The sequence below is a fragment of the Mustela nivalis genome (assembly GCF_964662115.1).
Source record: "Mustela nivalis genome assembly, chromosome: 2".
NCBI lineage: Eukaryota > Metazoa > Chordata > Mammalia > Carnivora > Mustelidae > Mustela > Mustela nivalis.
In genome coordinates, this window is record NC_139021.1 from 136,181,402 (window position 1) to 136,252,046 (window position 70,645).

Consider the following 70,645-nt stretch of genomic DNA (forward strand, 5'->3'; position numbering starts at 1 on the left):
AAACACCACCAAGCAAATACATTACTCAATAAATGGTTTAATTAGTATTTCATTACTAGAAATTAATCTCAGTAACCAAATATTACTACAAATTACATGTAGGATGGACAACTTATTTTACTGCTATTAATGATTTCAATTACGAAGTTTGTGCTAGTCTAATTCCCCCCCTGCTTCTCCCACCCTCCTCCTGCACCCACCCAAGCGACTTCGCACTTCCCAGACACTGGGGCCTGGCATAAGATGTTAGGGGCTGGTCCCACAGCTTCCACCTTGTTGGGAATCCCCAGATTAACAATTTCCCTCCGTTTATTTCCCAGCTGTCTTGCTGAAATACTGGCCCTCATTACTTCTTAATCAGCTAGAATCAGACTCCAGGGGCTGGGGAGCTTCTTCCCATAGATATTCTAGAATCTTCTAAATCACTCAGCTGGGCTGCAAGGCCTGATTCTTCCCCGTGACCATGCCAAGGCCCCTCTGGCACTGGCTGTGTTTCTGGTTCAGTGCTCAGTCTTAGTGGGTGGGGATTGTGTCAGGCTACCGCTAACTCATAGAAGGGCAACTTCAAGCAGATTAAAAGGAGTCCTCTCTTCCAAACAGAAGCAGTCGCACCCTGGGGTGGGTTTCAGCCCCATGGGTTCCTTACTTAGGTTCCCAAGAAGCAGCTTGTTCCCCGTACAACCTATCTGGAGGCCCCTCTGGGAGTGAATGGCCTGAGGCCAGGAGTTGAACGGGCTAGAGTTGTCCCATTGTTCTCCTGGGGCTGAGAGGGATCTTACCTCTGGACTTCAGGTGGACCCCTGCTTAGCGACCAACTGATACTTATGCCTAGACTGTAAGCTTCATGAGGGCAGGTACCTGTCTCTAAATTTAAGTTTGTGGCTCAACTAATCTTTGCTGATTGAATCTATAGTAGTAAAGATAAAATGTCACTCAAATGCACTAATATAAACTGCGGTAAGCTTGATAGGATATACACTTGCAGGATAATACAGAGAATCTGAGCCAGGAGGCTTCCCCAAAGAAATGACCCTTGAGCTGAGACCCAAGGAATGGGTTAAGAGTGATCCAAAGAAAGTTGGGGGGGGGGGGCTGTTCCCAAGCGCACCGCCCCACCCCCGCCCTGACAGTCATTCACTTCTGCGGCTCCGAAGCAGGTCTCCCGGATGGAGACGGAGGACCTGCGAGGTCACACGCACTGAATCTCTGCTGTTATCTGTTGCGATAACGTATCCTTTGTCCTTATCACAGCCTTATCTCGTACAAGATTCTGGTGGCAGCTTTTTCACCAGACCCCGCTCAACCACAGCGGGATGCATCTGCCTGTACCTGGCAGGTGCTCCCTGGAGTGCGAGATCCAGGCGAGTAGTCACAGCTGGGGGCGGCGATCAGCCTGGGTTGCCCACAGGGCGTCATGCACACGGACGCCACGTGTTGCAGATGCCCTGGGAAGGGTAGCAACCGGGCAATACCACATCTACCCCCCCCCCCCCCCCCCCGTTTCCAGTTTGTCTTTTTCCCTCTCCTGGGGCCTTTGCGGCCGTCAGGGCCTAGCTCCAGATTCCTCCGTGCAGGAACATTCCTCACTGCGCAGGCCCGCGCTCTACTCCGGGCCCCTCCGTGCAGGCGCATGCCCGCTCCTTCCTCTGCCGGCCCACCACTCAAGAAGCCCACCGAGGCTCGTCCTCAGAGCTCTGCCTGGCCACTCCAGGTCATAGTGGGCTCACCCCAATGAACATTTCCACAGCTCTCAGCTTAGATTCTTCAGAATCTAAGCCCCGGACACGGTAGGATGCCTGCCTGCTAGAGAGCAAGGAGGTTGTGAAGAGGCTGAAAGAAGATCCAGTGTGCGCATTCCTGCCCTGATGCTCTGGTGAGTGGCCGACAGTGTCAGTGGTGGGCTGGATGACACCCAACGGTCTCCTGGGCAGGTACACTGGGAGGGGTGCCACAGGCCTGGCTGTCGCTGGTGGTGGCAGGACACGGAGGGAGGCGGGGAGGAAGATGGAAAGTTCATGTGCATCATGCCTGGAACTTTGCTTGCCTTGTCCTTAATCAGTGCACGGCTACTTAGCCTCCCCTCCCCCAGCCCCCACTTGGGCGGAGCGCCCTTAATCACCACAGGAGAATGCAGAGTCAGCAGGACCTTCTGCTGGTGCAGGGGATTGGGGGGAGAATCCCAGGTCCTGGGGTGGGCCCTTCTTGCCTGGGGCGCTGAGAGGGCCATAAGGATGCAGGGGCTCCTCTGGGAGGATACCTGTAGTGGGTATTGGGGCCCTGGGGCCCTGCGCCGCCTGGGAAGATTGCAAGAGGAAGAGTGTCCTATCTTACCCCTCCTCTGCACTTCTACATTCCAGTTTTGCTCGTGACAGTGTTTTAGCTCTAGACCAGAGGCTCACTTCCGCAGACTCACTTGCAGCGAGGGAAGCCATATGAGACCGTTCCGACCGACAGGGCATAAGCTGAAACCTGGGGCTCTAGGAAGGCTTTTGCTTTCCTGGTAAAAGCCATCGGGTACTGCTGGTGCTGCCCCTTGGTGCTCTTTCTCCTTTCCTGCCTTGAGTGTTGACTCTAAAGGCTGGAGCTGCAGCAGCCATCAGCCTCCATGAGGAAAAGACCAAGAGAACTGTCATGAGCTAGCAGACCAATGCCAGTAACCATCCGACCTCTAGACTTCTGGCAGGTGAAGATAGTAAGTCTCAATTTAGCCTGCTGTGGGTTGGCATGGTTACTTGAAGCTGAACACAATTCTAACTAGGGGAACTTAGATGGTACCAGCCTGATTGCAGAAATGCCTGTGGTACCCAGAATAATCAGACATTCCTGGGCTTCAGCAGCTGGTGGGCATGAGTGAGGTTATGGTACCCAATGCCACTAGCTAGCTCCGCCCCTCCTCCAGTCCTTCATCCTTGAAAGCTTCATTCTCTAACCCCTTTTAGCCACCTGTGTTATTAAGAAAGTATCTGGATGTGACATTGATGTATCAGTCATGTTAACTCTCTGTAATAGAGTTCCTAGTAAGGCAAAATTAGATTTTCTGGCAAATAAGTAATGCCTCTTTTCTTGGTTATGGGACTCTGAGGTACATAGGCAAACACATTGCTTTGGAGGCCTGAAGACCATGTGGCTCTTATTTTCAAGGTTGCGAGTTCGAGCCCATGTTGGGTATAGAGATTATTTAAATAAATAAATGATCTTTAACAAATTGCTCTAGAAAAAGGGTGCAACAAGGAATACTGTGATTCTAATAAGGGTTTGTGTGCATAGGTGGGGGTATTTTTAGGGCCAGGTAGCCTCCTAGGAGGACTGGGGTAAAGACTCTGCCTGACCCTTCAGCCTCTTTGGGGTTTTGGATTTTTAGATCAATTTCTGATGACCTGAAAAGATAGAAAGGATCCCAGAGGGGAAACTCACCATCAGGAAAATGGGTGTGTGAAGAGGTGAGCCAAGCTAATATCAGAAATGAGATATTTGTTGAGGAGTGGGGGCTAGTGTCCACCCAGTAGGTGACCTGCTGGGCAGAAACCTTTCTGACCCGGACACTCTGGCAGTGGTCATGCTGTGGGAACAGTGGTTGAACAGATTAGTGTGAATAAAAGAGTTACAGTCTGGGGCCCAGGTGTGCTGTGTGTGCCCAGGGACTGGGCAAGCAAAGGCGGCCCTGAACTGTGGACTTGGAGGTGTCAAACTGTACAGGACCTGTTTACAACAGTGACCCCTGGTGGCAGCCAACTGGTATGACTGCTTGTTTCTGTCTGTTCAGCTTTTAGAGACCGATGCTGATGTATCGAGTCAGTCTCTCCAGTTCTTGGACAGTTTGGAGAAGCTGAGAGAAGGAAGACCCCTGAGAGCTAGAGAGGTAGGATAGTACTGTAGTACAGTATCCTACAGAGGTAGGATAGTACTGTACAGTTAGGAAAGTGGACTCTGGTATCAGACTGCTGGGAGTCAAGTTTATGCTCTGCTTCTTGCTGGTTTCCCTTACGTGCAAGTGTGGCTTCAATTACTGCAGACCTGTGCAATCTCACAGGAACCTGCCTCAAACTAGCCCCACATGTGGCTTTATGCTTGGTACCCTGAAAGTCTTAATAATTTTGAATAAGCCTCTTCCTCCTCCCCCCCCCGCCACCCCATCTGTAAAATGGGTAAAAAACTATCTGCCTATGCTCCAGTTCCCCCATCTGTAAAATGGGTAAAAAACTATCTGCCTCAGTGAGCTGTTCTGAGCATTAAGTGAGTTTTTTTTTTTTTTAACCACACCACAATCAGGTACCACTTCACATCTTCTATTTGTTTTTGTTTTTTTTTTTTTTAAGATTTTATTTATTTGCCAGAGGACATAAGCAGTGGGGAGCAGCAGGCAGAGGGAGAAGCAGGCTCCCCACTGAGCAAGGAGCTCAATGCAGAGCTCCATCCCAGGACCCTGGGACCATGACCTGAGCTGAAGGCAAACGCTTAACCAACTGAGCCACCCAGGCCTCCCTTAAGTGAGTTATATATATAAAGTACTTAGCACCAAATCTGGCTTTGTAATAAGCTCTGTGTGTTAGCCATTGCTTTTATTCCTATTAATTTAGGCAGATGCAGACTCTAGCAATTAATCTGCAAAGTGCAGAGATGTGAGCACATTTGTATGTCCAGCTAGTGGAGCATATCAGATCAAGCACTTGGCGAAACAATGCAGGGAGAGGAAAATGTGACCCCTGGATTTACTTCTCACACAAGATGAGATGCCTCATCAAGCCCACATCCATCTGGATCCTCAGGGCTGACAGAAGAGGAAGACGCCAAGGTCTGAGAAGCATGGAGTCAAGGCCAACCTCTCACTGCAGCGGCTGGCAGCAGAGGTTGGGCACTGCTCGGAGAGGCAGGCTGGGGAAGCTTCTGGGAGGAGCCTGCCATCACCCCCCCCCACACACACACACACACACCCTGAGGAATCAGGCTGCAGGGCAGCCTGTCATAAACTGATGCCCCATTTCCCATCCTCTCAGATGTGACACACTGTCAGGGGAGGGTGGTCTGGCTCCAGCCTTCCCTCCAGCCTGGGATCCTTCCTGCATTTACAGCACCAGCTCAGAGAAAGGCCGGGGGGGAGTGCTTTATTAGGATGATTATTCTAAATACACTCATCCACAAAAAAAGGGATGCCCAGCTCAGTGGGCCCTCTTTGAAGTGAAGATACCCAGTTCAAGAAGCAGGACGTCCTTGGAAGTCCAGAAACCCCTTCCTAGTCACTCCTTACTTTCCTAGTCAATTAGGCAGCTACCCTGCATGGCGGTTTCTAAAACCATTATATTTCATATTTGGGATTTTTTTTATTTTGAGAAATTCCCAATCTACAAAATAAATTGGAAAAATAGAACAGGAACATGCATATACTTACCTAGATATACCAACTGTTAACATTTAGCCTCATCCGTCTTTCTGTCTCTCTCCTTTTCTGTCTTTTGTCCCCAAAGTCTACACATGCAATTTTTGGAAATATTTGAGAGTTATTTGCAGATATCTTGACACGTTATCCCTAAATATTTTAGCACATGTCTCCTAAGAACTAGGACATTCCTACGGTGTAATTCTTACACTGAAGAAATTTAAATTACTAAACGACTATTATAAAATACATAGTTGATGTCTATATCTCCCCAATTATGCCAAAAATGTTTTTTATAGGTATATATTTTCAAATCTATAATCTAAACCTGGAACGCATTTTGCTTTTAGCTGTATGTCTCTTTAGTTTTCTTTAATCCAGAGCAGTCCCTCCCTTCCTTATTTATTTATTTATTTATTTATCTTTTGGTCTTTTGTGACATTGACTTTTTTTTAAAAGAATTTATTTATTTATTTGACAGACAAAGATCACAAGCAGGCAGAGAGGAGGCAGAGAGAGAGGGGGAAGCAGGCTCCCTGCTGAGCAGAGAGCCCAATTCGGGGCTCGATCCCAGAGGCTGGAACCCCCTGAGCCACCCAGGTGCCCCCGTGACATAGACATTTTTAAAGAGTACAGACAAGTTTTCTAGAATGTCTCTGAATTTGGATTTGTCTAATTTTTTATTTTCTCATGACTGAATGTAATTTTGACATTCTTGGCCAGAAAGCTACATGAGTTTTCTTATTAATTTTGTATTTGTTTTGTATAATTTATCAGTAATCATGGCTGCAATTTATTGAGTGCCCAGCATGTGATGTGGTAATTACTGTGTCCATTTTACAGATCAGGTAACTGAGGCACAGAGTGACTAAGTACTTTTCTCAGGGTCACATAGAGCAGAAGTGTGGAGATTTGATCTCTTTCCAATGCCCGTGCTCAGAATCAGTTCCTTTTTTTTTTTTTCAACAGCTGATAATCAATTTATTAAAAAGGTTGATTCCAACATCGGCATTGGTGACTTCAGTCTCCTGACTTAACACTGCCGGAAGCAGTCTGCTTACCAATCTCAGAAGGGCTGTGTAAATCAATGAGTTGCTTGTGGATCCTTATCTGAAAATGATCCCAAGTCGCAAAGCCTTCACCATGAGGAGTTTTTCTTGTAGTGATCCTCAGAGTCTTGGTGGGTGTCAGAGCTGGTCCTTTCACCTTGAGATTCTTTTTCTTAGTGCCTCTGATCAAGTCAGCACATACCTTCTCCAGAGCTTTTATGTTGCGGCTGCTTAGAGTAATTCCAATTCGGTGAATTGCCACCCCTGGCTCCGTGGGTGTCTTCTGAGTGTCTTTAAAATCCATGGCTATGCATGGCTGCCTGACCAACTTGTTGCTCTGTGAGAGCAAACAGTGGACAGTCAGGAGCAGGAGCAGGTGCCCAGAGCTCTCCTGTCACTGCAACCACATCTCCCTCAAGAAAAATGCTCAGAATCAGTTCTACCCACTGTCGGTAATGACTTCCCCAACCAGGGAAGGTACAGGTGAGGTCCAGAACGGGGGCTCTCCACAGCTTCACCATCAGAAGACTCAGATGCCCTTGGAAGGAGACCTGAAGCTGTGTCCTGGAGGGCAGGGGCTGTGTTGTGTTCTTTGCTGAATTCCACGTGTAGACAGAGCCAAACCCAGGGCAAGAGTCCATAATTGTTTGTTGAATAAGTGAATAGGTAAATAAATGACATTTGTTCTACTGACAAAGGTTAGCGTGGAATCCATGGACCAGTGGCATCAGAATCACCCAGAAATATACATCTGTGTACCCCAGTGGCAACAGAAGCTACATCTCTTTTGGTGGGACTTGAGGATCTATTTGTTAGTTTTTCCTGATGATACTGCCATAGATAAAATTCAGTGAAAAAAGCAATTTTCAGAACAGTGTGTACTGAATAATTCCATATGTCTCTCCGTATGTTTCTCCATGTTTTGAGGTTATGTGTTCATACATGGATTTGCAGTCTCAGGGAGGATGCTGGAACTGTTAGCAATTGTTGCCCCTGAGGATTGGGGCTGGGGGCTTGGAGGAGGGGAGGAAGACTTTCCCTTAAAACGGATGCACTTTTAGAGATGAGATGACACAGATGATCAATTAATACATTCTGCAAAAAGTTAAATATTACAGATAAGTAGGGTAATTATATACTTTATCACCCAATTTGAACACTTTTGAGACTGAAAGTCCATGCTTTTATTAGTCACACTAGCAACAGAGAAAACAGGTAGTAACCCTGCCAAGGCCAGAGTCCCATTTGATCATCTCCCCTCCTGGATACGGCTGTCCCCAGTCGGTGGTATAACCACTGTTATGTTTGATGGGTGTTTTCGGATTCTACAAGGACAATATGAAGCTATTGAAAGCACTTTGTTTGGGAGCTTCTCTTTTTACATGAACGATATCACACTAAATGTAACAACATGCCAGCTGCTTTTCTTTCACTCAGCGTTGTCTTCGAGGCTTCACCATATCAAGCACACATGGGTCCCCTTTATTCCTTTTAACTGATGTAGAGCATTCCACATATGATCATATCTTATTTTTCCATTGTCTTGCGAATGGATATCCAGGTTGTTTCCGATTTGAAATTACTAACAGTCCTAATGACTGTGGTGATGGTGATAATGTCTCAATGGTGAAACAACCTAACATCCATCAGAGGTCAGTCTAAAGTTAAAATATTTTCAGGAGATAGCATTTTTGAGGAATAACTGAATTTATAAGCACAGTCCCTCTCCAGGCCTGAGGATTCCCCACTCTCCCCAGCCAGGGAAGTTACAGGTGAGGTCCAGAAGTGGGGCTCTCCCCACCTTCACCATCAGAAGACTCAGATGCCCTTGACCTCCCCAGATCTTTCCACCCTAGGATCCTCTCCCCGGGCAGGTCTGACTCCTCCAGCTTGCTGTTCTCTTCCTTCCACTGTTCATGAGGCTCTGTCGCTCAGCTTACGTAACAGCTGGGTGCCATGGAAAGAGCTTGTTCTCTATGGCTGGACAGACTGTGCTCTGTTCCCAGTTCCACCGCTGACTGTGATCTTGAGTGAACTGCTTTACTTTTTATTGGTAGAATGGGGAAAATATTATCTACTTCCTGGGATTGTGGGCTCTCATGGGGGAAAACAGAACAGGGAATAAGCATATCCTTTGTTGCCACCAAGTAGGTGCTCAGTAAGTATTCACTTCACACCCCTTTTCCTTGTCTCCTCATTGCTTGGCATGAATTAGTGTCACAGCAAAGTCAAAAAGCCTATGGGTGCTCCCGAGGACAGGGATTGTTGCCACCTCTTTTGGTACAATCCCTGCACCTCTCAGGTCCAGCACAGATTTGGGGCACAGATCTTGGAGTGTAAGGAGGCTGTCTTTGTCTAAGGTCCCAGGAGACTACCCAGAGAAAGACAGGGAGACAAGGCCCTACCCTAGGACAGATGCCTCACTCATGGGATTTTATTTTTTTTTAAAGATTTTATTTATTTACTTGGGAGAGATGCAGCCTGAGAGGGGAGAAGATCAGAGGGAGAAGCAGACTCCCCATGGAACTGGGAGCCCAATGCTGGGCTCGATCCCAGGACTCCAGGATCACGACCTGAGCCGAAGGCAGTGGCTTAACCCACTGAGCCACCCAGGCACCCCTCACTCATGGGATTTTTTTAATCTGATAAAAGCAATGGTTTCTAATTCCAGAGGTGTCTAGTCTGATCAACGAGACATGGTCTTTGTCTCCAAGGGATCTCCCAATCTGATGGGACGGACATGGTCAGTATACCCTGAAGTGCCTAGCCTAATGAGGGAGACATGATATCAATTCCCAGGGAATTTTCCAGACTGACGGAGGAGACATTCTCTCTGAATACCTTGCTAACTTTCATCAAAGACTTCCATTTTGCATGGACATCTTGTAGCTTCTCTTCCTTCCATATAGATGTATGCTGCTCTCACTACTGGACTGTGAGTTTCATGAGGGTGGAATTGATATTTCACCTTCGGGATCTCTAGGCTCAGCATTTCTCAGGAGGTTTGCAGACTGGCCATGTTTTCAGGGGCTCCCAATAGTCAGGCTCCTTAGGTCTCTCAAGGGCACAGGCAAAGCAATTTGGAGAATGGGAATGAGTTATCCAGGACAGCCAAGAGGAGGGGATGGTGAGAGGTGGCCTGGGGCCAGCACCCCCCGACCCGGGGTGCCTTTTAGAATCCACCACAGCCCTGTCTGTGTCATCTCAGAGGAGCGCACACATGGCTTCTCCCCCTCCATAGGAACGATTTGCTGAGGTGGGCATCTCTGTCTGTGCAGGAGAGGAGAAAACATGTCAGACCCAGAGCTGACGGGCAAGTCAAAACTGCTGGTTAAATGGCTTTAAAGTCGTGGCCATTTATAAGTTAATGAAAGAGAAAATAGGCACATTATACATACAGATTTGTCCTTAATGAGGGGAAGAGGCATTGTTTACTGATGTTCAGTTCTAATTATCCATGCACAAGGCTAGCTTTTTTCCAGCAGTGCAGCGTGCCTCCATTCTCCCATCTTCTACCATGTTCTTTTAACCCCTTCTGTGCCCAGCTGGGCACTGACTCATCGCTCAGAGCATCGGGCTCCAGTGCTGGCTGAGTAGCCAATTGCTGACGGAGTCTGCAGGGATCTTTGACCCTGAGACAGGCCTAGCAGCTGTTTGTGTCCTCTGCTCCCCTCAGTTGGGTGGCCAGATGCGAGACAGTGCTGCCGAGGACCCTCAGAACAGCCACCCTTGGAGGGAGGTAGAGCTCAGGGATGGCTACTTTTCTGGGGAGGAGGCTGCAGGGGAACAGGGAAGACCCAACTGAGGAGGCAGATGAAGGGTGGGAGCGGCAAGCCAGGGACTCCCCACAAGGCAAGGGCTTAGGAGCATTATCCCCCCAATACCATCCTTCACAGTTTCTCTGAAACTGTCAAGAAAGAAGAGGATCTCTTGGAAAAGGTGTACAGTGGAGTCCATCCCAGACACACACACCCCACTGAAGCCATTGCTGAGGTCACCTTTGACCCTTTTTCACTCAGCATAAGTACACCTGGATGAACAGATAACTCCTCCCCACCCCAAACACTTTTCCCTCATCTCCAGGTCCCAGCCTGCTAGCTGTTGCTTGTCCTCAGTGGGGAAATAAACTAGCAATAGGGATGAGAGCGGAACATGCCTGACTCTTGCCAACGTGAGGTCACAAAGCCTGCTCAGCTTGGGAAATCTGTGAGGACAGAAGGTGCAGGAGTTACACACTGTGGTGCGAGGGGGTCGTCAGGGGAGGGAGATGGCTCAGTCAGTCTCAACCACAGGCCTCCAGGTGCCCATCTGAGCTATCCTTATGGCCTAGGCTGGGAAGTGAGTGAGTTACTTTCTCTTGAGCTTTATGGGTGAGCCGCAGGCAGCAGTGGTAGCTTGCGAACTCAGAGGGCCTTCACCGCACTGCACTGGAAGGTCCAGGAGAATGTGCCTGGGGGCTACCTGCAGGTTGTCGCTTGGGCAGTGGCAAAAACGTTACCTCTGTGACTTCTAGACAAGTGTACGTGGAGTGACCCCATGGCACAATTTTGAGGGCTGATAATGATTCATTAAAAAGTCAGTTGAACAGATTTATACCAACAAATGTGAAAATTCAGGTAAAATGGACAATGTCCTGGGAAAAAACAAATGATCAAAACTGACAAAAGAATAGAAAGGCTAAGTAACCTTACAACTGTTAAAGAATCTGAAAGCTTAATTAAAGGTCTCCTCACAGAGAAAACTCCAGGCTTCAAACAGTTCTTCCTTTGCCTGTTTCTGGACATTTGCTGCTATTAAAGCCAAGAATTTGATCTATGTTTACCTTCTTATGCCCATGTCCGACACTCCTGTGGTTGAGGCCTGTGGTTGAGACTGACTGAGATCAGAGGAGTGATGTTTGAATCCTCTTTCTCCACCTTCAACCCAGAAGAGCGGTTATGTAGCATTGTTTTTGTAAATACCTCCTATTTCTTTGATGGTGTGAGTGGGTAACGAAAAGAAATTTTATAAGACTATTAAGGGTCTATGTGTTAAGCAAGCCAAGTGTATTGATCTTTTTTTTTTTTTTTTTTTTTTTTTTAAGATTTTATTTATTTATTTATTTGTCAGAGAGAGAGAGAGAGAAAACACAAGCAGGCAGGGTGGCAAGTAGAGCAGGCTCCCCGCTGAGCAAGGAGCCCGATGCAGGACTTGATCCCAGGACCCTGGGATCAGGACCTGAGCCAAAGGCAGCAACTTAACTAACTGAGCCACCCAGGTATCCCCAACCATATTGATATACACATGCATCATGCAAGAGAGACATTATTATCCCTGTCTGGGGTTCAGAGAGGTGGAATGACTTGTCCTGAGTCATGGAGTTGGTGAGAAGGGAGATAGGAAAGATGGAGCTCAGGGCCATCTGCCTCCAAAGCTTCTTCCTTTCTTACCGCCCTGCACTGCTGCCCAGAACAAGCCTGTTCTTTCCTTAAGGAAAAAAAGATCAGGACTGAATGCTCTCCTCACCTAGCCCCCATCTCCAGCTCAGAATTCCACATCCTTCGCATCCTGATTACAATGCTCAGGAATTTCTTCAGTGGGTCAATGACCCTCTTACATAGCAGCCCCCAGAACTGAAACTGGCATTGAAAGGCATGGTTGGCTGTTCTGTTTATCTTTTGCTAGGCTAAAAATGATCCCAAATGTAGTCGAGTAAAACATATATTATGCTTACAGACCCTGTGGGTCAGCAATTTGAATAGTGTACAATAGAGATGGCTTGTCGCTGCTCCATGATGTATGGTATCATCTGGAAGATCTGAATGCTGAAGGTGACTCAGTCACTGCGGTCTCCTTCACGCATATATCTGGTAGCCGGTGCTGGCTCTTGGCTGCAACTGCTGGCCAAAATATCTATCTGTCTGTGGCCTCTGTATGGCGTTGACTTCCTCACAATATTGCGACTAGGCTCCTGTGTGAGAGAGCCAAGTGGAAGCCATCTTGCCTCTTAGGACATAGTTTTGCTAGTTGTACAGTGTCACATTGGCAACATATCATTTGTTGAGATAGCCACAAAGTCCTACCTAAATTCAAAAAAGGAGACATAGTCTCAACTTTTTGATGATCAAGTCAAGGTTCTAGAAGAGCAAGTGGGACTGGAAATATTGCTGTGGCCATTTTCAGAAAATTTGGTGTGCCTCATGGGCCTAGCTTGGAGGAAGCTTTCCACACAAGGGGACTTGGGTGTCTCACAGTGTCACTCATTCAGCTGACACAAATTCAGTGATCAAAGTGTCTTCTATGTGCCAGGTCATCGGTGTCCTCCCCTTGAGGCCCTGAGAGATTTGATCAAGATGAGGGAACTTTGGACTTGATTCTCTCTAGCCTTCTGGGAGACATTGCTCTGGGTCATTGTGGCTACAGTTCAGATAATAATTTCTCTCTCTGGGGGCTGCTGTTAAATTGAAGTTTTATACTCCCATTCCTGAAAGAGCAGGTATATTGAACAATGGAACAGTTTCTGTTTCTTGAAGAAAAAAAAAATTTGTTTTTTACTTATATGAAGCTCTTATTTTTGTTGCCCCAGAAAAGAACTGGGTCCCTCAGTAGAGAAGAAGTTCCTGCCCTTTGACGAGACTCAAAAGCAGGGCAATCCATTTGTGAATTAGCTGTCTCTGGTATAGAGGAGGAAGCTGGGAGAGCTCCTCTACCCCTTTTCTTGAGCACACGAACATGGCTAGTAGAACTGGTTCACTTGCTGTCGTCCTGGAAAATGGGACTATCTGGTCATGACAAGCTGAGGTGTAGCAAGCATAACGATCACAGTACTAACACTATGGCTCACACTCCAGGCTCTGGGCTGAGCATTTTACACACTGTCCCATTCAGTCCTCTTCACAATGCTGTGAAGAAGGTACTAATCTTGTTTTCACAGAGGAGGAGACTACTTACGGAGGTTGAGAGAAATTAAATAATTTACCAAGGGGACACAGCTAGGAAGTGGTAGAACTGGGATTTGAATCTAGAGATTCAAATGGATCCCTAGACTCTTCTCTTAACATTGGACTCTGCTTTGCAGACACTGCAGACACTGGCCTGATAGCTCAAAGGGAGGGCTTTTGGTTGGGTGACAGAGGCTCATTCTGCTGCCTCAGTCTTCTCATCTGTAAATGGGGTTAATACCTACCTGAGCAAGTTATGTAAAGGCACCAGTTAAGTGGTGCTCGGTGTCTGGTTGGGGAGCCCCCTTCCCTTTCTCCTGCCTTCATAATTTGCCTTGACCTCCTCTTTCCCAGAAGTACGCAGACAGACAAGATTATTTTCTTACCCATAGCCATTCTCAAATCCCTGGCTCCCTAAGCTCTGGCTGGATTTCAGGATTCCAGTCCCTCTCCATCGTGCTTTTCATTGGGAGAACTTTAAATGATTTTATAAAAACTGCAAATGTACAAGGTAATTGAGTCTTCTGTTTTATTACCCTGAGCTGCCTGGACCTTGCCTGGCCTCCTCCTCACTCACCAAGCCGCCGGAATAAAGTTGGAAGTGTTTGTGCTGGTAATATATAGGACTTAATTAACCTGGCCTTTTATAGCATTTCCAATGGAGGGTTGGAACGAACTTCGAGGCAGCTTGAGAAAAGCGAAGGGGGGGGCCTGGGGTGGGAGTGTGTATATATGTACAACATTCGATGTTGGGTTTTTTTCCTCCTGTTCTTTTCTCTAGTACTTTAATCAGCATTTAATGACCTAGTCGAAAATCCATCATTCAGACCCAGGCACTAGTGGGAAGGGCTAGAAGGGAAGCCTGCCTTCTTTCATCGTCTACAGCAGGCCATGGAATGGCCAGTGAGTCCAGCTACACCAGCTTCATTCCAGAGGCTTGCAGCAGAGGTTATCCTGCTCATCTCAGGTGGGAGAAAGTGAGTGGACATGAATAAACAGACTCTCTGTGTTGGCTAATACCACTCCTCACTCAAATGCAAACAAACCTAAGAAGGCTCCGCTGGGGTCATGTCCTCATTCCTGGGAGCCAAGTTGAGTTCATCTCCTATTCTGTCCATCCCTCTCTCCCTCTACTCCTGAACATTCCTACTCCTTTCCCCCCTCCCAGCATGAAGCCATGCCTGAGCCAGATACCCTTCTAAACCAGCCCAGGAAAAAGTGACTCCACTCAGATCTACCTTGGCCACGGGGGAGGGGCTTATAACTGCCAAAGTACCTTCATGTCTTGCAACCATTATTTTAGGGAGACTTCCAAGTGAGGGCAGTCAGGGTAAATGCCTCTCACCAGCTGCCTGTTCAAACCATTGCCGCATATACCATGGCTCATAAATCCTACCCCAATCCTGCCGAGTGCTTACATCATCTCCAAATCTCATGCAACAATTCGATTTGGAAATAAAAAGGCAGGTGTTAATTGACTTACTCCCTCTGCCCCTTTGTGATGCCCCTGACCCTTGATAGCTTTTAACCTCACAGTTAATAAAGGTTTGGGGCCCGGTCCCAGAACAGTTCTTCATTCATTCTTCATAACGTCAGCAAATTCTTACTGAGGAACTATAATGTAAGTCATTGGCCAGTCCCTTGGGGGAGAGTGTTAGGTGGCCAAAGGTGAGCAAGACGCATTTCATGCCTGAGCAAAGCTTCCAGAGGGTGATCACAAATTATGCAGATTTGAGCAGCAGGTGCTATGTGTCCCTAGAGAAGACTTGGGTGCAGCCACAGTTTTAGAAGTCTCTAGCTCTCAGGTTGAGTGCTCTTGTGTCTGCCTGCCCAGGATCCATTCCTTCTCCTGGAGCATCTGGATTCCCCTTGGGGGAATTTATATCTCTTTCCCTAACTTGACATAGTTTCAAATAAGACTGAATGTCTGGGGTCTGTCCATGACCAGAACTAGCCTATCAGAGCAGGTCAGCCCCCTCCTCTGGTCCCAGTGATTAGTTCAGCGACGGGCATGAAACTGAAGCTGGGCTAATGAACTCTATAGCTTCAGCTACTGGCCAGGAGAAGTCATCGGTGTTGGCCAGAAGTAGGTCTGGGGCTGTCAGCAGCTCCCTTGCCCTCCCTCTGGAGATGCTTTCTGAGCCCTAGAGCGAAGCCATCACTTCAGTCCCTCCTTTGGCTTCAGGTTATGTGCCCGCCTGCACCACTATGAACAGCTCTTGCTTTTTATGGGTGTGTATTAACCCAGACCCAAGTGATCCTCTCTCAACCTTCAACTAGTCTGCGTCTCAGAATAATGCTGAGGAAAGCAGAGCTGAGAGATGGAGAGGAAAAGATCGTTGAGGATGTTGGGTAACAGGATCCAGCACTGCCTAAGTTCTGAGCCCCCGAATTTTCACTTAAGTGGGCTAATGACCTGCTTGAGTTTTCCCTCTGTTTACATTTGCAAGATCCATTTCCTTAGAATTTCTGTTGCTGATCCAGTCCCCAAGTCCCAAGCTTTCCAGGTACAGAGGCCAACTGGAAGTCACCTTTTCCCTCCCCAACTCAACAGTGAGCCCAAGGAGACATGGGCTCCTTCCCTCTTTCATTTATGATAGAGTCAGGGCAATTCAGGGTCCGGCTCTGGCAAGAGAGTGCCTAGAGAACATCATTTTGGGGTACTCGTTTTCAAGGTCTGCACTAGTGTGATTTTGAGAGTGAGTGCCTCCTTCAGTTGTACCTTAAGCTCCTTTTGTCTTACCCTAATCCTGCCCCTATTCAGGTTGCTGGACATCCATACCTATCTGTCTCCAGACCCAGTCTAAAGAATTCAGAATAGATTGCTACCATTCTTCCCCCCCCCCCCCAAGATGGGGTTGGCCCATTTTCTGGGCCTTGGAGGATAATAGTTTATAAAGGTCTGTTACGGGGCTTTAACAGGTCAAACTAGAGCAGAACCAAAGGCAGCTGTCCTTCTAATGTAGGTATCCTTCAAAAGGGCAACCAACCTGTAGCCTCCCTGTTTGGCCCAGATAAATCGATGGAGAATCTTCCAATTAGAGTGGGTCCAGAATTATTGGAGATGCCACATTGACTTTCATCTTTGTCTTCACTCATGATTGGACTTACCTTAGAATGAAACAATATTCTTTCTTAGCACAGAGTGGTTGAATGTTGACAGAGGGTCAGGCACTTGGCCTTGGGGATACAGAGATAAAACACACACATGAAGACCAAGAGCAGCTCACCGTGGTGCAGGAATAAGCATGGCCTGCAGCCAGAGGCCCTCCCTTGATCACAGCAGCTGGCTGTGTGTCCTTCAGCACAGCTCTTCATTCCTCCGACCTCTGCTACCTCCATTCGGAGGAGCAGACCATAGAGGATGAGTTCTGGAGGCAGAGAGATCCGCCCACAGTCCCAGCTCTCCCTCACTCGGGCGAGCCCCACTCTGGGACTCGTTATTATTCCTCAGTGGGCATCATAAAGGCACTTCCCTCTTAGGGTCGTTTTAAGATTCAATGAGATGATGAAGTACTTAGCACAGCGCCTGATATAATTTCTCGATTAATTGTTATTAGTGTTAATATTATTCTGTAAAACAAGAAGGCATTTTAGAAGATCAGAAGTACTGCCAAGCATTCAAGTGCTAATACCAGATCTCATTCCAGTCCTTGGAGAATCATTGTTTTCAGAGCATTCCAAAGCCAGTGTGAGCTGACTGTGTGTTCTCTGGGTAAAGAGCCAAGCCTTGCTGGTCTCATTTTAAGAGGTCTTCACCACCTCCACCCACAGCAACACCACATCAGGATTCCTCCAGGACAGAGGTGTTCACTCCCCTTCTCTTTTTCTCAATGGATGCCTTTTCTTTTTCTTAGAAATCTTGTAAGGAAACCTGGACTCCTCAGATCACTGAGATGACCCTTAAACCTTATACCCTCTGACTGGTGATTTCTTTTCAGATATGTGTCCTTTTCCCTTGTTAGGTCATCAGTGCCTTGAAGGCAGGGACAGGTCCTGAACTTCTTGGTGCCCTCATAAATCTAGGTACAGAGCAGGTCCTTAGACATCAGTATTGGGCTCATGAGGCCCTGGCCAGCTGGGTATTGTGTGTCTGGGACTGGGCTGGATGAGAGAGGATACTAAGGAAGTTCTTGGGAATGAAGAGTGCCTCTGACTGCAAAAGGCATCCCATACTCTTTGAGGGGATAACCAGAGTGTTCTTTCTGAAGCAGCAGCAGTCGGCAAGACCTGGGGGGTTCGGTTACCGGAAGCCCTTCCTAAGGCCGCAGCTATCCCGGGTAGCCTGCCTGGTTTCCCCACCAGCCCCAGGGCTGCAGCTGAACTGTGTTGGCCTCTTAATAAAAATAGCACCAATGCCAAGTCCTAACTCCACGGGAGAAATAGCCCTGTGCCCCTCGATCCCATTAACATTTCACACCTTAATGTGGCCATATTTTTGGAAAGCCAATATGAGCTGAATAGCTTATTGGTATGCAGCTCCAGGTGGGGGTGGGGGCTCCAGGGAAGGGGGGCACTCTGAAAAGGGGATGTAATTAAGCCTCAGAATGTTCGATATATGCCCCAAAAAGAGGGCTTTTGGGGGTATGAGAGCAAGAACGATGGTCTTGTCCCGGAGGTTCGTGTGCATGAAAGCTTGACCGTTGCTGGGAAGTCCCAGTGCATCTCCCACCCTTGCTCAGCCCAAGCCCCCACCCGAGCAGGGCCACCCACTCACCCTTTGGGTCCCGAACTTTGCATTTCCCAAGCAGACCCTATCGGCAGCTCTTCTCAGATAAAATACATCATCATTTGCTCCATTAGAAAATAAATGTATGGCTATATTATGGGATTTGCATTCCATTACCTTGGTTTGCATGCCATAAAACATTTATTACACCCTTGGGCTAAAGTCTTAATAATGACTGGGTGCGAGGCACTAATGTGGCGCTGGTCTTGCTCGGGAACCAGAGATTAATGCCTTTTGATGTCACCCAGCTAATAGTCGTGCTCACCAATTTGTCCCATCAGAAGACATTAGAGTCAGGCCCTGTGTGGGGGTGGGGACCACTGCTTAGCTTCAGCTGGGAGATGGGGCTCCCGCTCCCTGCCCCCTACCTGGTCTTGTTCAAAATGCCCGGGATGAAATCTCAAAGTCCTCCCTCTTCCATTCCCCATTCCACCACGACCCTCACCCCTACCCCACCCCCAGCCCTGGGCAAGTCCCCACCCCTGGGTGTGATGAAGCTGCGACAGCACAGGCGAGTAGCTGGCTGCTTTCTTCCCAGACGGCAGTGGCAATAAGAGTGCCACAGGAACACACACACACTCCTCTCTTCTCTGTCACAGAATTGCCAGGCCTGTCTCATTCAGTCTCTTGTGGTAGCCTGGCAGCCCTCATGAGGCCCAGGTCCACGTTCTGCCCACAGTGAGGCCCAATTGCAGCCCCTGGGAGGCAGACAGGCCCAGTGTGGGGGGTAAACATGCTCTGTGGGGATGGTACTGTGGGTCCTTTGTCTCCTGAGCTGGCTCAGTTGGAGCAGAGCGAGGGCCGGCCTTGGGTTATGTACTGGTTTGTGTGTTTTGTGATTCTCTGTGGGGCATGCCTTCATGCCTTGCTTTGGGGCACGCCGAGTGCTTTCTCTCTTGAAGAGACCAAGCCATGAGGCCAGAGATGCCCCTCTCCCCAGCTCTTTTGCTCAAGGCCTTGCCCAGGAGGTGACAGTCTTGCCTGCTCAGTAGCCAAGTCTTTCTCTTCATTCTGTGTAGTCACCTCACAGATTAAAAAGAAACAAACAAACAAAAGTCCAAGCTCCATCCATGTTTGCCAAATCAGATTATCCAGACAGGGGCCTGGGGACTGGGGTCTGATTTTAAAAATCTGACTCTTGGGTGTCGCTAAGACGTGTTGCTTGGACCTCGTGGGGGCACCAGAGAATGTGTACCTTGCGATCTGCTTCCTGGCAGCTTCTGCACCACAGGGAAGGCCGACAAAGGTCAAAGATCACTGGTTACAGAGCAGCCTCAGCTGTGAGGAAGCTGCAAGAAAGCCCAGGGTGTGATGACAGAATCCTCTGTCTTCCCTAGGCAGCCCTCTGCTCCCTGGCTCCCTCAGGGGTCCCAGACTCCGATATCCATCAGTGTGAACTCCACAGGGGAGCGCTGGGTCCCCTTTTAGGTCACCTGCTCATTCTTCTGTGGGTCGAGCTGTTCTGGAAGCAGTGTTGCTTGTGGCCACATCCTTGGCCTACCTGGAAACTCTGAAGTCATAGAAGAGGTGGGGGCCTCTAGAATGAATCAGGGCTTGAGGACCCAGTGCAAGGTCAGCAGGGGGCACCTTCTCTATCCTTTGACAACATACCTTACAAGTAACAAAATATAGGGTGAGCTGTATTGCTAAGCCTTATCTAGGTTAGGAGGGAGCACAGAAGATGTTTAATGAGGTTGGTGACTTAAAAATGAGGCCAAATAGTAATCATAGGGTTTTAATTTTTTAAAATTATATTAAATGTTTTATTTTACCTCCAGTATAGTTAACATACAGTGTTGTATTAGCTTCAGGTGTACAATACAGGGATTCAGCAATTCTGTGCATTACTCAGTGCTCACCAAGAAGTGTGCTCTTAATTCCCTTCACCTGTTTCATCTGCCCTCTCCCCCATCTCCCCTTAGGGAACCACCAATTGGTTTTTTGTAGTTAAGAGTCTGTTTTTTGGTTTGTCTCTCTTTTTTTCCCTTTGTCCATTTGTTTTGTTTCTTAAATTCCACATATGAGTGAAATCATATGGTATTTGCCTTTCTCTGACTGACTTATTTCACTTAGCATTAAACTTTCTAGCTCCATCCATGCTGTTACAGATGGCAAGACTCCTCCTTTTTTAGGCTGAATAATATTCCACCATATTTGTGTGTGTGTGTGTGTGTGTGTGTAAATATATATCACATGTTCTTTTTTTTTTTCTAAGATTTTACTTATTTATTTGACACAGAGAGAGATCACAAGTAGGCAGAGAGGCAGGCAGGGAGAGAGAGGGGGAAGCAGACTCCCTGCTGAGCAGAGAGCCCGATGTGGGGCCCAATCCCAGGACTCTGAGAGCATGGCCTGAGCAGGCAGAGGCTTTAACCCACTGAGCCACCCAGGTGCCCCATATATATCACATCCTCTTTATCCATTCATCTATCAGTGGATAGTTGGTCTGCTTCCCTAATTAGACTATTGTAAATAATGCTGCATTAAACATGTGGATTTAGTTTAAGCAAGGGCAAGTTAGGGAGTGTCCTTCTCTCTGGCACCTCCTTGCATGGTGGGCCGCCAGGCCGCCAGGCAGCATGTTACTCTAAGCATAGTAGCAAGGCTAGCTGACTCGAACCCAGGCCTTTAGACATCCAGGCCAGCGCTCTCTGCACAACTTGTGACCACTCTCCTCCCTTACCCTAGACAGAGTGGATTCAGGGCTTCTTCTGATTTCCTCTTCTACCTGAGAGACCCAAGTCATGATCCTTTCTTGCTGTAGGATGGCGGCAGTCTTCACTCTTTTGCCTCAGTACTCTGGACCCCACCTCACTAGAGCCATCCATGGAAGCTTCCACTTGAAGTCAGTTTCTACTCAGGAAGCCACATGGCTCCCAGCAGCCCAGTGATTAAATCCATGCCCCTCCTAATCTGGCCCTACTTTATACCCAATCTCAAGTGTTGGAGCCAAGGTTGGGGATCTCCAGTGCTGGGGCCCTGAGAGCCCTAAGTCCTGGTCCTTGGTCTGGATGAGATTCTAATTTAGATAGCCAGAAGAGCTCTCACAAAGATGTCATAGGTCTATAAGAAGTACAGACGAAACACCATGGGAACACATTGCTTCTGACTATGCACTTCCAGGAAGGCTGGTGAATGAGGGGGCACCTAAGGGTAGAGATGGGGGAGGGGTTGGGGTGGGAGTCAGGGTTGGCCAAGAAGGAGAGTGGTGGGAGCAAATGTATGGATGTGGGAATACTTTGAGAATGGGAGGGAGTGGGAGGAAAGATACTGTGAAAAGATAGCACTGTAGTGTTGGACTGAATTCTCAGTGCAGGGGAGAGAAGGGTCTTTGTACTCAGTGCTGGGCAGGTTCTCTGGCTGAATTGGAACAGCCGAGGCCAGAAGCAGGGAGCCCAGGTGGATGGCTCAGGGCTGGACTGGGGCAGGAGTGGGAAAGAAAAGTGGATGAAGGAAACAATAGAGATGAGTCAAGGAGAAGGTGAGGACTGCCTGCAGTGGGGGGCGGGGCTGGAGCCACACGTGGCTCTGAGAGAGTGGCTCTTCATGAAGACGTGCATGTGGACACTGACGGGGGTATTTTGTTGTGACAAGGCTGGCATTTAGTGTTTGTGTTCTGGGGGTGGGCAGTGGGGACTGGGAATGTTCTCTGTATACTGCAGTATGCAGAACAGTCTCATGCAATGGTGGGTTCTCCTGCATCCCATGCAACTTTTGAAACTTGCAAGCAAGTTGTTGTGTACCCTACAACCCAAGGGGGGCATCACTTTCTTATGTGATGATGTCAATGGCTGGGCAGTGCACATTCGGCGCAACCGTTAGGGAGGTCCTCGGCTTGTCTGTGATCCTGGTGGAAAAAAATCTGTTTGTGGTGACCCAAGTTGAAACCTAGGATATGTATAAGCACGGAGTACTTTTGCATGGTTTTAATGTTTACTGAATTTTCTAGGAATGCAGCTCCTGTGATGTGGAAGGAGTAGTGGTCCTCTCTGTTCTGTATGGAACTTCAGCAAGAGGGCCTCACTACTCCAGAAACCACAGTTCCTGTGGGCGCATCAGTCAGGGTCCTCAGTTACCAGCATCCCAGCAGCAGGAGGCACTGACAGCCCTCCCATCGTGTGGTTTTATGTTTTCGTGCCAGTATTTGACTTCTTCCTTGTTGCTGAACATTTACATATTGAAACCCATTATTTTATTATAACTTACTTTCCTTTGATTTCTCCATCATGTAACAGTTGGGTCAATATATTGATTCTTTTTGAAATTATGTGGATAGGTTGGTTATATTATTATCTTTGCTTTCCATCCTAGGATAGTAAATGGGGCATGACAAACCTCGTAATAAAAGGAGGCTCTGGGTCTGATGGGCCAAGAACTATGGTTTTGAAAATCCCAGCCTCAATTGCTTCTTCTGGAAGCCTCATCTGCCTGTGTTAACCCCAAGTCTCACCCGAAGTCTTCTTTTCTTCCTAAATGAAGCCCTTTGTTAGAGCTCTTTTACACTTTTTAAAAAAGATTTTATTTATTTATCTAAGAGAGAGTGCACGGGGGGGAAGGGACAGAGGGAGAGGGAGCCTGATGCAGGACTTAATCCCAGGACCCTGGGGTCATGACCTGAGCTGAAGGCAGATGCTTAACTGACTGAGCCAGCCAGGCATAGCTCCACTTGTTTTTTTTGTTTTTTGTTTCTTTTTTTTTTTATGATAAGCTCACAGACAACTTTTGCCAATTATGGCCCAATAAACACATAAATTCCCAAAAACAGCCTTGAAGTGATTGCCTTATATGGCCCTGAGCAGGCCCTGGAGAAAAGGGTACAATCTTGGCTCACTGACCTGAAATGCACAAGTCGGTGGGGTGGAGGCTTCTGTGGGTAAACGTGAGAGAAGGGCATCCACAGCAAAGTAACGCAGAATCCAGAAAATCTAATCCCTCAGCTTGACAGAGCTGGGGCAAAATGGAGAGACTGCAGACTCTAGAACCAAAATTTCACAATAAGTCTCCTCAAAGTAAAGACTGATTCAGAATTAAAAAAAAAAAAAAAAAAGTGGGATATCGCTGAAAAATCAAATCAGCCTCACAAATTCTGGGACCACTGCAAAACAATTTATTGGAAGTCCAAAGATAAGACATGTTGAGGAATGGGGCACTTGGGTGGCTTAGTGGGTTAAGTGTCTGCCTTTGGCTCAGGTCATGATCCCAGGCTCCTGGGATCGAGTGCTGCATTGGGCTCCCTGCTCAGCGGGGAGCCTGCTTCTCCCTCTGCCTCTCACCCTGCTTGTGCTCTCTCTCCCTTTCTCCAATCAATAAATAAAATCATATATATATATTAAAAGGACATGTTGAGGACTGGAGGGGAAAAAAATACCCTCCACTGGGAAGAGATGATGGTTTCAAAGTAACTTCTGTGGGCAGGGAGGCATCCTTTGTAAACGGGAAGCCTGGCTGAGCATAGAGAAGTTTAGAGAAGTTCATGGATGATAGTGCCGTAAAGGGTGATTTAGTGATTCAGGGGAGCTTGGCTTCTCCAATGCTAAGTGCCATACCAGGCATATCTGGAGGGAAACCATACATTCCCATTGCTGGTCCTTGTGTCCTTACCCAAGGCAGACAATGGGTTCAGGCCCTGGAAGGAAGGAGGCAATGCTGGGGTCTCTCTATTATTTCTAGAGACTCCCCACATGGATGCAATAATCTACTTTAAAAAATTTAAAAGAGAAGCGGTTAAGGGAGCATTTAGAAGGCTTTTTTCTTTTAGTATTGTATTTCAGTTCAGGGGAAGCAGGAAACAGAACTCAATGTCACAGGTAGGTGTGACATCATCAGTGGGATTTGAGTTCACATCCTAGCTCTGTCACTGGGTAGCTGGGTGACCTTGGGCAAGTTACTTAGCCTCTCTGTTCTTCAGTTTCTCCCCTCTAAAATGGACATATTGATAATGTAATCGTATAAATAGATAAAAGTAATGATATTACTTCACTAGATTGTGAAAACTAAAGGCATTAATATGGTATTGGAAGGTTTTTAGAACAGTGAAAGGCATATGTAGGTGTTCAATATATGTGTGTAAAGCTGTTGTTCTTACTCTTAAGAAAAGGCCAAGTTTTATTAGCTCCCATCCCCTCCCTATTGATGCACTAATGAAGGAAGGCTTTGGGAACATAAAGGAGGAACCAGAAGGGGTGTAGACATGCCCCCTCACCTTTCCAGAGAAGCCAAGGCATGGAGGTCAAGTGCCTTAGTCCTGGTTCTAAATCCACTGCTCAGGGTAATAAGTGCAGTAGAAGTGCAGAGTAACACCTTGGCCTCCAAGAGTCAGCTAAGTAGGGGACAAGGACTGACTATGTCACTATGAGATTGGTACCCCCCCCCAAAAAAAAACCCTTCTGATTGGAGAGCATGGTGGTCGGGAGGAGTACTTTCTCTAGTTTTAGGATGAACCATTGCTCAGTAGCAGCCCTACCAAGAAGGACTCTGATCCTGGAAATGGGGAGGAATGCCAAGATGGTGGCAGGAAATGAAACCCAGTGGTTCACAACAGCCTGGCCTAAGAGAGCTTGAGTTCCCCAGGAGCGTCACCCTGCTTACACTTTCTGCCTGTTTCTCACCATGTAAATGCCTTAGAGGGCTATCCAAGGGGGAATGGTTGGTGGGAGATTGTAGGACTTTAGAACTGCAAAGGATCCTAGAGGTTATGGCTGATGCTGTCAGTCTCCACCCTGTTCCCTTGCCCTTACCATATCTGTGCTCCAAGCCTGACTTCTGGCTGCTGGTATCTGCAGTGATACATCCGAGCGCTTTCTCCAGTCACTGCTGTGCCTTTCCATAGCAACTGGGAAGCAGTCCTCCACTAATGACCAACAGGATCACTGTGTAAATATCCTAGGTCCTTCTTCTGATGGATGGGATAGCTCTGAGACATATGTTCTAGGTTGTTTTCCAGGGTTCCCCAATGGGAGTGAGTTCCAGATACACAGAACTAACTTGCTTGATATTATCTGGGGAACCGCTTAGTGTTACCGAAGCAAGATAACTGTCGGAACACACTTGCCCATGTTTACAGGGTGTAATAAGTGCCCATCTCGTGGGGCCTTGCACACGCCCCAGAAGGAATCAGAACATGTGCATCATTAAGAAGAAGCTCCCTCCACCAGCTCAGGAAATGATCGTTGCTCCATCCCCATCCCAGGAATCTTGTTGGAAGTGAAAGCCCTGTGACGAGACCCCCCTCTGGCTTCTCTCTCACCCGCAGTCTGTTCCTAATAACCCCACCCACGCACCCGAGCCTCTCTGACTTGATATTGCAGGACGCTGTCACTTGAAATTAATTGCAACTAATTAAAAATGATCCGGTTAGGACAATCGCACAATGGCGCTCCGGAGACCGCTTCATTCCCAAAGGTTTGGTGCCGTTTGTGGCTGCTGCAGCCCCAGTCGGCTGGACGGGGCCATACATCATCATGTCATTTTACATTGTTATTTCTCTGAAAGCAGCAATTTAAAAGAGTCTCAGATGAACCTTGAGCAACTTTGCACTAAAAAGAAAAATGTTACTGTCCGAGATCTGTAAAATATAACATATTGGCTCAAAGAAGCCACTTGACATGAAAAGCGGCCTTAAGTTTGTGCTGCAATTTGCATATAATATATAATGTTGTAGGAGAAGGACCCACAAAGCAGGCAGTGGCTGTGGAGAATCGATCCTCAGCTTCTTTGTTCAAACTGGGTCACCTACGGTTGCTGGTTATTATTTTATCACAGCCATTCCTCATGTAAGGTGACAGGACCCCTGGGTTCTAGGGACGGCCACCCCCTTCTCCTTATTTAGTGGAAGACCTAGGGTCCTTCCCGACTCTGCCTCTGGTGGCATTGCCAATCCCAGGTTGGCCCTGCCAGTTTCTGGGTGCCTCCCAGGAGTGGCAGTCCTTCTAGGACAAGAGGCACTTTGCAGGCTTGTGCAAGGTCCGGACAACTGGCAGCTGAGGTCCCAAGCCCTGTGAAGCAGCCTAGCAGCCCTCATACCTCGTTTCAAGGGAACCCATGCAGCTGAATGAATTTTGGCCCTACATCCGTGACTACAAGTCTCTCTCATCAGGCCATGTGCTGCCCCAGCTCACTTCGGTGGTCTCCACATCACTTTCCAAAACTCTCCGCATCAACGGGGCAAGGAAGAAGCGGGCATTTGCACAGAAAAGCATTTTCCAAAATTATTGTTTCTAATGCTCTGTTTTTTTTCCTGCAAATAAAAGCAAGAGGCGACTTTAAAGGGCATCAACAAAAAAACAAGATACCTCGGCAAAACCAAAAATTGTAATTCAAAAATTAAAAATCAAAGTCTTTAAAGGTCCAGGAGAAATATAAAAGACTTCACAGAGAAGATGAATGGGGAAGAAACAGAACGCATGCAGGCATAAAAATTTTATGTGATTACTAAAATTTGGTTCTGGGCTTCCTGGAGTCCAAAGCAAGAAAAGGAAATAAGAAAAGTGATTAATTACAAATATCACATGGTCCTTGAAAAGCAGACCATTTCCTTAGAAGAAATAATGCTTTTTTTTTTTTTTTTTGTACATGGACCACATGTGGATCATGCAGTGGTCAACATCCACACAGCAGCCTCACTGTTAAGGCAGGGGTGAGGCTTGTGAAGGACCCTGCGTTGGAAACTGGGGTCTTGACCTGGTGAAGGCACCTCTCGGGGAGTTCCAGAAGGCAGGGATCAAATGTGCCATCCACAGATGACTGGCTGCATTCAGGAATGACACGTGGATACTGGAAGAATGCAGGGACCAAGTCCAGCGTCATCTCCGAATTATTCTCCACGCACCAGTTTCTTTCAGCACACAGCTTGAGGCTCTGGTTTCCAACAAAGACCTGGAATGCAGGTTTTGCATGTGCCTGAGAAGTAGATCTAGGTATATAAACCACAGCACATCTGTATAGTGGAACACTGTGTGACCATCAACGGGAACAAGGAGATGACACGTGCTACTGGGAAAAGTTGTGTAAGGGGCGTTATTAAGTGAAAAAAGTGGGTTGCACAGCAGGAGGTATTGTGGTACTGTGTGATTCTTCTTGCATTAATAATAAAAACATGGGCATAGGAAATTTCTGGAAGGATATATAAGAAATTGGTGACAGTATGTAACCTTAGGGGAGAGGGTATTTTATAGCTTAGCTACACCCTCCTTATGATAATTATGTATTACTTCTGGATTTAAAACATAATCTTCAAAAGGTGAATTTAAGGGTGTCTGGGTGGCTCAGTCCCTATTAAGCGTCTGCCTTTGGCTCAGGTCATGATCCCAGGGTTCTGGGATCGAGCACCATGTCAGGCTCCCTATGCACTGGGGAGTCTGCTTCTTTATCTTCCTCTGCTGCTCCTCCTGCTTCTGTGGTCTCTCTCCCTCTCTCAAATAAATAAATAAAAATCTTTTTAAAAAGTGAATCAAGAAAACAATGCTGTTAAGAGGAGTGAAGCAGATCAGTTTTACTGAAAAAGTAAGATGGGAAGGAATGGTCTGGGTAAATATAGATCAAATGTCTAACAGGGGCTGCCTCCAGGAGGTAAGATTATAGCAGACTTTCACTTTCAAGTTAATCATTTCTGCAACATTATTTTTTTCTACAACATTTTTGTAATAAGTAGGTATTTCTTTTATAATACTAATTTTTTTTTAGAAAAACAACATTTTATGTCAATCTAGGGGACTGTCAGGTTGACTGCGTTTTATGAAAATTAAAAAGCCCAATCAAGACTTACCCAAATGAATGGCCACCCTCCCTCTGTCGGGCAGTGGGCCAGAAAAGACTCTGTGAGCAAGACAAGCATTTTTCTTAAGGAGGTAGTTGGCTGTCTATTCTGGCACACAAATGAATGAATGATCTTGACATTAACATTCCGGCCTCACAGAGCACCGATGCTTGCATGGGAAGGTGCTTCTAGCACAATCCAGAGGCTGCTGTGCTTTTGGGTGGGGAAAAAAGGCGCATTTAGAAATCGCTGTTGTTTCACGGTAGGATAATATGTTTGAAGTATTAATTTCTCACAATTCTGGTTATTTCCTTCCCTTTGTCTCTTCCCAACTCCCTCACCCTCCCAGCTAGCCTCTTCTCTGTGGGTGACTCAGGGAGGAGATGGCACAGGGAAAGAAACAAAGCTTGATTTTGATTTTGAAAAGCTTAGGGGAAAGGACCCAGGGAGAGAAAAAAAAAATTAATGATCAGAGAGAATACCTTATGGCCGAGATTAGAAAATGGGCAAGTGGGAGGACTGGGCAGCCTTGGAGGAGCAGAGGCAGCATCCAGAGAACTCTGAACTTCCACCTGGTGAAGCTGAATCAGCAGCGCAGGTCCCCAGTATCCCTCTAAGGGCTGGGATGTGGATCAAGAAAGGCCTGGAGCTCTGGGGCTTCAGGAGGCGGCTACCTCCGTCTACTTTCTCTTTGCACCTGCCTTGGTCTTTTGTCTCATCATCACCAAGTATCTTTCCCAGCTCCTGGATGGATGGCTGAACACAATTAACTGTCCTTGGTTTGACACCCAGAGCCAGACGGACTTGTTTCTCAGGTCTCCACCCCTTGTTTCTCAGGCTGTCTATGATTGGCCCAGCTTGGATCACGTGCCACATTGGGCGAGGTCCCCGCATATCTGCCCCAATCAGCTGTTCTTGGAGGCTGAAGTCTCTTTGCAACCACCTTTGGAGCCAGCTTTCCCCTCTTCCCAGGCCCCTTTTCCCAGATTCCTACAGCTGTTTCTCCTGAGAGCACTCCCCAGTAAACCTTCTGCATGTAACTTTACGTCACTCACTGTCTCTTTCCAATCTGAAACCCTCACCTTGCAGACTCTGGGTACCTACAGGATATCTGGAGTCAGCACTAAGGGCTGTGGTCGCTCACCTGTCTGGAAAGTGAGGCCCTGGAGAGCATTGGAGCTCCAGACACCATTCCCAACACCAGACAATGTGAGGCTGAGGTTTTCCTGGAGAGAAACTCAGGAAGCCCTGGGGTCTGCCATTGGTGAGCCGAGTGTCTTGGCAAAAGCCTCTTAACTTGTCTGACGCACAGTGATCTCCAGTGCAGGTCAAGGAATCCCACCCCACAGGGTTTATTTAAAGTTCTCAGAAAGGATCTAAGTAAATGGTCTCAAACAGTGCTTGGCACAGAGTAGAAATAATATACATATGTAAAAGAGTTTGGTTTTCAGAGCTTCCTGTCCATGGGGTCATCTGTATCCCCACACCCTTTCATACCAGACTAGGTGAGGCCATGAGCAGAAGGGCCATGCGACCCCCAGCAGGAAACCAGCTTGGTGAGCTGGTAATTACCTTCTTAGACTCCACAGGGGTTTTGTAGGTGCTGAAATGTAAGTCACATTAAGTTCTATTAAAGATAAGTCATATTTTGTTTTCTGCTCAAAAGGTTGTGCATCCGACTCAGTGTCTGACACTATGGCCCCTATTATCTTTTCGGACCTTTTCTGCTGTGCATCCTCTCTCATTTTCTCCAGCCATGTTGGTCTCCTAGCTGTGTGTTAAACACACTAGGCATACTCTTACCCCAGGGCCTTTGCACTTGTTGCTCCCTCTTCCGAGACACTCTTCCACCTGACTCACTCTCTCACATCTTCAGGTTCTTACACAAAGGTCATTGAGACATCCCATTCCCATTTAAAATAGCAAAACTCCCTCAACACTGCCTATCCCCAGTCCACTTTAGCACTTGTTGCTGTCTGACATGTATTTCATTCATTCACTCCTCCTCTTACTCTGTTGAAGTTCAGACTCCATGAGGAAAGGGATTTTTGCCTGTTTTGTTCTAAACTACATCCCACAACAGCATCAAGCATGAAATATATGCTTGATATATTTTTGTTAAACGAATGAGTGTAAGTGTTTGTATGCTTTACAGGCAGGTGAGACTAAACAGAGAAAATCCACCAGGGAAACCAATGACAAATTGATGCCAGCCACAGAAAAGGAAGGACAAAAGGTCCTGAGCATGGCTAGAATCTCTGAAGTTCCCTGCCAGGCCAAATAAATGTCTGGGTCTCCCTGCCCCCTCTTCCCCCCACAGCCAGGCAGCTCCTTGAGGACAGGGGCTTTCTATTAGCTAAGTGTCCAGTTCAGTCCCTGGCATGTGGCAGGTACTCAGTTGATGTTTGCTGAATGTACTCATGCACCAAGGTCCTTGAGGGGAAGTGACCTGCACTTCCGAGTACCCTTGGAGAAAAGGGATCTTCAGATGCTGACATACTCATTTGCCTCTTACCTCAGCCCTTGGCATCAGCCAATGTTTCCCAAAGCGTGTTCTCTAGAACCTTGGTGCTAATAGGTATTCGAGATGCTAATAGGTGTTAGATGGAAGAAGGGTTCTGTTTTCAAATAAATTTGGGAAATCCTGGATTAAACAAAGGGGTTTCCTGTCTTCCTGAAGAACTTTTAGTAGGCAAATATAAATTATAAATCTAAGAGGGGGCTTATGATTTGAAAGCTTTTCCAAACTTACTTGGTCATGGAGCTCATTTTTCAAGGAGAACAAGGATTTGACAGACTGCTGTTGTCTGGCATCACCTCACACCTATCAGAAATGGAAAAGATGAGGCAGGAAATCTAGTGCAACATTTTCTCTTCACAGCAGAGCAAGAGAGGCGAAAAACAGAAAGGGAAAGGGGTCGACGGTGGGAAAAACAGTAGGTCATAGTTGGGGCTTGGCTATAATCCAGCCATCTCTGGCCTCTAGGACAATTGCTGCCTTCAGTTTTGACCTCTGTCATTCTGAACTCTGTCAGGCCTTCTTTGCTCACTTATATTCTCAGAGTCACAGAAACTTAGAACAGAAACCCCCCCCAGAGAAGTGAACGTTCCACTCCTAACCTCATCTCCTGTTTCTGGCCCCAGCTGTCTGCCATGACCCAGCTCTGGGTTTGCGCCTGGGAGCCTGATGCTCCCCATCTCCACCTTCACCCCTTCCCTAGACAGAGGGTTCCTGCCCCAAAGCCCTGGTTTTCAAAATGTGGTTCCAGGACCAGCAATGTCAGTATAGTCTGAGAAATGGCTAGAAATGTAAATTCTCTGGCTTCACCTGAGACCTGCTGAATAAGAAACTCTGGGTAGAGGGTGAGCAGCAATCTGTGTTTTATTTTTTTTAAGATTTTATTTATTTATCAGAGAGGGGGGGGAGAGAGCAAGCACAGGCAGACAGAATGGCAGGCAGAGGCAGAGGGAGAAGCAGGCTCCCCGCCGAGCAAGGAGCCGATGCGGGACTCGATCCCAGGACGCTGGGATCATGACCTGAGCCGAAGGCAGCTGCTTAACCAACTGAGCCACCCAGGTGTCCCATCAGCAATCTGTGTTTTAACAAGCCCCCAGGCGCTTCTGACTCAGGCTAAAGTTTATGAACCACTGCCCTAAACCATACCAACTCAGACCAAGCCCTGGTAGGGAAAGGCCTTTCCTTGGCTTCCCTGGTCCCCAGAGAGCAGAGCGTAACCTTCGAGGACTGAGGTAAGGATCCTGGAAAACTCCAGACACAAAATCTTCAGAGATCCTTGTAGCTCAGCAGGTTCCAGTTCCTTAAACTTGGTACCACCTGAACCCTGAAGTTAATTTACATTGTATCATTTCATTAGTCAGTCTAGTCGATAGATGATGCAATTTTATAAAACAGACCTGGGCTGGGCGGTTTTTCCAGTCTCCTGTTGTATCTATCAAATACCCCACCTCTGAAACAAATCCCAGCAGGAGGAGGTCTGTAGGAAGCCTGGGGGAGTCTGGAAATGTCTGAATCTTACCTCAGTCCACTTAGGTCGAGGTGGGGTCCTTTCAGCGCATCAAAAGACGTTCTTTAATTGAGTTTAATAAAGCTTGATTCCAGTATACGTTCTTCCAAAATCCATCTGTTTTTTGGATTTCTCATCCAGAGTGATGTGGGCATAACTCAGGGTCGACCTCAGAGTTGCTGCCCTGAATAATTCCCAGGAATGCCATTGAGCAGTGCAAGGTCTGCATGGCCCAAAGCGGTGGTCCTAGGAGGAGGAGGGTAACACCCTCTTTCCTGCCTGCCACCCCCCCGCTGAGCCTACAGGTGGACAGCAGCCCCTCAAAATGTGCCCCTTGGGAGGCTGGCTGAGAGAAGGCGGGTTGCTCTCTGCCTGCCACTGACCAGGGGAGTGCGGCAAGTCTCCGTGTTGCATCTCCTGTCATGGTCATGGCTCACACTGTGTCCATGGTCCTCAGTGAGGGTGGAGATAATTCGGGCACCCACTCGCTCCCTCACTCACCCGCTCAGCCCAGGCGGCCGTGTCAGCTGCTGTGGCAGCCCTCCATCCATCCTCGTCATTCAGGGGCCTCTGAAAGTATGCCTGTCAATATAATGCACGGCCTGTTGAGGGGAAGTGACATTTTGAATAGTGGACACTTTTCCAGGAGCATTCATCCTAGGTCAGCCTCATGATAAATAAATACATTTGGTGTCTGAAGTCAGCAGGCAGGATACAATGACTGAAGTGCAAGCACAGATGCACAGACCATAAGGCTGACTTGACAGGGTGGAGGTAGGAGGTGAGAGAAAGTGAGAGAGGGGAGGCTCTGCGAGCAAATTTGGGGGGGCATTTATTCCCCCTCTTCCTGGTACCCCAGGGAAAACAGGAAGCAAATGATGCTGCAATTTCCATTTGTCCCTGCACCACAAGAGGGTCCTTTCTGTCACCCCTTCTGCTCCTCACCTATCCCTCCTCCCCACAAAAAACCCCCAGTCCCCATCTTAATTACCCCTAACAGTGCCCTAAACAAAGTATTTATAAGGCTTACTGCGTTTGTCTTCCTGTTCCTATTAATAAAGTCTGGGAATGTAGGGAAGAAATATGGGTGGGTGACAGGGTTTTTAATGGTGCCTCACCTTAAATGCATTTTAAAATATGTAAATCAATAAAAAAATTATTTGTAATAGCAGCCTAAGAGTGCTGGTTAGCCTGGCACGGAGTGAAATGCACGCTACAAGCCCTATTACCATACATCCTGGGAGCTGTAGTTAGGATTAATCTGTCAAAGGGGATGGTTTAGTGTTGATGAATATGACATGTGACCATTAACGATGTTGATTTTATCTCCCGAGATTAGCATGATTTACTTCGGATGGATAATAATGTCATTTGCTTGATGCAGTAGATCTGTTTACGAGCTGATTAAATTGTAAGGCCTTGCCTCATTTCATGCTATTTGGTTTACAGCTTCATTACCACAATCACAAAAGCTGGGGAAATGTCCCACATTCCATGTCACAATAAATCACTGCTTCACGTTGCTGGGATGGATTTTAGCAGTCCTGCCCAGCAAGGACCGTTCTTGGCTCCCCACTAATCTGTGATCCAGAATACATTAGGGGGATCTTCAGGAACACCAGAATGAGGGGGGCCAGGAATCCTCTTGGATCTTTTAATTGAGATTAAGGAAGTCCTTGAGTAATTAGCTGTAACAAATTGCCTTATTATTTAGACAGTGAAGTCACTGTTTTTGTTGCAAGGATGATTACCATAAATATGCAGAAAAGTGACACTCAAGGAACCAGGAGGGAAGCTTGGAAGCCAATATCATTGTCACCCCGTTATCCTTTGCTCTGGGAGAGGGGCAGTTGGAATGCAAGGTGTATGGAGGACCTGTGTGGGAGGTCCTCAACCCTGCCTTGGTTTTTCAAGGGGAGTGGGAGAAGGTATGCCCCGACGCACTCACAACATCATGCTGGCCACCTCAGCACCTCTGGGTGGGATGTGGTTGAAGTGGAGGGGAGAGAAGAAACCTCCTGGCATCTGGGTCAGAGGAGAAGTGTGTAAACCACATTTCTACATTTTTAGTAACACCTAAGAGATTTTGAGTTCTTAACTCCTTCCAGATTGTGTTCTCACCCCTGATACAACCCTAGGAGACTGGCATTGTTACTCTCATCCGACGTTACAGATGACGAGGCCAAGGCTAGGGACAGGGATGTTTAGCAATGTGGCCAAGGTCACAGAACCAGGCAGTGATAGAGCTGGAATTTGAACCCAGACGATGGGGCCCAGAATTTGGCCCAGGACCTATATACCGAGCTTGCCATTTGGCTTGGGCTGAGGCCATTTCAGCAAAGAGGCAAGGAGGGAGAATCTTCAGGCCTTCGCCAATTCTTACTCCTAAATTGAAGCCTGCGACTGTGAATAGGTGCTTCCTGCAAAGAATTTAGGATGAACAGTAACCAGGAGCACTGAGGCCAGGTCTCAGATGGGAACTTCAGTAAGATTTTGTGATGAGTACAATCAGAGAAGATGTAAGACTCCATGTACTTCCTCAAGGCCAGGCCTCTGGAAAGAGCTATACTCTCAAAGGCAAAGGAAGCCTTTCCTTGCTCCTCAGCTCAGCATCTCCCTAGGACACCAAAGAATAAAGGGGAGAGATTGTTGCCTTCTAAAAGCTCTGTAGAAGAGGTAACTCCAGAATTCCCAGTTTCCATGCAGTTACCCTTCTAAACTGGAAATCAGGTCCTCCAGTATCTATATCCCTTCACCAGACTCATTATTATGTCCTTAGAGCAGAGATCCCTTGTGGTCCTCCAGTCTCCATTCCTCTGTTTTTCCTGTACTAGAACCCTGACTTGAACTGATTCTAATAAAATAAAGACCACATTTCCCAACAACGCTTGAGGCTAGGTGAGATATATGATGATATATATGACTAATATGGGAACCATTTATTGAGCAGCTACTCTGAGCCAGGCCCTGCACTAAGCATTGATTGGGGTGAAGATACATAAGATGCAAACAATGTCCTTAGCCAGCCAAGCTGCTGTTGTGTCCTTTAGTCACTGATCTGGCAATCTGTCAGGTGTGAATTGATTTATCAGTCAATCAGCATGCTGGCTATTTGACCAATAGCCAGACATGTGCGCTGTAGGCATTGGTCCTGTTACTTAACTCTCAGGGAGCATAGATGGGGGTAATTTGGCCACAGTCCAAGGCAGGTAGAATTTGATGCCAGGCATAGGGATAAACCCCTAAGAAATGTGCATGCTTTTACCTTACAGCATACATGAAAATTAACTAAAGATGTAAACATAAGGACTGACACCATAAAACTCCTAGGAGAAAACAGAAGGAAAAGTCTCCTTGACATTGGTATTGGCAATGATTTTGGTGGGGGGGAGGGATATAACACCAAAGGCAACAAAAGGGAAGAAATGCAAAAAATATGCAAGTGGGATCACATCAAATCCAAATAACCTACTTAAAAATGGGCAAAGGACCTGACTAGACATTTTCCCGAAGAAGACCTGAAAAGTGCTCAGCCTCACTAGTCATTGGGGAAATGCAAATCAAAACCACCACAATGAGATATCACCTCCCACCTGTTAGAATGGCTATCATCAAGAAGATGAGATTGTAAGTGTTGGCGAGGCTGTGGGGAAGGCAGAACCCTTGTGTACTCTAGCTTGGAATGTAAATTGGTACTGTCTTTAGGGAAAACAGTGTGGAGGCCCCTCAAAAAATTAAAAATGGAACCACCATATGATCAAGCAATCTAACTTCTGGGTTGAAGGGAATGTAATCAGCATCTCTAAAAAGTATCTCTACTCCCATGTTCATTGCAGTATTATTCGTAATAAGCAAGGTATGAAATCAGTCTACATGATCATGTGTCTATGGATGGAGCAAGGGATAAAGAAACACACACACACACACCACACAGAGGAATATCATTTAGCCGTGAGAAGGAAATCCTGCCATCCCACCATTTGCAACAATATGGATGAACCTGGAGGACATTATGCTAAGTGAAATAAATCAGACAGAAGAGCAAATACTATGTTATATGACGTATAGAATGAGTTTAAAGTAGTTAAACTCATAGAGGCAAAGAGTAGAATAGTGATTATGGTGGTTTCCTGGGGCTGGGGGAGTAGGGGAAATGGGAGATGTTGGTGACGAAGGGTATAAGGTTATAAGCACGTTCTGGGGTGCTAATGTACAGCATGATGATTATAGTTAATAATACTGTATTGTATACTCAAAATTTGCCAGAAGAATAGATCGTCCATGTTTTCACCAAACACACACACACACACACACACACTCTCAAGGTAACCAAAGGAGGTGAAGGATGCATTAATTAATGATTTTGAATATTTTGAATATTTGATTTTGAATAATGAATGAATATTTTGAATAATGATTTTGAATATTTCACACTGTATCCCAATAATGCTCTGGCTGTGGTGCCATGTCCACCCCCTACCAAAGACCATTCCCTGCTGCTTTTCTGGGGGCTCCTGGCACTGGAGCCATGCCCTCTCTGTGGTCTCTTGTGCACTCAAGATGTGGCACCTCTGACCACCTCTCCATCCTTGGTATCCTGTATGATTAGGGGGAAGTGAATATATAAAAGGGAACACAGACTTTCCTATCCCTTATATTTGGAGACTCTTTCTTCTCCTCAGCATCTCTGCCACCACACTGACCTCTTGGCCTTCTGGGTACTGAGACAGTGAAGATGTACAACCTGGAAATGTTCTTTGTGGGATGGACTTTGAGGCCAAGCCAAGGGCCCAGCTTGAGAGGATAAGAGAGGGGACAATCCTGGGGTGTCCAAAGCCTGGTCAAAGCTGTGAGCTAAAGGCTAGGAACACAGCTAAAGGGTCATGTTCTCGATCGTTTGGGGCATTCTTCTGGGAGGGTAAAAGGGATTCTGGACTGTATTTGTCACCTCGTATTATGGGGGGGGGAAGGTCTCTAAAATTTAGTGGCTTAAAACAATAATGACCTTCATCTTGTTTCTGTATCATCAGTGTGGGTGGGGCTTTGTGGAGAGAGCTCCTCTACTCATCGTCAGCTGGGGCAGCTCAAAGGCTGGAGGCTGGAATCTTCTGAGTCTTGTCACTCCATGCTGCAGTTGATGGCACAGTTCGCTGGGACTTCCACTGGGGCTGTCGCTGGAGCATCTGGGGTGTCCTGTCTGTGTGACCACTTGGCTTCCTCAGAGCATGGGGATTTAAGAGTGAGCATCCCTAGGGGAGGCAGTATTGCCCCTCTTGACAGTCTTAGAGGTCACATGGCATCACTTCTGCTCTGATCACAGCCCTGCCCAGATTCAAGGGGAGGGAATGTAGACCCCACCTGCTGAGGGACGAGTGCCAACTTCATAACATAAGAGGAGCATGTGGGATGGGCTTTATTGGTGCTGCCACCTTTGGAAAATGCTATAGGCAAAATGACTGTTCCTCAAAAGCCTTCCTCAAGAGTTTCAAGCTCCACCCTAATCCAGTTTTGTGCATTGGTTTTCTCTCTCTGGGTACATGTCCCTGACACCCTAAGTTTCGACTCTCTTTTCTCTGCTTACAACTCACAAATTTATGTCAATGCCCTAGAGGCATTGGAAGCTCAACCCATACAAAACCTACACTCTGTATTTCTCTGCCAAAGTCTGCTGTCCCTCAGAATTCCTTCCAGGTGCCCAGATGTGGCAGACTGCTGGTTAGCCTACCATTCCTAAATCTATACCCCCCTTCCTCCTTGCACGTGGCCGCTGGGGCAGAAACTACATGCCATAGCTGTGTGTGGCCAGGTGACGGTGAGTGACTTCTTCCTTGCTTGTTCAGAAGGACATCACTTGCCCTGGACTTTGTCCCTTTCCCCTGGGACTAGTGCCCATATTTGATCACACTGATGAGTACAATTACCTAGAGGATGAAGGAACACCAAAATGGAAGGAACTTGGAGCCCCACATGACATCACACAGCTGAGCAGCCTCACCAGCATTGACAACAGAGACCTGAGAGAAACTTATGTCTGATTTAAGTCACTGTGTTTGAGGGCTTCTTTGTTCCTGCAGTGTAGCTTATAACATAAGCTAAACGCCTCGAGATGATATTTGCCTTCTCTTCCCCCTTTCTAGTCCCTGCCTCTCACTGAATCCAGCCCATTACACCTTCTCACTGTCCCTTGGAACTGTCCTTGCTTTGCCTGTCTTGCAACCCCTCCTCTGCTTCCAGCTCTCCCCTTCTCTTGTCTAAACCATCTGACCTCTGAAAAGTCCCTTTCTCCAGTTGCTTGATATTCCATTCCATAATGGTATTCCTCTGCTCAAAGACCTTTGATGGCTTCCCACTGCTTATCAAAGAACAAGACACCATCTATTCCCACCATATTTTCATCCATTCCCTCTGCTACAGCCACAACCCCACCAAGCACCCTCATGGGCTGTCCCGATTCCATGCCTTTGATCCTGCTGATCCCTCCACCTCACTTCCCAAGTCCCCATTTTTTACCCACCAAATGCATATTTATCGCCAAGCCCAGATCAAGGGTTCCCTCCTCCTTAGTGATTTCTACATCCTTTTATGGGAATTAATCCTGTGCCCCCACTGTGATAGCTTTTATCACAACCCACCTTAAGGCAACACCTGTTTCCATGACCCACTAGACTGGACAGTAAGTGCCCTGAAGGCAGATGCCACTTCCTGGTCATCTTCCCACTGGCTTCATGCTGAAGAGAATGCTGTGTGTGCAGCAAAAGCTCATTCCATGCTTGCCAGTGAAAACACTCACTTTCCCTATCTGGAGGATCACAGCTCTGACTGGGCAGTGGTCTTGCCATAGGTGACAAAGGTTGTCTTTGTTCTTACCAGATGTACCGCCCTAGGGAACTCTAAGGGTGGCAAGAGGAGCTGCCCTTCTCACACTTCCTCAGGGACTGGGGAAGGAGCAACTCCGAGAGTAGTACCTGTGAACTGAAGTATGTAGGTTTTACAAGCATGGGCTCTGGAGTCAAACAGCTCTGGCCTTGAATTTCAGCCCACCACTTACTAGCTGTGTAACTTCAGGCATGATACTAACCTCTCTGAATCTCAGTTTTTCTTTTAGTTACATAAGATTAATACAGTCCTGGGGTGCCTGGGTGGCCCAGTGGGTTTAAGCCTCTGCCTTCGGCTGGGGTCATGATCCTGGGGTCCTGGGATCGAGCCCTGCATCAGGCTGTTTGCTCAGCGGGGAGCCTGCTTCCTCCTCTCTCTCTGCCTGCCTCTCTGCCTTACTTGTGATCTCTGTCAAATAAAATCTTTAAAAAAAAAGATTAATATAGTCCTTATCTCCTAGAGATCATATAGGGTTGAAGAACCATAATATAAAGAAATATAAAGCTCTTGACATAAGGAGAATGCTTACAAAATGAGAATCATCATCATCATCATTATCATCATCATCATCAATATCTGGTTTCTTTCCTATGGCTGAGACTCCACCTGGTGGGAGAGCCCCAGGGCAGCCTTCACTCTAGGTCTGGCCCACTGGAATGATTGCCATCAGATGGGGTTTTCCTATAGATGGAAGTTTGAGAATGTGCATTGTCATGACTGGTGTGGCCCCAGCCTGGCAGTTTGCTGGGGACTACTAGGAGGTAGTGCCAAGGTGGGCCTGGGGGGAGGGGCCAGCTGCCTGTGGCTAACTCCAAAGGGGCTGGGTTAAATGAGACTGGGCTGGATGGCATCAATAGCCAAAGATCCAAAGTCAGGACTATAGAACAGAGCAGGCTGCAGAAGCTGCTAGGTGGCCAAGGCTCCCCACATCAAGTGGACTGCTCTAATCACTCGGCTGGGCTGGATCTGCTTTGGTGTGGAGGATATCAATCTGCCCAGTAGAAGGGACCCAAGCCCCCACTTAACCAGGCTTTGGTTCTAGCAGATGGAAGGTACTGAGGGCAGTAGAAAGATGGCCTGCCTATAGTGGGGGCAGAGAGGGAGGTTCTCCTCTCCCTAAATACCCCATACACTAAGAATGGGGACAGCAGAGCTTATTACCCTCCTCCCTGGCACTGTCAGCGAGGAAGCTCCCTGCTTCTCATTGATTCAGGGCCTGAGCTGCTGTATCTGTGGGCTTCAGCCAGCTAGGTGGGGCGAGAATAGGTGGGTTAAATACTACTTAAATAGGTGGTATTTAACAAACGGCTCTCTGTGGAAGGAAGCCTTAATTTGTAGTGTTTGCCAATGATGTTTTTGTAAATACTCCCGCCATGGCTGATTTGAAGCTGTCAACATAAGGCCACAGAATGAGAAGCTGGGAAGAAGTGTGCCCAATTTTGTGAGCCAGTCTGAACTGATCCCAGCACACCCCTGGGGCGGGGGGGGGGTGATGGTGTCTGACACCTATGAGGGAAGATATCTATGTCTTCCATGTACAGAGAGGTAGAGATCATTATGCAGTGGTAAAAAGCACAAAAATAATGGCTCTGGAGTCTAATGAATTCCCAGCTCTGCCATTTGCTGGCTGCGTGATCTTGGGCAAGTCACTTTACCTCCCTGTGCCTTAGTTTCCTCATCTACAAAGTGGGGCTAATTATAGTGCCCACTTCATAGAGTTCTTCTGAAGGCTGCATACTGGCTTGTGGTAGATTGACATACATGTTATTTATTGCAGTTAATCACATAGAGACGTTGGAATGTTGCTTTGGTCAGAATAGTTTAGAACTGAAATCCAGAATCTTTCATGGCATTTCCCAAAGGCATGGTCTTGTTATATTTAATCTTGGATTTCCTTCAAGATTGAGGATTTTAAATCCACAGGTCCATGAACTACCTGAACTTATTTTCCGAATGTTGAGTATGTGTGCTTATTTCTACAAAGAGGGGCAGTAGCTTTTATCGGCTTCTCAAAAAAAAAAAAAAAAAAAAAAGGCTGTGGTTTCTGCATCCTTCCCTCAACCCACAAAAGGCTTAAGAACTAGTGATGTGGAGGGTGTAGAATTCCCACACCACAGGAACTGCCCCTGGAGGATGCGGGGGAGAGGAGTTGTTCGTAGAGTGTGTGGAAGGAAAATGGCAGAGTCACAGAGAGATCTGCAAAGAGGTTGGCAGGGATTCTTACATGCCTCTCCTTTGTTGAGACCTAAGGCTGAGTAAGCGTCTGACAACAGGGCAATGGAAATACTCACATTCACGCCTCCCCTCCTGATTTCTCCTTACCCCTCCAGTTCCGAGAGTGTCCTCCTCCCTTCTCCGGCTTCTCCCCTGGGACCCTTGGATCCCACAGAGGCAGGCTCTCAGGGCTCCTGCTTTGCCAGAGGCAGGATTCAAACCCCCTCAACGGTTGCTCTTATCCGCTGAGGCCACTTGTGTTCTTTCTGGTTGTTTTGTTTCTTTTAGGTTTCTGGAGTTACACTATAATTATTTAAGGTAAGGTTAGCACAGAGTTGTTTTCGCATGGGTCTGCCTCTGTTTTGAGTTGGAGGCTGCATTCGGTTTTTATTTATAACATGGAAGGGGTGGCGGGTAAGTTTACAATGCTTCTCCCTTTCCACCCACTTGTTTTTTGTTTTTGTTTTTGTGTTAAATTTAAAAGACCATCCCTTCCTCTTCCTGGCTTCTTGTTGTGCATGGAGTTCAGGGCCGAAGTAAAGAGTTTTTTATAGGGGGAAAAAAATTCCTCTTGACAGATTTCACCCTAAATCATTGCAGCATACAACTCCAGGGGCACCTAAAAGGAACAAAACCCACCAACCTTGAACTACAACTTCTGAGGGCTTCAGAAGTACCACCCCTGCCCATTCTATCAATACAAATCTGTGGTTTAGAGGTAGAAGTCACCATTCAGTGACCTCCTGAAAGGCCACCAGCAAAAGAACTCCCTTAGGAACCCCGTTCTGGTCGACCCCATCTGTGGACTGCAGGGGAGTCTACTAATGTTATGTCCCAGCTCCCACCTTTCCAACTCCCCTAAGTAACAGAACCCTGAATTTATTTGAGGCAGCAGTGTGCCCAGCCAGACATGATGGTTCCCAGTCTCCCTGCTGGCTAAGCATGTCATGTGACTAAGTTCTACCCAATAAAGTAGAAGCTGAAGAATTTTATGCGTGGATTCCAGAAAGACTCATGAAAATGGAGGGGACACTTTTAACTTCCTCGTTTCACTCCCTCTTCCTTGCTGCTCAGGGTGAGTTAATGGGAGCTGAGCTCAAGCAGCCATCTTTGGACTCAGAGATGCTGTGAGGATGAAAGCTTCCAGGTTGAGGTGGCACAGTCCAAGACAGAACCATCTGGGTCCCTGATGATGGAGGGCCATCCTCAGCCTGGACTGCCCACCGCCAGACGGAGAGAACATTTATCTTCTTCAAGCCACTATTTAAGGGTCTGATTCATAGACACTTACTCAGCCCCAAGTTTTGCACTGTGGACAAAGACAGTCCCAGTTCCTCTAAGGTCACTGTTAGTTTTCCTCCTACTCTTTGAAAGAATAGCCTCATCCAAGATGGCCCAATTCTTTTGCATCTTTCTCCCCTTCTATCTTTTCTTTTTTTGTTTTCCTCTGTCTTTCACTCTCTTCCTCCCACTCTTCTTTCCTTTCTTCTCTCTCCTCCCTCTCACATTTATTGAACATCTACTATGTTTTGGGTACCATGCTAGCTGCAAGAACTAGAAATAGATACAGAAGACAGACCCTCTTCCCCATTGCATGAGTCTGGGCAGTCAGGAAAATGTAAAGAGAAATGATGGCAGGATGGACAGGTGCTCCAGTAGCAAAGAGAAGGACAGTGATTCCGATGGGAAGGATCTTTGGGCTTCCAGGAGCAGGTGACACAGGCCTGAGATTTAAAGCAGGAGTTTTAAATTGCTAGTAATTAGGAAAAGAATACAGAGGACATAGATTCCAAGCATAGGGACTAGCACAGTAATTAAGGATTTGAGCTCTGGACCACAGAGTTACTTCTCTCTAGTCCTCAGCTCCCCTACTTGTAAAATGAGACTAGCAATGGTAATAGGACTAGATGAGTGACTGGAAAGTGTGCCATACATGCTCCTTATGAACATTATTATTGTTGGTAAATGTGCTGCTCACCCAAGGTATGCACAGCCTGATACCAGTTTTAAAGACAAGTGTCACAGAGGTTATAAGTGACTTGTTCATGGTCACACAACTATGAAGAGGCACCACTCAAATCCAAGTAGCCTCATCCCTAGTCCATTGGCCTTTATACTTCTACCTTCTGCCTTTTCAGTAAGTGTGGAGAGAATGCAACTTGAGGGAAAGATCATTGTGTGGTGGTGGTGGTGGGGAAACCTGGACGGCTTCCTGTAGAGATGAGGTGTTTTGTTTTGTTTTTGAAGAGATGGGTTTTGAGGGAAGGGGAGCTTGGAAGGCATTTCAGGGAAGGAGTGTATGATGAGCGTGACATACCAAGGTGTTGGGGACTAGCTGGCTGGCACAGGACTGTTGAGACACGAATTGGGACAGGCAAAGAGGGGCCAGATTAGACGATGAACCATGATGATGCACTCTGATGGATAGGTGATGGAGTGAGAATTTGAGTTTGGGCAGAGGAAGGCCCAGTTAGTACTTGAGCAAGAGGGTTGATCATAATAAAACAAAATTTTGGGAAGAAGGAAAGAAGTCTACCTTTACTAAGAGTCAGTATGGGCCAGAAAGTAGGTTAGGCATTTTCACATTATTTTATTTGATAAGATCAAAACTCATAACAACCCCATTGAGTTAGTATTAATGTTCCCATTTTACAGATGAGAAAACTGAGGCCCAGAGAAACCGAGTCACAGAGTTGAGCCAGTGATGGAGCTGAAAGTTCGATTTAGATCAGCCTGACCCCAAGTCTGTGCTCTTTTCCACAGCACCGTGTGGCTTTCAGTTGTTTTCACAGAAGGTCCCTTGTGCTGTGGGTTTCCCCATGAGACGTTGCTTCCGTGCAAGGGGTTGAAGAATCTTTTTTGCAGGCTAGACACCCCCAGGGCAAAAACTGGGGTCCCTCAGAGCAGAAAGGGCTCAGTGTTCCTGTGACTTTGGGGAATCCCCAGCACAGGGTAGGGTGAAGTACGTGGGCTCTGGGCTTCATGGAAATGGGTTTAGATCCTCGCTTTGCTTGAACTTGAGCAATGTCCTTAAGTCTCACTGAGCCTCAGCTGAGGCAAGGTAGCAGGATGAGCCCTGGATTAGGAGGCAGTCTTGGCATAGGTTCAAACCCCAGCTGGAAGTGACAAATGCCTAAAGAGGTGAAACGATAAGATATGTGTGTTCATTTCAGAATAAGGGGTGGGAGGTGAGTTGGAGGGGGCAAAAGGGAAACAAGATTGGTGGTAAGTTCCTAACAGAGGCTAGGTGATGGGTTTATGGGGTCTATTATACCATTCTTTCTACCTCTGTGTATGTATGCAAATCCATAATAAAAAGTAAAACAATAATAACAATAGCAACAACACTGAGAACTTAAAAAAAAAAAAAAATATGTCCAGCACACTGTCTCCCAGCTGAATCAGACTGTTTGGTTCCCGGCCATTCTTGTGCTTTGTAACATCCCAAGGGAGAAAAGGTCAGCCTGAGCTTTGTAGTCACTCTGAACATGCCCAGGCCTCTAGCCTTCGTGGGTGGCTGATCTCCCAGGGACAAGTCTCACCTTCTCTGTACCTTGTACAGGTTTTCTGAAGCACAAGGAGTTCATCAACTAGAGGGGCTTTTTTTCGTCTGCCTTTCTGTACTGCTTACAGACCACCTGGCACAAAGACGCCGGGATCACTGTCATCACCAGAGGTACAGATGGGGTCAGGAGCCGAATGGAGAGAGTCTTGCACTTTCTGTTGAGGTCTTGCCACTGACTTCCAGGACTTAGCCTCAGTTTCTCCATCTCTGTCAGGGCCGAGTAAAGAAATGGACAGCCTTTGACAAGGGGTAGGCCCTAGGGGACCACTTTAGAATGACAGACAAGGTGATGTGTCGGAGCGTTGGGGGTGGCGGTGGGAGCCTGTAGTGGGGGAGGAGCCCGTGACATCTGGGCCAACTCCTCTGGGACAGAGAAACAGAGCAAAAGGAACACAACAGCAGAAGCTAGAAGGTGGAGAGCCACAGAGGACATGGTTCACAGCAGGAGCGGAGCGAGGAAGTACACAGAGGGGACTCCCAGACACCGCTCCGCCGGCGATAGTGGAGGCTCTGGCTGGCTGGCGGGGTGACCACGCAGCCCGCGGCCGTCGCCGGGGCGTGGGTTCCTGTTCTCCTTCGCGCTCTGGTGGGCTCTGCAGCGCCGCCTGGCGGACACGCCGTTCTTTACTCCGGCGTCCGCGGCGGCGGTCCGGGTCTCTGGGATCCCGCTCAGATCCGGAGAAAACCGGAGAGAGCCGCGGAGCGCGCCGTAAGGGTAGGCGTTCGTGCAGCAAGGCAGACTCGCACCTGGGGCCTGGATGCGTAGCACAGGCTGGCATCCTGTCCTCCCTAACTCCGCGCCCGGCTGACTCAGTTCCATCCAACACGTCGGGGAACCCTTTCTCCCTCTAACCCCCACGTCCTCAGCTCCGGCATTTTGCCGCCTCGGAGCACCTTATCCGGGAAGGAGGTCTCATTAAAATTTCAAGGCGTTTGGTTTTGATTTTTGTTAATAAAATACCAAGAGTGGGCGTAAAGGCACGAACTTGTCCAATTTGTCTCCCTTCGGGTCTCAGACCTGAAATTCCAGGGCGGGGTATCTTCTAGGCCCTTCCCCACCCTAACGAGTCCTGGCGGGTGAGACGTGGTGGCGCAAGGACCCCGGTCCGAAGCCACGCGGCTAAGAGAAGCGTGTGGGTCGGAGTGGCCAGGGGCGTGTGGCTAGTGCTGGGGAGAGGGTGAGCGGGGCCTGCCTTGGCTGTCGCGTCCCAAGCCCTGGGCCCTGGAGCGGCGAGGACGCGAACCGCACCACCTCCTGGAACGTCCGCCCCTCCCGCTTGCGGGGGTGCCCTGTGGCCGGGGTCTGTCCCGGAGTCTGGGGATGACAAGCTCCCCATCGGCCGGGGTTCTCGAGGAGCCAGGCCCAGCCAGGCCCAACCCAGCTTCTCTTAGCCGCAGGAGAGGGGGAGCGGTGCTTGCGGCGTCCCAGGACACCGCCCGCTGGGGTCCTCCGGCCGCCGGCAACTCCCGTTCCCCGAGTCGGGGAGTGCGGTCCTGAGGGTCGAAGGCGACGGAGCCCGAGTCTCCACAAAGTTGTCTCCGGGTGGAGGCCCGAGAGCTCCCGTAGCGTCCCGTCCGTCGCCGGGGCTACTCTGCGTGCAACCCGGGAAACGCCGGCGCTGCTCTGCGTGCCACCCGTGAGGCTGACGCTGGGAGGAGAGTGGAAAGTCTCAAAGTCGCCAGGCCCTAAGCTAATGGCGGCGGGAACGGCGCGGTTGACCGACCGAGGCCCGAGGCTGAGGGCGGCCTCTGCGCGGCGGTGAGCCTCCCGAGGCAGCAGGGGGAGCTTGACGCCGAAGGAGGCCGGCCGTTGGGAGAACCCAGAACGGCCTGACCCCAGAGAGAGGGGAGTTCGGGGTGCGCGCACAGTGCCGCGGCTCCGTGGTCCCGGGAAAGTGGCGCACTGGGCCCAGAGCTCCCAGGCCCCTGGGACGGCGAGCGCCCAAAGAACCAGAAGACCAGAGCTCGCGCCCAGGGCTGGAGCATGAGTATCTGTGCGTTGGGGGTGGGGGGTGGACGAGTGGGCCTCGGCCCCCACCTATCCCCAAGGAAGGTTAGGGCTCTTCTCTGCGCAGTTCCATCGGAGCTTCCTGCGGCTCAGTCAGTCCCGCCGCTCAAGCTGGGGAGACGGGAGCCCTGCGCACCGCGGGGATGCGCGTCCGGACGGAGGGTCCCGCCGCGCCTTTTCCGATCCGAGCTTGCAGCCCAGCACAAGAGCTCAGCGCCCACCTGGTTGCCCCGGCGAGACCGAGAATGGGCTCCAGGACTCTCTTGGGGCCGAATCTGAAGGGGCGTGCGGGTCTCGTGCCCCGGCGCGCTCTCCGGCGGCGCAGACTGGGGTAGAGCTCGGGCTGCAAAGAAATCTGGACGCGGAAAAGCAGCGGCGGCGCGGACCGGCCGCGAGCCGGGACCCCGGAGAGAGGAAGGAGCCCGGGCATGGTGTGGTGAGGGGTGGGCCCCGGCAGCCAGAGGGAGAAAAGGAGAGCGAACTTACTTTTTCCTGAGGTGCAAGAAGGTTCCGGCGCACTCTGCCCGGGCCCGTAGCAGATTCCCAAGCACTCACCGTCCCTCAAATCTGTCCCGACTGCCCGCCCGGGACAGGGGATGCATGGAAAAGCAAAGACAGGCACAGCGGACAGTGGCACCTTTCCGGGGCTAAAGCCTCGGGAGAGTCTGGGACTTCGCCGCTCTCTATACAAAAGAAAAGCCAGATTCTCAAAAATCTCAAGAGAGAAATAATGATTTTTAAAAATCTTTTTTTTTCTTTCTTTCACTTTTAACAAACCGTGTGCCAGGAGAAAAAATAAAAACTAAATGAGCGATTGCTCAGGACACTGTCTACAAATTGTGAAATCCCCTGTTTAAAAATATTTTCCCCAAGGCCAACCCCACGACTGGTCAGCCCTCTGCTTCTTCCTGAAAAATCACAACAAAAACAATAGGAAATGCAGCCACGGTCCTGGGAAGTAGGAGTAGCCGTGAGGCCCAGGGAACCCACTGCGGCCGAAACTGCCATGCTCTTCCTTTCTCTTTAACCAAAAAATAAAAAAGATAATAAGAAGAAGTAAAACCTTTTAATACATCAAATATACGGAATTTTAATCTTTAAAGCGATACATTGTCTATTATTTTAGTACATGACGTAAACCTTACTTGTCCCCTTCTCAGCGGGTGGACTTAAAAATTAAAAATAGTTGTGTTCCTTTTAAAGAACAAAATAAGGCAAATGAGGTTTTGGAATAAAATTGTTTTTCCTTTTTTTTTTGTTTTCTTCCAGAATACATACAAAAAAATACCCATTCTCTTTCGATGGTATACACCTTAAAAATAATTGCAATTTGAAATCAGAGCTGACAAATTGTGACTTGTTTTGTTTTGTTTTTTCATTTTTTGTAACAAACATGCATGTAAATTTGTGTTTCAATCAGACATTAAATAAGAACGTACAATACAATAATAGCAATTTTAAAGTAACATTAAAGAGAAGACCTCTAGTTCTGTGGCGGTTTTGTATTTATTTATAATCTACAAGGGACGGGAGGGTTTGTTTTCCACATTTTTACCCTCAAGATTTAATTTTTTTTTTTTTTTTACCCCTCCTCCTTTTTACCTACGGAGCTCAAACTAAATAATGCACTTTTGAACCACGGGTCCGCTTGGAGCTAACATAAATAAATACCAGTGTCCACCGATGCAGTCCTCAGATGAACACTTTCTCAATTAATTTTTCCTTCTTTTTCTATAAAAAGTCAAATGATATTTTTTCAACTTTTATAAAGTTTGGGTGGGTGGGGAGGTGAGAGGTGGGGGAAAAGGGAGTTTCCCACCGGGTCTCGGTCGCTGTTTTGGGTAGATAGATATGGTATATATATTTTTCCTTTCCTGGCCCGGGTCATCCCCACGCGCGAGTGACAGTAGCCTCTGCCCTGTTTCCACCCCTCCCTCGGCTCCTCCCTCCCCTCTGCTCTTCTCTCTCCCTCGCTAGCCCTCCCCACCGCCTTCACTGATACCCCAGCGCCGAGGCCGTGGTCAGTCTCTGTCCGTAGAGGGCGTAGGGGGAGTAGTAGGGTCCGGTGGCGGCGGGCACAGGCACAGGAGCGCCGGGTGTGGGGAGCGGGCTCTTGGAGTAGGGGTGGTAGCGGCTGCTGAGTCCCAGCGCGTGGTGGGGGCTGCGCAGCGCCAGCGTCCCGGGACTGCCCGGAGCGCCCGACGTGGGGATGTGCATGTGGCAAGCCATGGCGGCCGCTGCGGCGCTGGCCAGGGACGATGAGCTGGGGTAGCCCGACAGCAGTTTGTCTGTCCCGGGGAAGGCCGTATGGGTCCGCAAGTGGCTCAGCAGCTCTTCGGAAGTGGCGAAGCGCTTGTCGCAGGGCCCGTTGGCCGACACCCAGTTGCAGATGTGGGGGAGCGGGTCGTTAGGGAGCATGAAGCCGTAGGGGTAGAGGGGGTGGCCGGCCAGGGAGGGCGGCGTGGCGCCGGCAGCGGCGGCAGCTGTTAGCGATGAGTGTACGCCGTGCAGCGGGTGCGTAGGGTACACCAGCGGGTATCCTGACTTGAGCGCCGCGGCCGCCGCGGCCGGATCGTGAGCGCACGAAGCGCTGGCTGCCGCCGCCCCTGCCAGGTGGCTGGCGCAATGGTAGCTGAGGCAGTACGGGTCCCGGCACAAGCTGGCTGTCATCACGGATGGCGGCGACGCCCCGGCCAAAGGGCTGGAGCCGGCCGGCTTACTGCAGCCCAGAGAGCCCGCCGCGGCCGCCGCCAGTTGTGCCCCCACCAGGCTGCCCGGCTTGGTAGGGTCAAGTGCCACGCCGTGTGGCAGGAACTGGGGCGGGTAGCCCGCGTAGGCCCCAGCCAGGCTGCCTGGGTAGGTCATGCCCGCCGGAGGCAGAGGGAACACTGTCTGGCCCGGCTTGTAGGGCGATACCGGGGCCACCAGCCCAGAGCCCAGTACCGAGGAGGAGGTGGGCGCGCTGGGGCCCGAACCGGAGCTGGAGCCGGATGAGCCGCCGCAGTCTGAGCCTAGAGTCTTGCCCCCGGGGCCCCCATCTGGGTGCTGGTTAACGTCCACATTAATCCCTCCGCCGCAGCTAATCCGGCCGTGCGCCAACCCCGTGGGTCCCCCTTCGGCCGAGGTGCCCCCGGAACCTTTGCTGCTGCCACCGCCGCCGCCCACGTCGGGATCCTTCTTGTCGTCCTTGCCCTCCGGGCCGCCCCCGGCCGAAGGCAGCATGCCTCCCGGCGAGCAGGCCGAGGCACTGGAACTTGGGCTGCCTGTCCTGGGCGTGAATGGCTGGCAGGTGGCGCTCGGTACCCGGAATCCGGACTTCTCTGCTGAAACCCCCCCGCCGCCGCCCCCGCCACCACCGCCTCCGCCGCCGCCGCCTCCCGGCTCCTTCTTATCCGAGCCGGGTTTGGAGTACGGCTTGAAACTCGACTTGTCCTCCACGCCGATGTCGCTCAGCTTGAGGGGGCCAGACTTTGCGTCCTTGTCGCCCCCGGTGCCGCTGCCGGCACCGCCCGCGCCGCCCCCATTGGAGGCGACAGAGGAGAGTTTGGAAGAGGGCGAGGGGTCGGGCTTCCCGATCTGTGAGCATGTTTGCGCCAACAGCGCCAGCGGGCTCTTCTTGGCATCAAGCTGCGGGGTCAGACGTGGGGTTGGGGGTGGCACAAAGAGAAAGAAGGGGAAACCCTTTAGAATCCTGGCTTCTAGGGATCAAACGCCCTTCCGCAATCGCCAGTGAAGACCCTCCCAGCTCTAGGGGCAATTCTAGACAGCACGACTTCACCTCCCCCAAGACGGACGAACAGACAGACACACAGACTCGCCCTTGAGAAAGGCCGCTGCCTCCCTCTTATCCCACCAAATCAACGTATTTCCTGACCTCTCTAAACGCTGTGTATTTAAAAATACTCACTAAATGCTTTTGTTTCTGACTCCTAGACCCCAAACTACACACACACACACACACACACACACACCACTTATTTATATCCCCAATTCTTCAGAGTAAGGGCTTGGGCAGTTGGCGCCTTAGAGGCTGTGTACAGATACCAGCTTCTGGGGAACCTTAAGACTGCGACTTTGGAACCGCATTTCGGACTTCCGCCCGTCTTCCAGGCCGAAAGTGAGGGGGCCTGGGTCGGGGTTGGGGCTTTAATACCAAAGAGAGAAATAAGTTTTGGTTGCTTTGTCCCTTAGCATTCACACCCCATTCTACCTCCTACCCCCTTTCCGCCCTAGTTTTTACGATTTGGGAGCACTATGCTCTCCCCCATCCCGGAGCTGAATCACTCTGACCACCCCCCACCCCCCCACCCCCGATCCCGAGAGAAAGAAATCCCGTGGAGCGGCAGCCAGGGTGGTGGTCCTAGCGCGATCCGGGGAGAGGGTCCTTACCTCGATGGGGCTAACGGGAGTAGAAGGCAGGGGCTGCAGGTACTCGGGGTGCAAAATGTGGCCAGTCCGTGCCGTCAGCATCTTCAGCACCTTGATGGGCAGGCGGTTAGCCTGGCGGAGAGGGTCAGAGGGGGGCACAGCGTGCACAAAAGGCTTGGTGCTGCCGGCCGGGGACGAGCCTTGGCCGGGGCTGGAGCTATTTCCAGAGAGCGCGCTGGTCCAGGCAGGGTCCGCACTGCTGCCGCCGCCGCCGCCTCCGCCGCCGCTGTGCTTACTGCTTCTTAGGGCAGAAAGCGAGGGCGCTGTGCTCATGACCCACCCGCACGCATGGGAGCAGCGGGGGGAGGGCTCCGTGAGGCGTGGGGCGGGCTCCGGGCTGCGCGCTCGCCGGGAAAGCAGAAGCAGTAGGAGGAGGAGGAGCTGGCGCGGCGGCCACGGGCACCCAGCGCGCCTTCTCGGCGCCTGGAGCTAGAAGCGAATAATCCTGGGTGGCCAGCAGCGGTGCCGTGGCCAAGCGGGAGGAGCCGGTCGGACTGTGGGAGTGCCGGGTGGCTCGCCGTGTCCGCCTCGGGCTGTGCCCTGCGCTGCGCACTCGCGACCCGGCGCTGGCGCTGCGCTTGGCGATGTGAGCCGCTGCCTGTCCAGCCGGGGCTCTGGCGAGGAAACTCACTTCAAAAGCAGCTGCACCGAGGGGGAGATTAAAGCCTTTGCCGCCTTCCAATCAAATGGGAGCCCGAGGTGATTGGAGGGTCAAGGGGATGTGACGCGTCCCGCGCCGCCGCCGCCGCCGCCGCCAGGACTCTCAGCGCTGGTTTTAATGGGCAGCTCCTTCTTCACCGCCTCCCTCCCGCGTGTCCCCTCCCTCGATTTCGCTCCGAGGACGAGCTGGACATTTATTCTGCGTTTGCTATGTGCCGCCTCCCTCTTTTTTCTTCCTCGTCGTCCTTCCTTTCCGTGGCTCGAAAATAAACTGAAATCTTTTTTTGCAGGAGGGTGCGTATGAGGATCAGATTGAAGGGATGACCAGAAGGAGCAATGGCGGGAGTCTGGACAACGGCCGGACTTTCACCTCCAGGGGCGCACAGGGGACCCACACACCAAATATTGTCTCGCTCAGTAATTGAAATCTCTCGCGGCGCGGCCGCCAGGGTAAGGAAAGGTGCGGAGAGGGTGACGGAGGAAGTGCGCCCGCCCGCTTTGATTCCCCGAGATTCGGCAGCGGAGAAACCAGAAGCTAGGTGGGCAGCGGAGGCGGCGGCGGCTGTTCTCCCGGCTGTGCGCGGGGCTCCCAGCCCTTCCCAGCCACGTGACTCCCGGGGACGCGCAGATTGGGGCTGGAGCGGGGGTCACATGTTTCCTCTGTTTCACACTCAGTCTTCTCCTCCACTCCCCGCCCCCCCATTCTTACTCTCCCCTGCTACCCTCTCTCCTCCTCTCCCCCTCTCTTCAGTTCTTTGGGCATCCCCACCCCTCCATCAATTGTCAATGTTCCTCGACCGCAATCAATCAGTTATTTGTCAGCTCTTGTCAATCCGCCAGTGATTTATGTCAGCTTTTGTTGCTGATTACAAGGCGGGTGCGACTTGAAGGAAAAAGAGTGAGGAAGAGAGAGATGGAGAGTAAGGAAGAGACCAAGGGGGACCCAGCGGAGGGGGAAAGAGGAGCAGCCTCCTGGGATGGGGTGGGGGGTGGCTCTAAGAAAAAGAATGAAAGAGAGGAGAAGAGGCTTTCGGTGTCAGGAAAATGAATAGTGAGAGTAAAGCGCGCAGGTGTGCCCAGGGCGCTGAGAGGGCTGCTCAGGCCTGAGGTGTGCGCCTCTCCCCTTACACCTTTCTACTTCTGGGACTTCGGTCCTTTGGGGCCGCGGTGGGAGGAGCTGCCCCGGGTACTTAAGACGGGCGGCGGAGACGTCTAAGATGGGAAATATTTTTGTCCCCAGGATAGTCCCTCGGGAGCATGAGGATGTCAGGCTGCCAGCCTGCCGCGGACCCAACCCTTCGTAGTGCCCAGACCCCAAACACAGAATTCATTCTGACAGGCACACCACAACGCAGTATTGAGTCCTGAAGGTCAATGGTGGGGTACCTCCTCCCCGACTTACGCCTTTGACCTCCCTTCGGATCGCGGCTAGGGCTGAGAGGCTGCGAAGAGGCCTGGCCATGGGTGTACGGTGGAGACATCTCCAGCTGAGTCAGATCCCCTCTCCAAACCTCTCCGACCCTGCTGTATCCCCGCAGGCTGGGTAGCCGGGGTTACTCTGGGCTGCTCACTCGAATTTATGGGAACGCCAAGCCGGGACTGACCTGCGTGGAGAAAGCAGAGGGAAGAAGAGAGAGCGGGAGGGGGCGGCTGCCTGTAGGAACTTGGGTCTTCCAGGGAAGCGGAGCGGGACTGCCGCGTTCCCCTCGATTTGCACCGTCACTCCGGCGGTTTGGAAGGAAGAGGGGAGGCGCTGTGCCTGCCTCTGTGTACCTGAAGCTGGGTGCACAAGTGTGTACGGACGTCTGCGCCGCTGTATGAGTTGTCAGGGCTTTGGCAGCGTCCGGAGCGAATTCGGAGGTCGCCTCCAGAAACTCGCAGAAAACGGGAAGGGGGCAAGAGGAGGACACAACCCCTTCCTCGGAAGGACTTGGACGACTTTGAATTTCCCCTCCCCCACTTTTCCGCCCCAGCTCTTCTTTTGTTGTCAAGTCCTTTGATAAATGGTAGGGTAGGGAGCGCGGGGAGCCAGGAGCCAGTCTGTACCCGCGCGGGGGGCAGGGCCGGGTCTGGCGACCCGGTTTCCTTCCGCGCTGAGCCCCGTACCGCGGGGGCCGAGTCTGGGACCTGCCCTCCGCAGGCTAGCCCTCTCCTCTCTCACCACCCCGTGCCCTCCCCCCGCCTTTTTTGTCTCTCTTCCACTCCACACAGGTACCGAGAACTTTCTGGGGTGAGTTTTAGAATTTTCTCATAGGCATTCTTTTCCTGTGTTTTAATCTTATCCCTTGATTCTTTAGGTTGGTAAACTTGATGAGATTGTAACTTGACTAAAAATAATTTGGAGAAGAGGGAAGTGTGTATTTTGGGCTGCTCTTCGTCGGTGTGCGTGCCTGCGTGTGTATAGGTGTTAAGAACACACCTGCGGTCAAGGGGATTTGGTATCTGCCTGTGCGGAGGTGAGGAAGGTGAGTCCGTGAGACGGTGGTGAGGCCACACCCGAAGTTGTGAAGGTTGTCCGAATAATCTTTGGGGAGCGAGTCTCAGATGCCCGTTTCTGAGGGCAGGACAGTCCTAAGCTGTCTCTGCAGGGCAGCGTGTGGGGGAGGCCGCCTGTATCCTGCGGGTATGTTAGTGTCTGTGTCATTGAGCGCGCCGCTGTCGAGGTGCCGGCCGGGATCAACTGTGGAGCTCCCAGCTCCGCGAGCACAGCCGTGGGTCGCGCGTCGCCGCAGACTCCACGCGAGGCCTGGACACTGAATGCTGGGAGCGGCGGCCAGAAGTGGAGGTGATAGCGGGCGTCTTCTTTTGCAGCCCCCCTCCCCGCCCCGGCCCCGACAGAGCCCAGTCTCCAGGCTCAGTTCTTTCCCTCTCCCGGAATTCCAGCAGCTTTCTCTTCACATCGGGCGGTTCAGGGGTGGCAACCCCCGCACCTAAATCCTGGGGGAACCAGAGAGTGGGCCCCGCGTGCCCCAGAATGGGCGTGCCTCGGTGTGGCTGCACAAGCTCGCAGGCCTGCGCGGTGCGGCGCGCGCGAGCGGGTCGTGGTCCGCATGCGTTCGCTCTTTGCAAACCCCAACTCGGAAGGTCCGAGCGCATGGGGGCGCCTGGGGGCCTGCACGTCCCCGGCTTTCGGGAGGCGCCAGCTTGCGAGCCTGCGCACCTCGCCCGGGAGGCCAAATCCCTGAAGGCTTTGCAGGCCTTGCGGGTGGGGGAGTTATTAATTACTCCGCACTAGGCCTAAAGCCTCCAACCCCAGCGGCGGTTGGCGTGGATGTCCTGCGGATTTTATTTGCACACAGTGTAAATGATTTGTTTTCTCTAAAAAAGGAGTGGGCATGGCAGATATTTGAGGAGGGGGTGGGAGGAGAAGGAAGGCGAGAGAGCTGAGGGAAAAAGTTTGAAAATGCCTTGAACTATTCACTGTCGAGATGGCTAATCAGTATTGAGGCCGGAGGGCAGGCGGGCCGCCTTTCACCGCCGCTTCCCTTTCATCTCGGGCTCGGCGGAGGCGCTCAATTAAAAGCCTATCAGTTTGTAAGTAAATCAACGCCTATCAGAGTTGTCACATCAAACAAAACGATTATTATTGCAGCCCGCCTCCCCTATTAATCTCCCTCGAAGATAATCCGCCTGACAGGTCAGGCCTGGCGAGCTGGAAAGCCTGGCCCAGAGCGCCCAAACAGTCCGGGACTGGCGCGCGCCCCTGGGGGCCTCCCCACCGCGGTCCCGCCCCGCCTTGTAGTCCCCCGGGAGGGGGGAGAGTAGGAGCTGGCGGAGGCCGCTGGTCCCAGGCCCGCCCCTCCGGACTGGGAGCCGGGCCCAGATTCGCAGGGCTGGTGAGGGACGGTCTCGGGCGGCCCTCACCTCTTCTCCGGTGGCACCGGGCCTGCCGGAGCCACGGTCCGGCCTGGTCCCAGCGCCTCGCCACGGCCTGTACTCTTTTTGGCTCGCCTGTCCTGACTTTCCAACCCCCAACCCCTTCTCTTTTTTGTTTTCTCACCCGCTTCTTTCTAGACTATTTATTTATTTATTTATTTATTTATTTTCCTCCTCTTCCTTTCCCCCTTTTCCTGTTTGATGGGGAAGACGGGGAATATTTCCTATTCTCTCTCCCTCTTCTCGGTATACCGTATATACCACTTCGGCGCAATCACACTTTCTGAAGCAGGGCATTCTCAGGGCCCGGGTTATTTCTCTGCGTCAAGGCTGCCTCAGGAGTGTGTGCAATTCCCAGGAACTCCTGACAAAGTCCTGTCTGATTTCTACCCAGGCAGAGGCCCTCAGAAGCTCTGCGACTGTTTTAAGGGTTGGGGGCGTTTGGAGGGGTGAGAAGAAAGGACCACAGCAATGTGATGCTTGGACGGTTGCAAGCGCCCTATTCTGGAATAAGTATTTGGCCTTGGAGTTTCACAGCTGCAACGGCGCCGATCTTGCTCTTGTTGCTGCCTGAGCTTTGCAAATATGTGGAGGAGACCCTCGAGGCATCTGGGCTTCAACTTTGAGGATGTGAGGGGGTGCCTAACACCTAATAAGTAAATGTAGTCAGATAATCACTTCTATGCCTTCAAACGGGTGCTCCCCGGGCCGGGTGGGGCCCAGATTCGACACGGAGGAGAAATCATGGCCTTCTCCGGTGTCCTCCAGCTTTGCGCTTGGAGACACCTCGGAGCCAAGCGCAACCTGTCCTTTTCCGCGCTATTGCTCCGGATTGATAGGCCCAAATGGCCACTACCTGAACCCGGTGGAGCTGGGATTGTGGGGTCGTTGAAGTAGCTAAGGGGGAAAAGTCTGCGGGCATGACCTTAGGTCCTGTTACCCTAAATGGCACTTTCAGCACCTGGTTAAGTCGCCCTCTCCGGGCTTGTATCCGGGAGAACCTCAGGGAAGACAGTGTTGGGCATCTGGGCCGAGCCTCTTCCAGTTGTCACAGCGTGGTCTGAGGTTGAGGTTATCGAATACAGCCTATCTCAGCATGCTCCGTGTCCAGAGCTGCAGGACCCGTGGCTCCCACCCCGGGTTCTCGAAAGCCCCCCTAATTGTGCACACCTTACACAGCTGACCTGGTAGTAATATTTATTTCCATACCCGGAAATATTGTAGCGATGCAGTTCAATTATCTGTGTGACTGCTCTTCTTAAATGTATTTATTTCGCCTCTCCCACGCCGCAGATTATTTAAAGAGGTACACATAGTGCACCCTTCAACCTAGCAAAACTCACTCTGGTTATAGGAAATATTCGCTGTGTGGTTATTTGGACACAAGGCTATCTCAAGTCCGAATTGCACTCAAGCAGGAGCTGTTTAAAAAAAAGAAAAAAGAACTTGTTCTAGAATTTTTCCAACTTAACTGTATGAGCACACACCAAGAATTTAATAATATTTTATATCCCTCTATAGATCTAAATATTCAAATATTATATTACATCTCCCTGAAACAGGAAGCGATCTTCCGTTCACACTGGACGTGGAGCTGTTTGTATAATGTTCATCTCCCTGCACTTACACATGAATCTTGATCTAATAAATTCAACCTTGTCATTTTTAGAATCGACGGGATTTCTCTGCGGTTTGCGCTGCCTGTATCCGAATAAATTGAGCTTGCAGGCATCCGGCAGGAAACGGCTCCCGGTTGGAGAGTACGCCGACGCATCGGCCCAGCACGGGACGCGAGGTGGCTCCTGGTGATTGTGTGGCTGTAGGTCCGGCCTCCGAAGGAGGCTGGACTATCAGCGCACTCAGGCCGGGAGCGGCCCCTGGCTGCCCGGCAGTGCCCGGCAGCCCCCACTTCTGGTGGTTCTTCGGGAACCTGCCCGGCCGAGTCCGCCCGCGGCGAAAACTGAAAGCAAATTCCGCGGCAAATGAAGCCCAAACTTTCTTCGACGCAACTTTGCCACAGGGATTCGGTGGCGACTTAGGACGGCGCGCTGGTCTGTGCGCGTGCAAGGTGGGGGTGGTGGGCGAAGAAAGCTTGGGGCGGCCGAGCCTGGCCCTAGACGAAACACTAGGGAAGGCACCTCCCCTTCCTTATTTCTCGCCAACTCCTCGGCCCCAGTCCGTAAAAATAGTTTCCAATGTGTGGCGGACGCCCAGGATGTGTTTGTGGGGATCGCACCAGAGAGAAGGAAGCTTTGTTAAAGTTGCAGAAAGAGCTTTGCCCAGAAGCGTCCGCCCTGCAGGGCTCAAGAAAGCTGAGGACCAGCTCGCCTCCCCGGGGGTGGAATGCCTAGAAATCGGCTTGGGGAGACCCCAGCCCAGTCCTCTCCCCTCACCTCGAACTCGCGCATAAATAACCTTCCGCAGTCTGCGCTGGAAACTCACAAGCGCGGCGCCGCGGTTGGCTGGCGAGGCTGGGACGCTGAGCCGGCCCGCAAGGCCGCTTCTAGGCGCGCTCAGTTCCCGCCCCTAAGAGAAGCTTGCACCGAGGTGAGAGAACGAGTGTGCTTTCAGCTCCTGCTCGGCTGTGTAGACCATCACCGCCGAACTCCCAACTCCCTGGAGCTGGCGCTTCCCCCCTGGGAGCGGCAGACTTGGGCGGCTGGCTAGGGCGCAAAGTGCGCGCGCGGGCCGGCGCGGGGATGGGGGGCGGCTGCCGGTCTCTCCGCGGGGCCTGTCGCCGGGCCGGCCGCGGCGGGTGAGTGATGAGGGCAGAGAAGGGCGCCCATAAATCGCGGGTGTCAGGGCGAAAAACTCTCTTTATTGTCTGCGTGATGGATGGGCCCGGGGACGAGACACCAAATACTTCGTATCGCCTTTAAATGGGAACACATTTTCCGCGGCCATAATTCATGTTTTTTAAATAGAAAGTTTGAAATGTTGCCTATATTTCACCGGCCCTGACATATTTATGAATCGCTCCCTGCATGCAAATATCATTATTTAAAGCGCCGGGGAGAGCTCGGGGGGAAGGGAGGAGGCATGGCCCCCGTGGCGTGGGGGTGGTGAACGGGGGAAATGCGGATGGAGGGGGGTGCATCTCCCTAAAGTGCGGACAATGAGGCGCGGGGGAAATCCTTATACGGAAGCCGAGCGCACTGGGGGATCCACTCCCGTCGCTGGACCGAGCACTGCCGCTTCGGGAAGTTTGAGCCGCTTGGGTCCGTGGACAGGCCCCCGGCCCCTGCGGGAAGACCCGGGGGTCCTTTTACGTCCCTCTCCGAGGCCCTGATCCGAGTCAAAGACACCTTTCCCAAGGAAAAAAAAAATGTGTTTTTTTTTTAAATAAAATAATTTAACAAACGCAAATAATAGCAGCAATCCAACACGTTTCGTGTTCTTTGCATTTGCATTGATTTTATTGATTTTCATTCTGCCAACCTCAGACTGTGCGCGTCCGGGAGGAGCACTGTCAGACCCCAGTCACTGCAGAGAGTGGGTGGGGGATAACCCTCCGGAGCGGCATCCCAGACTCCACCAACTCACCACCTCCCAGGCACAACAGAGCCTGCGCAAGACGCGGGGACACAAATGATCCGGCTCCCAAGCTCTGGGGGCTTCAGTCCCGCCCCCTCTGCTTCCCCAGTGCAATGCAGTGCTCCTAGGGTCCACGTCCATCCACCCCGAGCCCCACTGTGAATACAATCGCTTTGGAAAAAAGCTGGGCACGTGCCGTCAGCCTCTCCCTTGCCCGTCCAGCCAGGGAGGCACCTACACCTTCGTCCTCAGTAGCCGATTCTTTACCTGTGCGGTTCCCTGCGGCGCCTGCGGCCGCGCTGGTAACAGAGGAATGAAAAGGAGGACGGGGGAGTGAGAGGGACAGAGCACAGCCCGAGACAGCCAGGTACGCAGACCCGGGTCCTCCTCTTCCGACCAAGCGTTGGGGGCCCTAACCGAACTCCCTCTAGGAGCCGAATTGCGCTGGGGAGAACCGGCCGGGGGACCCGCCCGGAGAACCAGCTTGGAGAGGGAGGAGCGGGCCCCGAGGCACTTCCGCTGGGGGCGGGGCCGCGGCCCCGGCTGCGGCGCCGGCCCCGCCCCTCCGCTGCTCCGGCCCGCCCCCAGCTCGTAAGGCTCCTCCCCCGCTGGCCCGGCAGCTGGATCTCAGGCCCGCGCCCTCGCTGCAGGACGGTGGGGGCTCCTCTTCCCTCCTTGGCGTTTTGCCTTACGGCTTTTAAATCACAGAAACACAAGCACGTGCGCACTAACAACCTCGGCCCAAACTCGCACGTTAAGACTTCATCAAACGTTGATTTCCTGGTAGTCCCGAGACCTGCCTGGCCCAGGAGATCTTAGATGTTTTCTGGAATATGATCTGTCGTCCCCTTCAGACAGTAGGGAATGCATATTCGTGATCATGGGGTCCCACCTCTTTCAGGAAGAACAAGAACAGAAGTTAGCACTTTTTGAGTGTTGCTTTATGCCAGATAGTACCTAAGAACTGTGTATGAATTAGGTCCTCACAGCAAGTCTCTGAAGTAAGTACCACGAATATCCTGTTTTATAAAGAGACTGAGGTACGTAGAGAAAAGAGATCGGTCTTGTCTCACTCCCATTTCACCCATATCCTTATCCCTTCTTTTCTTTAGATCCTCAGCATCTCCAGTCCATCAGTCTCGGGGAATCTTGCTGGGCTTTTACTAACCTATGGGGGGAGTTTCCATGGGGGGAAATCCCAGTTAGATTTTAAGATCCTTGCTCCCTTCCGTATCTTTCCTTACCCTGGCGGCTGCAGGGGGAGATTTCAATTACTGAACAGTTGAGGCCTTGCTGAACTGAACACAGGGGGCAAAAAGTATAAATATGATGAGTTCTACTCAGCACCGCCCCCCCCCCCCCCCACCGCAGCTCCCAGCCTGATGGGGAAACCCTACCAGTGAGCATCCAACGCTCCCCACCCCCACCGTTTCCCGTAGTCCCTGCCAAAACCAGATCTTAAAACAACAACACTCCATGTTTCTCTTCTGCTCAAAAGCCTGGGTTCTCCTTGTTCTTAGGATCAAGTTGAGCCTGTGGCTGGTAGGTCTCTGAGGTTTGATTTGCCTTTCTTGTCCTTTCTGCCTTTGTGTGTGTCCTACTTTCCTTCAACCTGAGCTCCTAGAATCAGTGGCTACTTTCTGGTCACTCAAATGAACCCTATTACACCCTCCTGCAAAACTTTGTTAATGCCTTTCCCTCTATCTGGAATGGCCTCTGTTCTCTTCATCTGGCTTACTGCCTTTTTTTTTTTTTTTTTTTTTTTTTTTAAATATCTCAGTTTACACACCACTTCCCTGCACCCTCCCACCTGGTACTGAGTTAGGGCTCCTGTAACCCTCTCTCAGAACACTTACCACACTAAGGATTTCCTGTTGAGAGGCTGTCTCCTTCACTGGATGGTAACTCCAAGGGGGCACAGATGGGCTATTTCTTCAAGGAACAAATGAAGAAAAGAACATTTGTACATAACATTAAGTATGTAACGTAAGTATTCTCTATGGTCTCATATCCTAAGATGTTTTCAATTTAATAAGGGGGATACAAAAAAATCTCATGAAAATATTATTTTGAACCCATATTCTGTAAATACCAAATAAGTGAAAGTTCAAGGAGGTTGGAGAAGAGAAATATCTATAGTTTTCTAGCCATTTATTCAGATTTTCAAAGTGCAAGATGTGTTAGTTGACACAGGTGAATGGAAAACACTGCCCTGCCCCCGCCCCACCCCACCCCGTGACGGCCTCTCCTACTATTCAGGCATGTATGTCTCAAGGCAGAAGCTAGGGCTCCCTTTTTTTAAATCTTTCTCACTTCACATATTATAGCTATCATAGTTCAGTACCTTATTAGCTCTTGACTGAGCTGCTGCTATAAGAACCTTCTAATTGTTCTTTCTCAGCCTCTCTTGCCTCTAATACATTATACATACACTTGCTAGGTTAATTTTCTTGATCACATCATTCCCTTGCCTCCATCTTCATGAAATCTTCAGAGGCTCTGCATTGTCCACATGAAACACTTGGCTCTTCATAATCTGGTTCTCAACTCCTTCTAAAAAATTTTAAGATGCATTACAAAATTATGAAAGAAACACGTTCCCTTCAACCAGCAAAGCACTCAAAGATATATAAAGAGAAACTTTATGATCTCACCCATCTCCTCCCTATTTCCCACCTAGGTTCCTGAGATTTCCAGGATATACAGCCGGGATATAACTTCTATCCCTTTCTCCACACTCAGCATGCTCATATGTGCTCACATATATGGGACTATTATGTTTTTGCTTGTTTATACAAACAGTGAATATAATAGAGCTGCCTGTTCCTCAATCTTTTTTTTTTTTAAGATTTTCTTTATTTATTTGACAGAGTGAGAGAAAGTACAAGTAGAGAGGGAGAAGCAGACTCCCCACTGAGCCTGAAGCCCAAAGTGGGACTTAATCCCAGGACCCTGGGATCATAACCAGAGCCTGAGGCAGTTGCTTAACCAACTGAGCCACCCAGGTGCCCCTCATTCTTTCTTGATAATAAATGGGTCTATAGATATAGAGGTAACTTAATTATTTTTAGCTGCATAGTATTCCTTAGAATGAAGATACCCACGTATTCAACCATTCTTCTGTTGGTGGTCATAAAGGTAGTTATCAGGGTGGTTTTTTTTTTTTCTTTAACTAACAATTTCGTGAGTCTATATCCTTGTGGTCAGTGATTTTGTTTCTGTAGAATAGATTACAGAAGTGCAGCTGGCTATACCCCAGCCAAATCTAATTTCTTTGTTCTTACCACATGCCTTGTTTTGTCCCATTTCTTGTGTCACCTCTCCCTGGAAGTCCCTTGTCTCCCATGCTTGTGTATCCAACTTCCAGCCAATACTGCAATGCCCAAGTCTGATACCAGAATTTAGATATCTACCTTCCTCCTTTCTCATAATCTTATCATTGTGGCAATGTGCCGGGCCCAGTGTCTACTCCAGTCGTTACGATCCTATTTTCATTTTTCCTAATCCTTGTAGCTAGGGAGAATCAAGTGACCCAGTTTTGCAAATGAGACACAAGTAGAAGTATGGAGGTGGCAAAGCTGATCTCCTCATCAAAGGAGATGATGCAGATGTTTTGACACTTCCCCTTCTCCTCTTTCTCTTTTATTCCTTCTATGAACTTGGATATGATATCTACAGCTGTAGCAGCCACTTGTGATCATGAGGAAAGGCCCAGGAGAACAGCAGAGAGACACTTAATCATGACATCGTTGGGACACTGGGCCATCTCCAGTAATCACCCGCCTCCAAAATTTTTGTTATAGTAGAAAAATTAAATCCCTACTTGTACAAGTCATTGACATTAGGGATTTTTATATTTGTAATCAAACATATCTTTTACCTGTCCCCTTTGGCAAATCTTATTTCCATTGGTGTTAAAATTTGGGGGATACTACCACAGGGGCCCAGAAAAGTTAGAGAAGCTATTAGAGACTCACCTTCAAACATTTTTCAAAGATAGTATTTTAGAATAGCCAAGTAGCCAAGAGTCTCTTGGAGTTAGGTCTGGCCATATCTTTAACCCTCAGTATCACTGTAAACTATTGTATAGTGGGCAAGTAGTGCTTTTTGTTTGTTTGGTTTGTTTTGTCTTTACCTTCTTTGCCTGCCTATCATCTGAATCTCCTTCCTGTTTCTTGGAAGCAGAGCCTGCTTCCAACCACGAAAGCTGAAGGGGCCATATCCTCCCTCTTCTCCCATCAGCTTCCCCTCCCTTATCTTCATCTGAGTAGATCATAGTGCTACTGGCACATGGTGGGCTCTGGGGTCCAAATGCTTGGTTCCGAAGAGCAGTACTGCCACATTTCCTAGATGTGTGACTTGGGGCAAGGTTCTTAACCCCTCTGAAGTCTTGGTTTCCTCCTGGGCAACATGGATGTAATAACGGTACTTATCTTTCAGGTTGATGGGTAAATTAAATGAGACAATGCATATATCTGGCACAGAGAAAGTTCTCAAAGTGATGACAATGATGATCTCTCTGTGTTCTTTCTTACCTCTGAACCACTGGGGTGTTGTCGATGCCATACATCTGACACTTAATTATTAACTAATGGATGATATCTTTCATTAGCTACTTAAATTCATATTGTTTAACTGTGTGCGTGTGTATGTGTGTGTGTTGACTTTCCCAATTAGATTTTAAGATCCTCCAAGCCTAAACAGATGCTTTCTTTATATTCCTAACTCAGACTAGCAGAAGGCTAAGCTAAAGTAGGCATGAATGAGCATTTATGGAAAATGAATAATAAAACATCCAGGGGCTGTATAGTCCTTTACATGATTTCTTTTAATCTTTGCAACAGTGCTAGAGGGCATGTAATGTTATTCGCATTTTACAGGTGAGGAAACAGGTTGGTAGAGAGGAACTCATTTGCCCAAGTTCCAAAGGTCAGTGCTCTCTCCTGCCTCACAATGGTGTCCTTCAGGTTTTAGAAATTCTGGCAATGCATCCCTGTCATGCTCTTGTGTCCAAACTCACCTTTTCTGTCAGCCCAGTTCAGCATCCCTGGCAGCCCTAACATTCTCTCCATGTGTCCGTGGGAAGAGATATTGGAGATGGATCATTAAAGGAATAAAACTGGTTATGAAAGAACAGGGCCGTGCACACACCCACAGTTAATGCATGTCACCCAGAATGCCGGCGATGAGGACGTCTATGTACCTAACCGCTGGTCACTTGAGAAGTGAGATCGTGGGGGATTTCAACTTCTTGCTCACCTGGAGTTTCTACTGCAAACATTTGTTGCCTTTATAAATAGGAAAAGACAATATTTTTGTTTGCTTGCTTGTTTAGTGGAGACAATGATGCAGTGCCTCCAGAACTCTCCTAGCTTCCTTGCTCCTCCCAGTTCTCTTTTACTGAAAAATGCTCCCAATCAAAGGAACTTCTTTTTTCTCCTTCCTCCTCTGAGCCAGGTGGGCAGAGGCCCATCCCTGGCACTTATTAGTCACAGGTTTGAAATGCAGGGGAGGGTTGGGGAGGGAGAAATGATTGGTGTGGGGTGGGAATTTGGGGATTCTTTTATCCCCTGCATCTCAAAGGCTGACAGGCTCTTGAGGGGTGGAAATGACTGGTAATTAGTGAACCTTCTCGGCAGCACACACTAAAGACACACTTCACAGTCTCTGTGACCTCTGCAGCCCGGTGAGGCTTTGTTATGTAGATGCTCTTAATTGGGTGAGTCACTTACTGCAAACAGCTTCGGGAGAGAGTACTGTAGGCTGTTTCAGGACGGTTTCTTACCAGGGGTTCTACCTCAGGAACTAGGGGGCTTAAAAGAAGTGGCCTCTCAGTAACTGCACTCTAACCTATAGAAGTGAGAAGTGATCCCATGGCTTGGAGTTAGCAGGATGAGCATTTAGGGGGAGGGTTAAGCTATGGCCTTCATCTTCCTCCCCCCTCTCTCCCCATCTCCTTCAGGTTATAGATCACCTATTCTGGGCAAAGCTGAGACTATTTTGAGATATAAACTGGGTTCTCTATATTCAAGGAGTTGTCCCTCTAGTTAAGACAGATGTAAATATACGTAACAACACCGTACGGTGGGAATCAATGCCAGGCGCGTGGAAGAAGTCTTTACAATGATGTTTCAGACCCTGGAGCAGTCAGTGAGGGCTGGAGCCTTGGAGAAGGCTTGTCAACAAGGGCAAGCAGGACCTGGAAGTGGTTATGGGGAGAGGGAGTCCCAGGATGAGACTTCATGAACAAAGGCATCACCAGATCACTGTCACACCCAGAGTCATGGCTCCCAGCACACTGAACTTGACTTCCATGTCAGATACACTGAGTGAAGTGAGAGAATGACTCAGCGGGTCCTCAAATGGGCTGTATTTACATTGTCACATGCTGATGATGGTCCTGAGTGTCCTGTCGGCTGCTTCTTCTATAGGAGGGCACAGTGCATACAGACTTTTAACTGCAGCAATCCCCGCCCACCCCCGCCCCGCACCCCACCCACAATGTGTTATTTTGGTGAGCGGTTCCATCTTGGCTCCTCTATTCTTGTCTTGCAAATAGACATCAAGCCCTGGCAGTTGGGCTGCAATCTCTTTGTGGTCTCTCCCTTCAGGCCCTGAAAGGGGTCAGGTGTACTTTCAGAGTCTGTGAGGACCTTTGCCTGAGCCTACTCTCTTCTTCCGATTGATCTTCCTCCAATTGTCAGTCCTGTTGCCCTAAAACGTTACTCCCATTGTGCTCCAAGTGAGGCCTGTGTAGGTCTTTATGGACTGGCCCCTGCCTGTCTCTTTTGCTCTCTTTCCGTCTTCAGTGTCACCAATGACTTCCCTGCTGTTAAATCCAATGGTTAATTCTTTGTCCTCAGTTTACTTGACCTTGAATAGCAATGGACGAATTGATCACTCTTTTTTCTTCTTATTCCTTAATATTTTGTTTATAAAATTTTTCAAACTTATGAAAAAAAATTAAAGAACACGATAATGAAAAAAATTTAAAGAACACGATAATGAATGCCCTTTCCCTTCATTTAGAATTATCAGCTGTTAACATGTTACCATGTCGGCATGCTGTCTTACACACACACACGCATTATTTTTTTCTGAACCATTTGAAAGCTGTAGGCAACTTGATGTTTACCCCTAATTTCTTCAGCTTGCATCTCTGAAGGAAAAGCACATTCTCTTATGAAACCACAATACAATGAGTGCACCCATGAAAAGAAATATTAATTTATTAAAAGTATTATCGGTAACATCATCAAATGGTTCACATGTAAGCATTTCTGATTGTCCCTTAAATGTCTTTTTAGCTGTTTTTCTTTTCCCTAGTTTCAGTATCCAACAAAAGATCACACATTGCTCTCAGTGGTCATGTTTCTTTAGTCCATTTTTATCTAGTACATTCCTTCCTGTTCCCTACCGCCCTATGACATTGACATTTTGGACAGTGTAGTTCAGTTGTCTTTTTTTTTTTTTTTTTTTTAAAGATTTTATTTATTTATCAGAGAGAGAGGGGGGGAGAGAGCGAGCACAGGCAGACAGAATGGCAGGCAGAGGCAGAGGGAGAAGCAGGCTCCCCGCTCAGCAAGGAGCCTGATGCGGGACTCGATCCCAGGACGCTGGGATCATGACCTGAGCCGAAGGCAGCTGCTTAACCAACTGAGCCACCCAGGCGTCCCAGTTCAGTTGTCTTGAAGAGTGTTTCACTTTCTAGATTGTCTCTTTCCTCATGGAGAGAGTCTGGGGAAACATTTTGGCAAGAATCGCATGTAGTCGCGTGTGACTCCCACTGCATCTCATCTGAGGTCCATATGATCAGGTTGTCTTACCCTGGGAGATGCTAAGTTTGGGCTGGTGACCACCAGATCGGCCCACTCTAAACATACATTTTCCACTTTGTAATTTATAGATAATCTGTGAATTTCCATGTGAATTTCCTGCTCACCCAATTCTTTCAGCATCCCCTGGTGGTCTTTGGCTGAGTTGGTCACTATGTTAGAACCCCATCTTTTTTTTTTTTGTAAAGATTTTATTTATTTATTTGACAGAGAGAGATCACAAGCAGACAGAGAGGCAGGCAGAGAGGGAGATAGAGGGAAGCAGGCTCCCTGCTGAGCAGAGAGCCCGATGTGGGACTCGATCCCAGGACCCTGAGATCATGACCTGAGCCGAAGGCAGTGGCTTAATCCCCTTAGCCACCCAGGTGCCCTAGAACCCCATCTTTTTTCATTTCCTTTCTTTTCTTTTCTTTTTTTTAATATTTTATTTATTTACTTGACAGAGATCACAAGTAGGCAGAGAGGCAGGCAGAAAGAGAGGGGGAAGCAGGCTCCCCACTGAGCAGAGAGCCCAATGTGGGGCTTGATCCCAGGACCCTGAGATCATGACCCAAGCCGAAGGCAGAGGCCCAAACCGCTGAGCCACCCAGGTGCCCCTCTTTTCTTCTCTCTCTCTTTTTAAAAAGCATTTCTTTCTTGGCTTCCAGAGTCTGACTTGCATTCCGTTCTTCTTACCTCTGCAGCTTCTCATTCTCAGTCTTTATGGCTCTTTCCCTTTTCCTTGACCTCTCGCTGTCAGTGCTTAGGACCCAATCCTCAGATCTTTTTCATCCTATCTTGTGGCTTTAAATGCCATCTAAAAACTGAGGACTCCCAAATCTCCAACTCTAATTCATATCTGCTTCCTTAAGTCTAAGTTTCTATATAGACCCCTTCCTTGGCCTTTCTGCTTGTATATGTCAAAGTCATCCCAAACTTCTTAGGTCCAAAAGTGATCCCCTGATCTTCCTGTCCCCTAACTTGCTCATCCATTTCAGTATGTCTGCTTCATTCTCCTAGTTACTCAGGTCAAAGCCTTGAAGTTACTCTTGTCTCCTGTGTTTCTCATGCTCTCCATGTCCAATCCAACAGGAAATTCTGTTGATGTCATCTTCAAAATATGTGTAGGCACTCGTCACTGTCTCCAGTGAGTCCTCTGCTAGTCTGCTATCAGCTTTCCCTGTTTTTGCCCTTCCTTCTCCATGGTCCATTCTCAATATAACAGCCAGAGCAGTCTTTACAAAATATGCATCCTTTTCTCAAGGTTCCGCATCTCACCTGGGAGTACAAGACCAAGTCCTAGTCTTAGTCTATCAGGCCTTAGATGATCTCCTTCTCCTCCTCACACCATACCCTGCCTCCTGATTTCATTTGCATTGTTCTTCCTCTTGTTCACTCCACTGTAGCCACTTTGATGTCCTTGCTGTTTCCCAAACCTGCGAGGCACTCTCTTGCCTCAGGGCCTTTGAACTTGCTGTTTTAGCTGCCTTGAACATTTTCCCCCTAGATGTGCATCTGGCTCTCCCTCACCACCTGCAGGACTTGACTTATATATCACTTTCTTTGTGGGGCCTTCCCTGATCATTCTATCTGCCCCCGGGGGCTTCTTATTCCCTTCCTGTGCTCTTTTATTCTCCACAGCACTTATCACCACTAAATATTTGGTATTTACTTGCTTATTATCTCTCCCCACACTGAAAGTAAGCTCCACAAGGATAGAAACTTGTTTTCTCTATTGCTTTGTCCCCACAATTTAGATTAGTATCAAGCATATAGCAGGTACTCAATAAATACTTTATGAATAGTATTATTCAATGAGTATTATTACTCATGATTTGAATGAGTGAATTTCCAGTACCTAAGCATAAGCTATAAACCCTCTGGGTTCTAAGGACTGACAGTCTAAAATTTCTGCATTCTCTGCTGGCCACTGGGAGCTAGTGCAGTAGGTGGGAGGCCAGACTGTGTCCCAGATCAGGGTTCAGAGTTCAGATGGTAGCAATGCAATGGAACCCATGCATGCAACATTGGCCTGTGCTTTGTGTGCCTATTTACTTACACAAATGTTTATGTGCTTCTTTGAGTTTGTGAGTCTATGCCGGTGGGGTCATGTATAAAGGTCAGTGATCCTTTCCTGTTTTCTTCTCCAGGAAAGCCACAGATGCTTTATCGGGCTGGAATCCCTGTGTGTTCCCATGAATGTCTCTGCTGGTGGCTGCAGCATCTCAAGGCTTCAGCCCGCCTGTGCTTTGGAGCTGAGCGACAGTCCAAAGCCTGGTGTGGCTGTACCAGGGAGACTCACCTTCCTGGCTGGAGTGACACTGTGCCCTGGGAAGCATTTGAGCTCAAGTTCGCCACTCAAGTATGAGCAAAGTGGCAACACAACGACCTGAGACTCAGGGAACACTCATCGCTTTTGCCTTTGCTGTTCTGCTTGGAAGATTCTTCTGCCAAGGCTTCTCGTGGTTGGTGCCATGTTATTATTCAGATTTCAGCCCGAATGTTGCTCCTCTTAGAGAAGCCTTTCCAGAACACTGCATAGCTGTCTGGGGCTGTGCAGTTTGTGTATCACAAAGCATTGTGAGAGGGGCTAAAGTCTGGCTCCTGCTCTGCTCATCAAGGATTTCACAGGTAGAATGTTCTGAACAGCTAGCAGAGACCTTGGACATTGTATCCAAATTAGCAACACCCCCCACCACATTGTCTTCTTTTATCTTCATAACATGTGTTAGTGTTACCTGATATTACACATTTCACATACTCGAAATTATTTATTTACTTGTAACCTGTGCCCTCCCACCAGAGTATAAGCCCCAGGGGAGTAAGGATTGTATCTGTCTGGTTCCTTATTGTTGGAGCCTGACACCGAGCAGGTGTCCAGAAGTATTTATTAATGAGCACATTCTCTCTCCTTATTTTGTGGAGATGTACATACTTAACTGTGTTTTTACCTTACTAGTAATTCCTCCTTGGATCAGTTAGTTTTCATGTAAGGAATCTGAGGACCTCAGGAGTGAAAGGATTCAGCCATGGGCACCTGGCTGATAATAGCAAAGCTAAGTCTTGAACCCAGGACTCATAGGCCAGGGCACTGACCACTTCAAGACTTGCCCACCACTTCACCTGACCCTCAGGCTTCTGGTACTGGTGGTATAGGTGCAGCTGATACTTGCTTTGCCCCTGGTTCAGAGCTGCAGAGAGAGCTGGGGCTCCTTTCGGAGAAGTGGAAAGAGACTCTGAATTAATATTGGTAAATCATGCCAGAACCCTCTTGTGTGCATTATAATTATTGCCCCCATATATTCTAAAATAATCCCAGTAAATAATTATAAAAGTAAATCTCAGTGACAAATTTTGTATTTTATTTTATTTCCAGGAACACATTTATTCATCATAATCTCTTCAGGGTTAGGACAAATTGGAGCACTGGGTAGTGAATACAATTTGCAAATAGGCAATATAAGTAGAGAGAAAATTAATATGTATTCCTCAGCACTCTAAAAGGAGAGGAAGAACATTAATAGCCATTTCCATGAAGATATAACTTTGAAAATGTTTTTTCTGATCCATCAGTGTGGGACTCCCTATGAGGAAAATGGTTGCAACGTGATAAGAAGTGATTAGATGTGAAATGGCATCTTTCTGGCGCTTTCCCCAGTCTCTTCACCCTCTTCTTACTGGGATATAGGCTGAGTCCTGTTTTATTTTCTTCAGAAGGTCACAGTTCTGGCCTGGGGTCGGCAGCTCATTTGCTGGGTGGCCTTGGGCAAGTCCCTTCCATGCCTCCGGCCTCAGTTTCCTCAATCCGTATTTGGAGTA

General features: G+C 49.2%; 1 protein-coding gene, 2 long non-coding RNA genes and 1 pseudogene across 4 annotated transcripts; 1 reads left to right on the plus strand and 3 right to left on the minus strand.

Moving 5' to 3' along the window:
• Window positions 1-1,299: 1,299 nt before the first annotated feature.
• Window positions 1,300-6,727, minus strand: LOC309859358 (small ribosomal subunit protein uS10 pseudogene; annotated as a pseudogene). Its single transcript has 2 exons — window positions 6,436-6,727; window positions 1,300-1,445 (listed from the first exon to the last, which is right to left on the minus strand). The product of its transcript is annotated as a small ribosomal subunit protein uS10 pseudogene (transcript).
• Window positions 6,728-47,561: 40,834 nt separating this feature from the next.
• Window positions 47,562-51,874, minus strand: ZNF503 (zinc finger protein 503). The gene is made up of 2 exons (XM_082717605.1): window positions 50,904-51,874; window positions 47,562-50,141 (listed from the first exon to the last, which is right to left on the minus strand). Exons 1-2 carry the CDS (start codon window positions 51,213-51,215, stop codon window positions 48,507-48,509), a joined length of 1,947 nt encoding a protein of 648 aa, XP_082573731.1. The 5' UTR covers window positions 51,216-51,874; the 3' UTR covers window positions 47,562-48,506.
• Window positions 51,806-58,861, plus strand: LOC309856423. Its single transcript, XR_014307199.1, has 2 exons — window positions 51,806-51,896; window positions 57,148-58,861. It is a non-coding gene; the product is annotated as an uncharacterized lncRNA (long non-coding RNA).
• On the minus strand, window positions 52,936-53,829 carry LOC309856430. The gene is made up of 2 exons (XR_014307204.1): window positions 53,376-53,829; window positions 52,936-53,206 (listed from the first exon to the last, which is right to left on the minus strand). It is a non-coding gene; the product is annotated as an uncharacterized lncRNA (long non-coding RNA).
• Window positions 58,862-70,645: the final 11,784 nt, after the last annotated feature.

What these genes read in the sequence shown, in the direction of transcription:
- ZNF503 (XM_082717605.1), bottom strand. Translation starts at nt 51,215, where the DNA reads ATGAGCACAGCGCCCTCGCTTTCTGCCCTAAGAAGCAGTAAGCACAGC. An exon ending in CTCCCGTTAGCCCCATCGAG is followed by an intron (nt 50,142 to 50,903) that starts GTAAGGACCCTC and finishes CTGACCCCGCAG; the next exon opens with CTTGATGCCAAGAAGAGCCC.